The sequence below is a fragment of the Ursus arctos genome, unplaced genomic scaffold (assembly GCF_023065955.2).
Source record: "Ursus arctos isolate Adak ecotype North America unplaced genomic scaffold, UrsArc2.0 scaffold_2, whole genome shotgun sequence".
In the NCBI taxonomy this organism is placed as follows: domain Eukaryota; kingdom Metazoa; phylum Chordata; class Mammalia; order Carnivora; family Ursidae; genus Ursus; species Ursus arctos.
In genome coordinates, this window is record NW_026622874.1 from 52,897,144 (window position 1) to 52,958,091 (window position 60,948).

Below are 60,948 nucleotides of genomic sequence, written 5' to 3' on the forward strand. Positions count from 1 at the left end.
CAGATGAGATAATACACCGTACACCATTCTCCAAAGTATAAAAATGTCCCTATTGTTGTTGTCGCTGCCATTGTGGTTGTGCCCTGGTTTTGTGCGGGCTCTGGTCCCGATTAGGAGGCCACGCAGTCGGGAACATGAGACCTAGCATGGGCAGTTTGACATGCTACATCAAGGAATCAACCAAAGACTTGCCCAAATACCACTTCCCTTAGTAGCATATTCCTATTGTTTTGCAACTAGATGTAAAAATATTTATGATTTCCCTTTGAGACAGAGGAAGAGATTTGTTTGGAGAAATACTTGAATGATTCTTCGGAGTAGGAGCAAATCTGAGAGGGACCTTGGTGAGACAGGCAGAAACAGTCTGCTCTTTGAAGAAGAAAGTGAAGAGGAGGGAGGGAGTGATGAAGGCTGAGGCCAACGAAAGGTTGGGGGCTTGTCAATGTAAACTGTGGCGTGTCACTGAAACCACAGAATGACGAAGGCGAGGAGAGTTTGGGGGAAGCCAGTAAAAAGGCAACGTACAACATTCACAGGTTTTCTGGAGACAACAGAGACAGGGAGAATTAGAGAAAGATCCAGAGGGAGAAGCACAAGGAAGTAAAAACCCCAGACCTCTCATGGATTGAGATCCAGGACAGGTTCATCTTAGAAGACAAAGGGGCAGGGGCCCCAGCCGACTTCAGGGTGACATGCTGTTTCCCCAAATAGGTACTTGGCCAGGACAGTTCAATACGCCCTGGTGTTAGACTGAGTTTACAGAACGTAGCTCTGGGAGAGTCAGCCCAGAGGACTGATTACCCACCATCAGCAGCAGCCTTCCTAGGTGAAGTGCAAATTGCTTTCCCTGGTGCTTGACCCTTCCAAACCATAATGATAATTGCTGCTGTGTTGCATGCTGGGCTTATGAACCACTCAGGGGTTAGTGCCCTCCCCTCAGGAAGGCTACCACGTTGCAGGGACTGCACACATCTGATTGGGACAAATTGCTCGTTTACCTGCTAATCAGTGCACGGTAGTAGGTATTTTGTAATATCACCAAAGCAGGAAACACCACACCTCTCACCTCAATAAAATAAAAAATAAATAAATGAAATAAAATAAAATCGACTGCTTCTGTATATTTCTGGTAAGAAAGGAAATAGGCTCAATTTTAATCACATGAGCAGTAAATCAAATATCAAATTTAAAACAATGAACTCCAAAGAGCCTCCTGAAAGTCACTTAGCATTGATAAATTAGTAATGTATTATTAAATTATTCATATCTTTTTTTTCCTTTGGACTATAATGATATACTGTACACAGCACTGATAATTTACTTAGGCTGAGTCCATTCATTTAATTATGCTGCTAAACCTGGTTGGCCAATTGGTCATCATGAGAGTTTCCAGGCAAGCTAATCACAAATATATAGAACATGTCCCTTATTGTCCCCAGCGGCTAAGTGCTAAAATGCTATTTAGTGCTCAGAAGGTTAATGTCCTGCTTATGTAAATTGTCCAATTTAACATTCAGCAGCAGTATCATAAATTCTGGCTCCAGGATTTCATTAAACGTATGTTCAAACTAGTTGACCTTAAAGGTTAACAAGCACAAGTTAAACAGGACAATTATTTAACTCACTTCTTATCAAGAGACTGAAGCGTACTCGCCATTTAATAGCTCTGCATACTTCACAATTAGAATTCTTATAAGGTCTCTGATAAAACTGCAGGTCATGAATTTTCATAAGGATGTCAGATAATAACTATTTATCTGCACTTGTTTTTCTTTCTTATAAACTTAAACTTTGATCTTAACATTCAATTAGAAATGATTCCACAGAGAAGGACTAGGTGACTCGAGCAGCCAGTGTTCGCTTGCATTCCCGTCTGCTCAAGGATTTAAAACATTGTGGCGGCATTGTCTGTCATTCACGGAAATGAATGGAAAAGTCAGAGACTCACTGCAAAGTGTGCAGAGCTCAAATGAGGCATTTGGCCCAACACTGAGTTACAATATCGCCTACTGTTTGGGGACATTAGACCAAACATTATTCTTTTCTTAAAAGACTCGCAAATGCCTATTAATCTACTGGAGAAATTGCATTGTCCTTTGCATTTATAGTATGATGGGTTTTAATATGACAGAACAGAAAGTTAGATCATTTGAGGCATCCTTTTCCTTGAGTCTTGTTTTCTCTCCTTGCTTTCCTGGGGCATTCTGAAATACGAGCAAAGCTCTGGGACGCTGCTACCTCCAGCAATGGGCTGACATTTCGGTGCACGTCTCTCTGTGGTGGAATCAGGCAATGGCTTTGGGGACACATTACGTTGGTAACCACACACCAGTATTCTCAACAGCCAACAGCCACTGCACACCAGGAAAGGCACAGGAAACACGCTTTCCTTGTAGGTTCAACTGTTCCCACTATACACTATTTGGTAGATAAAGCAGCAGATAAGAGCAAACGGGATTTTTGTTAATAAATCATGTGCTGAATTTCTGTTAGGAGCTGAAATGGAGCAAAATATGTCAAAATTGCCTATGGGTACATTTACTGGGGGCATAATAAAGAATTTTTTAAAATTTGGTCATGTTCCTAAAATATAATTAAATGTAATGATAGGAAAGGGCCTGATTGGGGGGTGGGGGGTAGGTGGGTAGATCGATATTAAATAATACCTATGCTTGGCCCAGTTCTTCTCTTTGCATCTCTTATTCCCAAAGGTTACTTATTGTGAAGAGCTGTGTAAAGAAATAATATAAGGAAGAAATATTTTCCAGCATGAAAGAATGTGACAGTGTTTTATACCCCCCTGTGTTGCTCTTCATCCAAACTTCATCTTGTGAATATTGGCTTCAAATCCTGCCTGAAAGGAGACATAAATAAAGTGAAATGGCTAATGGACTAAAAACACTTATGATCAGGTTTTCATAACTAACATTATTGATAGCTTCTTTCGCACATGCACTCACACACAGCACAATACCCATTCCTAAAGCAAGATTTAGAGCCCTATTTGCAATAAAAAGGCTAGCACATGCAAATAAAGAATGCGGAAAAAGCGAAAGCGAGGCCAGCAGATGGCATTCCCCCAGAGAGGGAGAGAAAGCCTCCTCCCAAAGCAGAGCTGACCACAGGGGAGCAGAACACTTTCCCAGATTTCAGATGTGCCGGGCTCTTCTGAGTCCTGGAAATGGTCTTCGGGGGCAGAGAGAGGTTTAGTCCTTGATTTGGAAACGACCACTCCTTTCTCCTTAATGGCCTTAGTATTTGAATGTGGTCAGCTAAAGAGGTGTTTGTGTCTGTACGTTAAAACAATAACAAGATTGTCATGCAGGAAATGTAACACAGGACAAATAGGGAAGCTGGCAAGAAGGGAGTTATTTCCATAGAATCTGGTGCTTTCCATGTCAATATTAAGGTGGTCTTTCTGGGTTTTTTCCTCATGTAAGTTCTCCATTGTAGCAAAAAGAGTTGATGAACAACTTTTCCAATGCCTAGAAATTCATTTTGTGTTAAAAAATGTCTTACCGGGGCGCCTGGGTAGCGCAGTCGTTAAAGCGTCTGCCTTCGGCTCAGGGCGTGATCCTGGTGATCTGGGATCGAGTCCCACATCAGGCTCTTCCGCTATGAGCCTGCTTCTTCCTCTCCCACTCCCCCTGCTGTGTTCCCTCTCTCGCTGGCTGTCTCTCTGTCACATAAATAAATAAAATCTTTAAAAAAAAAAAAAAAAAAAAAAAAAATGTCTTACCGATAAGTTTATTTGAAAATATTTTAGCTGTGGTTACAATGAGAAGGTGCTGACAAAGCAGAAAGGATTTTGTCTCTTTCTTGCTATTTAATAAGATACAGTTTGGGGGCCACACTTTGTTTTGTTTTGTTTTGTTTTGTTTTAGTTCGTATTATTCCTTTGTCAGCAGAAAAAAACATTTTCCCCCAAAATCTGGACTTTATTATTTGATTAAAAATGAAGTCTAGATTACATGGTAGAATGTAAAGTATGGCTTTATTAAATTAAATCAATTAGAAAGAGCATTTGATTCAAGGGATTGGTATAGTTACTCATGCGTACAGCTTCCATTTGAGTCCAGTCCCCTCCTTCAATTATATTGAAAATATGAAAACATTGGAATCTTGGTGTACTGTCCCTCTTGGGGGGAACTGTGCATTACTAGTGGAGTTTGTCTAATATTAGCTACAGCATCAGGAATAGAGTCAGCGGTGTCGATATAGCATTGTATGGTGACAGACGGTGGCTACACTTGTGGGGAGAGCAGCATAATGTACAGAATTGTTGAATCACTGTGTTGCAAACCAGACCCTAATGTAACATTTTGCGTCAACTACACTTTCATAAGTATACACATATATATTTGAATTCCTCATCTCTGTACTCTAAAGAATAGTGATAGTTCGAAGTTACATAGCAATCATGAACAAAACCTTTCTCCCTTCTTTCAGAACCCCATGGTCCCCAAAAGTATTATTCCCGAGGAAAAAAAATGTTTTATATAGGGAATTGCAGGAGGGACTTCAAGCAGGATAGTGTCCATGTTTAGTTCCAAGTACTTAGTTTTGTCCTTTCTTTTGTCCGAATGTGAGTGTGATGGAGAACAAAGAAAGATGTGTAGAGAGGGGTGCAATGACTCCAGACTTTTCAGAAATGGCAGAGTCCTTGCTCAGAGCAGTGCTCAGGGCTCACTGCTGGTAGCAGACACAAGCACAGAGATCATCAATGATATCCGTGAGGAAGCTGGGAGCTGTTACCCTAGTGGAGCACCTTTTCCCACATCCTCCCATGCCATCCACTCTCATCTCCTACGCAAAGAAAGGACCGCAGTCCAAATCACAAATCCAACCTGCGGCAGGCTAACATCGATCCACGCGGTGGCCACTGCAAGAGAGACAGGTCAAATAACTGTATGCCAAGTCATGCAACACAGAGGCCTGTGAGCCCTGGTTGGCATCAGGAATGGCTGCAACTGGATAAAGAAAGAGGGAGGACACAGTGGCACAAGAGAGGGGAGGAGGTTGTTTTGAGTTGACTTGTCTCTCCCAGAACGTATGTTGAAATCTTAGTCTCTGGTACCCGTGAATGCGATCTTACTTGGAAATGGGGTCTTTGTAGAAGTAATCACGTTAAGATGAGGACACACTAGATTAGAGTGGGTCCTAACTCCAATAACCGGTGTCCTTATAAAGAAAGATAGATTCTGAGACAAAGAGAGACTGTCATGTATGCCGGAGACAGAGACTGGAGTGATGTATCTACAAGCCAAGGACTGCTGGCACCTGCCAGAAGCTAGCGGAGAGCCATGTCTCCCTCAGAACATCGGAGTGAACAAACTCTGCTGACACCTTGATTTTAGAAACTCGGAGTCTCCACTATGATGAAAGAATAAATTCCTTGATTGGAAGAATGAGTGTGAACTTTGAAGGCAGAGAGTCATAGCTCATCACTTTATAAGCTATGACTTTTGGGAAGGAAATGTGCTCATTCATTCCACAGGTATAGATTGGCCACCCAGTCCGTGCTGGATACTGCAGTTACAAGTCAGACATGGAGACTTCCCTCAAGAAGTTTTGTTGTTCTTCTCCAAAGCTCAGTTTCCTCCTCTGTTAATTTGGGGCTAATGATAACACCTAATTCATGGGGCAGAGTATAAGGAGTGGGTGAGATATAATACATGTGAAAGAACGGCAAAGCTCAGCAATATTAGCTGTTATTTCCGCTGGATTAGAAATTCCTTAAGAATAATAACAGTTTGCAATTTACCTTTGTGCATCTTGCACAGTGCTTGGCATTTAGCAGATTCTTAATAAATATTTATTGTATGATAATGAACAGCAATACAGATCAAATTCGTCACATCCTGGCCTGTTCTTCATTCGATTGGTATAGTGCTTTGAATATTAAACCGTACAATGCGAGATGGATCATAGGCATCTTTGTATTCCTCTGCCCCTTACCTGACACGATCCCTGGAACATAGAAGGTACTTGATATTTTTTTGAGTAAAAAGTCTGCCAGTTAATAATCATTCCAAATAGAAAACTTACGGTAGGAAGAACAGCATTTAGACATGTCTGCTTCAACCCTTCCAGAGCCACGTCCATCCCATTGGCCAGCTGCCAACACTGAAGATTTTAAATTTGTAGACTCTGCTTGGCCCAGGTTTTGAAATAATTCTAACCATGCTTGCTAGTCTATAAGAGGCTGGGTGAACATTACGCAAGATTTCCATGAAAAAGAGATTTTTCCAGGAACATTTGGATGATGAGTGGGAGTTTTAAGGTAAAGGAGAATATACAAAGGGCTAGAAATGATAAGATAGCATATTTGTAAAACTAATAGAAATCCAGCACGCCTGAAGCATAATAAGTGAGAGGAAGAGTAGTCCAAGGTGAGGATGAGAGCTATGCAAGGGCTAAGGCCAAGATTTTCAACCGTAGCACCATTGACATTTGGGGACAGACAATTCTTTGTTGCGGGGTTCTGTCCTATGTCTTGCAGGACGTTTAGCAGCATAATCACTACATGCCAATGGTGTACCCCGGGGTAACAACTGAAAATGTCTCCAGGTACTGCCAAAAGGCCCCCCGGGGAACATACTCCCTGGGGTTGAGAACCACTGGGAAACTAGGCCAGCGTAGGGCCTTATAGGCCACATAAGCAAGTATAGGAGATCGCTATGATTGACTTGCATTTTGAAAAAAAATGCTTAGTGTATGCAGGGAAATCACTGGGAGGTCATTACAAGAAGTCCACAGGAGTGATAGTGGAGGATTTGTCCAAGATAGCGGCAGTAGGATGGAAAGAAGCTGATAGGTTCAAGCGGAATTAGGAAGTAGAATGCAAGTAGTATTGATAATCTTGCTATGCATTTTTTAATGACCATCTCACTATTTTACATGACCCTGTTCAAGGCCTAGGGAAGACCTGGGAGAGCAGAGCTTCCTGTCGTCCATCTGATTCCAATTGGTTATATCCGCTTTCAGATTCAGGAGACGTCTTTGCTAATTACTTATTGCTTATCACTGTAATTTCTAACTCTACACTCTTTTTATCAAGGTTGACCTTGGACCTGGCTCAGATCTGAAGGACATTGTTTGATTTCCTCTTGAAGGGAAACTCGAGGAACACATGCCCTCTCTGATGATCTATCTGTTTGTCCTGGAAGCAGGATTATTAGAAACTCGTCAAAGTAGTCTCCATCCTTATAATCATCTCTATTTTATAAGGAGAACTCAGGAAGAATCTCAGGTTTAAAGGAAAAATATAATTGTTAAGTCTACCATGGTCTGAGCATCTGCTGAAGGCCACAGAATAATCTTCTAGCTATCTCACAGAAAAATCAACAGTCGTCAGAATGTATTTATTACCCCATCTAGTGGATTTCATTAACAATCTCATTATGCCCACCCTCACACAGTACAAGCCTTTTCCCATCAGTAAAAGAAGGAACAAAAGGTCATAGCTTTCCTGCAACTTCTATACACTAATTAGAGAGACCCTTTATGAGGTAGGGCTGAACATAATTGGGTTATTACTGAATCCCACTACAAAATAAAAAATATACAATTTTATTCTTGTTGGTTTTCCTGTGAGTGAGATGCAGATCATCAATGGATATTCAAAGGGTAATGAGAATATTACTGATGGGTTTTCCAAATGTGAGATTCCAGCTCCAGGGATTCCATTAATATTCCTCATATTAAAGAACCTATTGGACAGGTGGCCATTTGGGACCTGCTCCTGATTCAAAGCAATTCTAAATATCTACTTTAACAGTTGTGAACCTTATTCAATGGCAAGTTCAGGATATAATATTGATGCTCAGAGGAAAACTCTTTCCTTCAGAAAGTCATCAAAGTGTCGCTAAAGCCAGCAGTGTTCCATGAACAACTTAATAAGACCTCTTCAAAAAAGCCTGTGTGTAAATACACATAATAACAAAACCAGTGGTACCATTTCAACCTATATGTAAAGGTTTGGATTAAGACATCTGAATCTGGTCTCAAGTCACTGAGAGAACCACTTGCTTCATGGAGACACCTATTCTGGAGGTGAATCTAGCTACTAATTTCTATTGCAAATCTTAACACTCTTCATCCATTTATTTTTTCTCCTATGCAATGACAAGGCCCTAGTGCAATGAGTTTGGTGCAGTGAAAGCCCAATGTTGTCTAGTTTCCTTCTTAAGAAAATTAAATTTCATGTTTTCCACTTTGATACAAGTAAGTCCATTTGAAATGACAAAATGAAAAAAGCTTGAAAGAAAAATTAGGAAACAAGTAGGCAATGTGCTGTAGCTTACTTCAAAAGTATTTGTTATAATAATGGCCATTTTTTTCATTTCTTGTGGTAACGACTATAATGGGTTGATAAAACACATGACCATACCCATTTTTTTTTTAAAGAAAATTCTATCAATACCACAACAACTTCCCAAGGTAGTGGAGTACAAGGAACTAGAAAGTTAATGTTTAATTAGAGAGTGAAAAAGGCAACCTTGTTAGCCATGGAGAAGCAACAGGGCACAGAAGGAAGAACACAGAGCTAAAAGTCAGTCAAGCACATGGGTGCTGGACAGCTCCTCATCCTGCGTGGCCTTGAGAACATCTCAACCAACCCGAGTCTCTTTTATTGAAGGCCTTGTCAAGCATTAAAATTCTATGATTAAAAAGAAATGGAACCCACAGGATTGCCTATTTTTTTTTAACCCACTATGACTTCATATGGCCATGAGAGGCAACAGAAAATTTAACTCCTTGATCACGAATGAACCATTTGTCTTCTGGTTGATATGTTCCCTAATCTCTTTCTCAACTTGGGAGCTCCCTCTCCTGACTCACTACATATAGTGATCATTTTCTGTCCATATCCAGGATCATTCTGAAAACAGAAATGTTTTTCTCACACCACTAGGACCAAGTATTCAGACCAAGATTGGTAGGTTAGACAAATCTCTCCACTGTCTAAACATCAAGCTTCCTGTTATTACCCATCTGTGAAGCAGAGATTCGGGAAACAGAATCCATGTTTTCTTAGACAAAGAAGGCTGAGGGGGCAATGGTGTGCTGGGCTGCATGCTGAGCCCATGTTTTAATCCCAGCAAGCCTAACCAATACTCATAAATTCAATAAGAAATAAATCACTGAAAAATCTGTAGGGTAACAACATTGGTGCTCAGTGCTTAACATCCCCAGGTGCTGAAGGGAAAGAAGGTTTCAGTGCTAGCAGTAGTGCAGTGAAATGGCAGAAAATCTCATGACAAAAATCCTCATGTCATAACGTTTAGTAGAGAAGTAGTACATACAGCTGTGATCCAAATCATATTTAAATATAAATAAATGTGTTTTTTCTCTTTTTTTTAAGATGTTATTTATTTAAGAGAGAGAGAAAGAGCACGAGCATGAGCAGGGGTGCAGAGGGAGAGGGAGAAGCAGGCTCTCAGCTCAGCAGAGAGTCTGATGCAGGGCTCGATTCCAGGACCCAGAAATCATGACCTGAGCCGAAGACAGATGCTTAACTGACTGAGTCACCCAGGAGTCTCTGTATTTTTTTTTAATGTATCTTTTTCAAAATTCTTACAGTGAAAATTTATTAATTTACTGTAAAGAATACAAAAAATTCAAAAAAAATGAAAATTAAAAGAAAATATAACAAATTCGATTTTGAAAAACGGAAATATTTAGCAAATCTAGGTAACTTGAGAAATTACTTAAGTTTTAATTTTAATTTTTATTTTATTTACTCATTATTTTAAAATTATTTATTTATTTATTTATTTATTTATTTATTTAAAAATTATATCCATATATTGATGACTTTATCTTGATGTGCCAAAAATTTACATGCTTTGGCTAAGCACAGAAAAGATGGGTATTATTGCATTCCAATGCTCTCTCTTCTTTTCGGTAGGGGGAGGAGGATTTTGTGACTTAATAGGTCTAATTAGAAGCAAGAACCTCAGTATCCCTACCGTCAGTCTCACAGTACTTAGCATTATTTGAACAATCATCTACACTGTTTTATTGTGCAATTAACAAAAATGAGGGGGATGGCTTTAAAATAATTAGTTTACAAACGTTATGTCTTTGCAGATAAAGCTGAACGTGGTTTTCTTTTCTGAAAGAAAAGTTGGTGTTGGCGTTGGTGAAATGACAAGTACAGAGTCAATAAAAACAGAGCAAATACAAAAGTCTATGTACAGTACAATTCTATTTATAAGAAATTCTAGAAAAGGGAACACCCTGTGTCAGAAAGCATATCAGTTGATGCCAGGAGCTGGTGGTGGGCTGAGGGAATCTAATACAAGGGGACACAAGGGAAATTTAGGGTGAGGAGATTATTCTATATCCTGATGATTATGGTGGTAACACAGGTTTATAAAATTACAAGCATTCAACAAACTAGAATGGGTGCATCTAGAATTGGTCATATTTTAGTGTATGTAAATAATACCTTAACAAACATAAAAGAGGGAGAGAATGGGCAAGCCTTGCCTAGACCTATTCATTTGAGGCAAGACCTTAGTAAGTTTCTAGAAAGAAGGCAAATGGCAGCATTTACCATACATGGTAAGAGTTCCATAAGAGGATCCCTAAGAGGATCGTTACCTAACATTTTTCTGGTTTATTTCTTGGTTAGTCAATAGGATTTTTTGCCTATCCACTCCCACAAAAATATTATCTCTATAAGAAGAATGCCTTCATTTGTCTTCTTCTTAGCTGTAGCTTAAATATCTTAAACATATAGAATACTGTCTGGCATTAAAAAAAGTAGCCCAAAGTATGTCCTGACTGATTAAAATAAATGAATACATAAGATAATTTCAGGTCCCAGTTGGGCTATGGAGATTCCTTATGATAACTATGGTTTTCAGTTAACATTTGCCTGAACTAAATATTTCCTGTAAGGTGAGTATGGAGAATAATTTTGAGACATTAATTTGTGTTTTGCTCTCTACTCTCTCCTTCTTTTCCAGTTGTGCGCAGACAACTAGGCTTTTGTCTTTATATTGACCCTGGGACTCTTGCAGGATGGTAAACAAGGTATTTGAAATCTGTTGCTCCTCACGTCTTTGTCAGATCACGCATTTATTCTAAGAGATTGTGTGTCCCAGGGGTGTTGGGGAAAGTAGGGAATACTTTTAAGAATAACAATGGAAGGGGGCGCTTGGGTGGCGCAGGCCTTAAGCGTCTGCCTTTGGCTCAGGGTGTGATCCTGGTGTTCTGGGATCAAGCCCCACATCAGGCTCCCTGCTCTGCTGGGAGCCTGCTTCTTCCTTTCCCATTGCCCCTGCTTGTGTTCCCTCTCTCGCTGGCTGTCTCTCTCTCTCTGTCAAACAAACAAACAAATAAATAAATAAATAAATAAATAAATAAATAAATAAATAAAATCTTTAAAAAAAAGAATAACAATGGAGGGAAGAGGAATTTCCTGGGAACTGGCAGCCAGGAGAGGTGGGTTACTCCAAGCCCGCAGCAGGGAGGCCACACCGTGTGAAAAGCAGCCCCTGTCAGACCATCAGACCAACTTCCCCAGTTGGGATCGTCCTCCCTAGACTGCCATGGGATTTCATGCTCGTACAGTGAGGTCAGATCTACCAAGGACTGGACTTTGGGTTGTATCTGACTTTTGCTCACCTTCCATAACTGATAATCAGATGAACTCCATCATTATTCGTATCCTTGTTTTCCTCAGTTACCACCTCCAGAACATCCCTTTTCACCATCATCACCCATCTTTCACAAGATACTTGCCCCGTGCTTCTTGGAAGATCCCTCAGCTGATCCAGGCTCTCTACTCCCCGCCCTTTCAAACACTTTTACTCTGCTCTATTCCAGACAGAAGCTGTTATCAGCAAACTCTCTACATTTTTAACCTCTTCTCTCAGGATTCTTTCCACATCCTTGTTTAATTGGAACTTGGCTGACTTTAAAGTTTCTCAGGAATGCTGGTTTTTCTTTTTCCATCTATACCTAAAGTAACCCAAGAGTTCTTTACATTCCTCTTTGCCACCCTTGCTTCTCTTCTTGTAAAAACACATCGTCCTGAAATGTCTGCTCTCTACTCACCTTACTGTGTCACCCTCCCTTCCGAATCTCAACACCATATTCAGCAGAGATATTAGCACCTGCTATGACCATTGGTTCCTTCAACCTCCACATCAAACTGTGGCTCCCAGTCTCACTGTGCATCAGAATCAACCGGGGGTGGTGGAGGGTGGGGGGGTTCTTAAAAAATTCCAGTGCTGACACCCTATCTCCAGAGATTTAGATTTCGTGACTCTGGAATAGGAGTTGACTCTTAGCAGAAAGCAGATCTTCCACCTCAACCCACTCCTATCCACCCCACAAAAACAGGCAAAAGTGCTCCAACTCTCCTGCCAAAAAGATGGAAAGCAGATTTAACTCTAGACCTGAGCTTTTAATGAAATCATGAGGGTTGTGAAAAAGGAGCTGGGACATTAGATGGTGTGTTTATTTGGGGACATCTGGGAGAGCCTGGAGTCATTCATTTATTCACTTAATAAGTATTTATTAAGCGTCTAAAAAAACTAAACGAAACAAAAAAACCTATGCAATTATTTTTAGGTGCTCCATACCGGGAGGCATTTCTCTGCACATATGGTCTGCCATATTGCTGGAAACTGGAGTCTTTGCTTATTTGCTAGTCCCTTCTGCCAGGGCTTTTTTTCCAGTCATTCCACTGACCTCTTGACAAATTTCCTCGTAATGACCTCTTTGAAAATATCTAATAGACACATTCCTGACCTCACCTAGCTTGACCTCACAACAGTATCTAACAAAGATGATGCTTGCTTCCTTTTTGAAACACTTTCCTCTCTTGCTTTCCTAATTTCCTCATTGTTTCTACTTTCTGGCTGTACATTTTCATACATTCACTTCTTACCTCTAAATACCAGAGTTCCTGCCGACTGGATTATGGCCTCTTTTTTCTCTTCTTCCTGGAAAACCTCATTCATGCCTGAGCATTAAAAACCACCAAGATGATGCTGTCAAATTTTATACCCCGATCTCGAGCCTGGACTCTCTCTTGAGATCTGGCTATTTAGTCAACATTTTTACCTAGATATCAAGATCTTAAACCTAACAAGTTCAAATAGAAATGATCTTTCCCACAAAGCTGGTCTTCCCCAGCCTTCCCCATATGAGCAAATGGCATCATCATCTACCAAGCTGTTAAGTAAAAAAATCTAGGCACAATATTTTATTCCCTTACTTCCTGTGTTCATTCAATCCATCAACAACTGTTTGTTTCCACATCTAAAATATACTCTTAATACGTCCTTCTGAATTTATTTCCGCCCTATTCTAAGCCACCATGGTCTCTCACATAGAGTTTACAGTAACCTCCTAACTGGTCTGAGCATTTGTACTCTGATCCCGACAGTTTCCAACAGAACTAAAGGGGCCATTGAGATATGAGTTCTGATCCTGTTATTACAGTGTCAAAATAGTAGCATGACGGGGTGCCTGGGTGGTTCAGTTGGTTAAGTGTCTGCCTTTGGCTCAGTCTCAGGGTCCTGGGATTGAGCTCCACGTGGGGCTCCCCGCTCAGTGGGAAGTCTGCTTGTCCCTCTCCCTCTTCACCTCCCCCTCCTCATGCTCTCGCTCTCTCTCTCTCAAATAAATACATAAAATCTTTTTAAAAAATGGTACCATGACTCCTCATTTCTCTTGGGATAAAGCTGAATGTTTGCCATGACCTACATGGATATGCTTGATCTGACCCCTTCTTACCCCTGTTACCTCACCATGTGCTACACGTCTCCTGCTCACTGTGTTCTACTCCCGCTGGCTTTTGTTTCTCAAAGGAGCTTGTTTCCTTCTTCTGAAAATATTTCCCCAGTTTGCCACATGGCCATCTCAATCACACCATTCATTTCCCAGCTCAAATGTCATCTCCTTAGAGTTTCTCTGACCTCTCTCCAAAGTATCTCACTTTAGCCATCCCCTTATTCCAAACCATTCTTTATCACGTTACCTCGTTTTATTATCTTCCTGACACATCACTAGCTGCAGCTATTTATTTCATTTTTCATTTACGTATTACTTATGTTTCACTCACATAGAAGGTAAGCATCATAAGAACAAGGATCTTGTCCATCTCGTTAGGAATCCCTAGTGCCTAATGCAGAACATGGCACGTAGTAAGGGCTCATTAAATATTTGATGAATAAATGACATGTCTAAGAAGTCTTAACCCTAGGACTTTGCCATTTCACAAATAGTCACCAATCTTGGATGATGTGGCTGATCAACTCTGGAAGATGAAAGAAAAAGGCCCAGTTCTTAAGGCCCCTTACAGCTGTGTCACTGGTCTACTAGGGACACATAGGTCAAATTCAACTGTCACAATGGGAAAGAAGTTCCTTGTATACAATTAGGATGCATTTTCTTAGCAGAAATGTGAATCTAAAAGTCTGGAAGGATCAAAGTAGTCTGCTTTTCTCTTCTGTTTGCTTGATCATTCAGAAATGTTGGGCAACTCCTGTCACTGTTGATGAATACTGTCTAAAGGACTGTTAACTCCCATAGCGAGGTGAATTTTTAATGGAAAGGTTTTATGCAAGGTGGAATATGTCTCCTTGATGCATGATAGTACCTGTCTTACTAATGCAGGCTCTGAGACCAGGAGTCCAAGAGCAATTTGTTCAAATGAAATAAAGCCTATTACTCTTGCCAGTACCTCCCCTGTTCTGTTGTTTAACACCAACCAGATGATGTAATCTGTTCCTTTCTTGTTTACAGGGATGTTTCTAAAAATGCAATCAAACATTGCCTCAGTCTGGTTAGGAATAATGAGGCTACTGCCTGCGTCTTAATTGTATCATAAGCATAAGTTCAGCGCTAGAGGAAAGTAACGATAAAGAGGAGAGCTGTCCTCTTTTGAAGGATGTTCCAAAGGATTCAAAAACATGTATCCTTAAAAATATAGATTGTAAGATTCAGAAGCAGCCAATGAACAAAAGGAGTCTAGAAAACTTGAACTTTGGAGGTAGTTCTACTTTTCCTTAAGAGAGCAAAATTCCCTGGTCTGTGAGAAAAGGGAGGTCTAGTTATTTGCTCTCTAATGGATTTCAAAAGTCTTAAGACACACATGAAAGATTATTACTAGTAATTTCTTCTGTCCTAAAGGTCAATATCCAGAGGAGATGCAGAACGCCATACACTCAGAGGCATCTAAATCTGTGAGTCCTCATTGCCCACAAAGGAAGGCTATCCACTTTGCTGTGTTCATAACCTGTCGACACACAAAAATTTATGTTCATCTTTATATTCTCTCCACTCTGTTACTACTTAAAAAAATAGAGTTTGGAAAAAAATCACATTATTAGTATTAGTATTATTAATTTTAAATTATTAATGCTATTAAATATCTTTGCATTTTAATCTTGAATCATGGATTTCAAATCAATGGGAATGATTTGGAAAAACAAAGACTACTTGGAAATTTATTCCACAATAGCCTAGAAATGTAGGCTGAAAAGATTTCTAAGTTTATTTAGTTCAGGCCCTTCACCTTTAAGTCTGAGAAAACAGAAACACCTTTACCTTTTCAAAGGTAAAGCAAGTGGACAAAGGTCACACAGTGTATGGAGTGCAATGATTTTTGGATGCAAGGAGCAGAAAACTTGACTTATTACAAACCTACCGAGACAATGATCTACGTTACGTTACTACTGATAATAGGAAGGACAGATACAGGACGGGAGTACTAGTTTTCTAAGTCTGTCATGACAAAAATACCACAGATTGTGCGGCTTAAACAACATAAATTTATTTTCTCACCATGCTCGAGGCTGCAAGGTGCCAGCGGGCTTGGTTTCTCCCGAGGCTTCTCTCTTTGGCTTATAGATGGCTACCTTCTCATGTGTCCTCCTGGGGCAGTTTCTCCATGTACACACCTGCCTGGTGTCTCTTCCTTTTCTTTTAAAAACACCAGTCTTAACGCATTGAGACCCACCCATAGGATCTCATTGAACTTTAATTACCTCTTTTAAGGCCCTATGTCCAAATAGAGTCACATCGCTGTTGGGGTTTCAACATAAGAACTTAGGGGAGCACAGTTCAGTCCCTAACGTGGGTTTTAACCTCTGGTGATTTAGTAGCTCAATGATATTATTAAAGTTCAAGAAACTGCCAACTTGTTTTCCAAGTGGTTTTACATTTTGTTAAGCAGTGTATGAGAGTTCCAGTTGTTCCACATTTTCACCAATATTTGGTATGGTCAGTCTTCTTAATGTTAGTCACTCTGAAAGGTGTGTGCTCACTGGGGCTTTAATTTACATTTCTTTAGTGACTAATGATGCTGAACACTTCATGTGTTAATTTGTTATTGGTACATCTTCGATGAAGTGCCAGCTTAAATCTTTTCCCATTTTAAAAATTGGGTTTTGTTTTGTTTTTTAAAGATGGAGTTTTCAGAGTTATTTCTATATTCTGGGCATAATCCTTTATCAGACATATGCTTCTTAAATATTTTCTCCAAGTGTGTGGCTTGCCTCTTCCTTCCTTCCTTCCTTCCTTCCTTCCTTCCTTCCTTCCTTCCTTCCTTCTAATTAACTTTATTTTTAGAGCAGTTTTGGGTTCACAGCAAACCTGAGGGGAAGGTACACAGAGTTCCCATATACCCCCTTCCCCACACTGTAGAGGTTCCCCTATTATCAACTGGCTGGCAGAGGGGCTACATTTGTCACAGCTGATGAACTACATCGACACATCAAAATCACGCAAAGGCCATAGTTCACATTGTGTTCTTCATTTTTGATGTTATGCAATGTGTGGATTTGGATAAATGTAAAATAACATGTATCCATCATTATAGCATCAGACAGAGTATTCTCACTGCCCTAAAAATCTCCCCTGTGTTCTATTCATCTCCCTCCACCCTGCCTATCTCTCACCCCTGGGGACCACTGTCTTCATAGTTTTGCCTTTTCCAGAATATCATGAAGTTAGAATCATATAGTATGTAGCTTTTTCACAACAGTTTGCGCCTCTGCTTTCTGATAGAAACTTTATGGTTGCATGTTCTACATTTAGGTCTATTTCATTTTGAGTCCATTTTTATATATGGTGTGAGGTATGAAATGAAGAACAGGTTTTTTGCATACGGATATCCAATTGGTCCAAAAACAGTGGTTGGAAATACTATTCTTTCTCTGCTGAATTGACTTTGTCCCTTTGTTGAGAACCAGTTTTCCATATAAGTGTGTGTCTATTTCCTGACTTTCTGTTCTGTTCGTTTGATCGATTTGTCTACCTTGATGGCAATACTACACTGCTTTGATTATTATAGGCTTATGATAATAAGTTTTGAAATCAGATAGTGCTAGTCCTTCAACTTTGCTCTTCTTTTTCATAGTTTTTTATTTTCCTATTTTAGGTTCTTTCTTTTTTTTTTTTTTTAAAGATTTTATTTATTTATTCATTCGACAGAGATAGAGACAGCCAGCGAGAGAGGGAACACAAGCAGGGGGAGTGGGAGAGGAAGAAGCAGGCTCCCAGCGGGAGAGCCTGATGTGGGGCTCGATCCCATAACGCCAGGATCACTCCCTGAGCCGAAGGCAGACGCTTAACCACTGTGCCACCCAGGCGCCCCAAGGTTCTTTGAATTTTCATACGAATTTTAAGATCAACTTGTTGATTTCTACATAAGAGTCTGCTAGAATTTTGATTGGGATTGCACTGAATCTGTATACCAATTTGGGAAAAATTGCTAACATTATTGAGTCTTCTGACCCATGAATGTGGTATAGGTCTCCAATTTGGAAGGAAAGCACCCAACGAAGGAGACCCTCACCAATCTCACACGCATAACTGAGGTCCAGACCCTGATGGAAAGGGCATAGCACCGGCACACTGGTGCTGAGCCAGCAAAACTTGCGGGAAATCTACCCTCCAGAACTTCCTGGAAATTGATGGCCTTTAAGGTGCCAGAGAAAGTTGTTTGTGGGTAGGTACCCTGCTAGCAGTCCTCTGCTATGAGACTACATGAGGGGGTTGGCCAGGGAAAGGTGCTGGCCACGGGGTGCTACTGACCACTGTGCATTGCGGAAAGCAGAGGCTGGAGAGGCTACCTGTCCTAGAGGAGTTTGGGGCTGGAGAAGCTACAGCAGGAGTCTGCACGGAGACCACACTAGAACCAGGAAGATGGCTCCTCCTCTTACAATGTCATTCTAGTGCCCTCTACTGACAAGCTTAACAACCTGTTGGTAGCCAAAAAAAAAAAAAAAATAAAAAAATAAAAAATTCAAGGACCACCTGTATTTTCACAGAGCAGCCAAAAAGGGTGAATGTGGCAGAGAGGTAAAAAGCTGACAGCTATCATGGGTATGTTTATACAAGTGCTCATATATGGGTGCCTGGGTGGCTCAGTCAGTTAAGCACTGGACTCTTGATTTCAGCTCAGCTCATGATGTCAGGATCATGAGATTGAGCCTCATTGGGCTCCTTGCTGAGTGTGGAGCCTGCTTAAGATTCTCTCTTTCTCTATCTCCCTCTGCCCCTCCCCATCCCATTCTTAAAAAAATGCTCATATAAACATCTAGGTGACTTTGGTTATTTCCACAATACCTGGACATTCTATTTGCAAGCCTTTCAATTATCTTAGTTCATTGTAAGGGCAGAGATTTCTTTCTTTCTTTCTTTCTTTTTTTCTAATTTATGTATTCCAGTGCTTGCCAGAAATTTCCATTGTCTGTTCTTAGCACATACGTGTTAATGCTCAAGGGCAACAGTCTGAGTAGGCAACATAGCTCAGTGGTTGAACAGACCCTGGAGCAGACTACTTAGGTTTGAACATGATTCTGCCACTTACTGGCTGTGACCTTGAGCAAGTATTCCATCTCTTGTGTGCTTCAGCTTCCTCATCTTCATAATAGGAACAATAATAACTAACACACTTGCTAATTGTGAAGATTAAATACGTTAATACAGGAATCTCCCATTTAATAGTAGCAATCCCTTTCTGAAAATCAGATTTCTGCAGGAAAATCTGGAGCCTATTTTATGTTACTTTAAAAAAGAAAAATTTGAATGAATAATAATTAACCAATTCTGCCCCTCCAGCAACTTTTTAAATTGCAGCTAAACATAGTAAATCTCTACTTATAAATAAACCATCATATTTTTTTAAGAGGGAGGGGGTGAAGTGGGGGAAAGGCAGAGGGAGAGAGAGTATCCCAAGCCAGCCCACCCTCAGGGCAGAGCCTGAGGGTGGGCTGGATCTCACCACCCTGAGGTCATGATCTGAGCCCCTATCAAGAGTCCTATGCTTAACGGATTGAGCCACCCAGACTCTCCAAGATAAACCATCATATTAAGTTGTAACTTGCTCAGAACATCACTCCTGATCTTCAATAATATTAACAAATGGTACTTCCTATGCCAGACAGCCTCCTTTTCACTGTCATCATTTTTCTCTCTCACATTTTCTTCCTTCTCTACAATTTTCTTCAATGCTTTCCCAATTTTGTTTTGAACTCAGTGTATAACGCAGGCCAAAACGAGGGTTAAGTATGACAGTCAGCAGGGCACAGGTTCAACACTAAGAGGCAATGTTAGATGGACACTTAGCAGGATTGTGAGAACTTCTGCCCTCCCCCCACCCAATATCCTAAGGGGCATCTCCAGACACACTTCTCGTGTTGACAATACTTGTACTTTTCAAAAGATTTATGCTGGAATTTGATCCTTATCAATTGTATTTGGAATGTTAACATTTCCTGCACTGTTAAAAACAAAACAGTTGTTTTGTTTTAAAATGAATCGACTTTGGTTTCTGTCAATACAAATCCCCGCCCCGCCCCCCCTCCCCCCCCCCAGCAGCAGCTGGAATGTGTGGGATTGAGCAATTCGTACTCCTTTACAGATTTTAGGTACTAAAAACCAAGAAACATCTACCAGGAAAACACCAAGTTTAGGGAAGTCCTTTAGGATACGTCTGGCCAACAGAACATGATGTAAAGGTTTGCTGTATTATTAGCCTGACTTTGTCAATAGTTGTATTGTCATTCCTTAATTCACTCCTTCCCAAAATATTTTTTGATCTTCTCTGGACCAACTTTGACAGCCTTAGGGGTAGAATGGTGAATAAAATATGACCCCTCCTTTCAAGGAGTCAACAGATGGGGAAAATGGTAGGGGCAGATTAGGGTAACTGCCCGGAGGGGCTGCGGGTCAGAGGCCGGCCTCAGGGAGGAGCTGCCCTGGAGGGAGGCAGGAGCACCGCGTGGAAGCCAGAGATCCGCAAGCCAGGTCAGCCCTGCGCGGCCGGGGCCAGAGCTAGGTCCCAGGTAGAAGCAGCCGGGCTGGACCGGTTCCACCCAAACCCGGGGGAATAAAGCGACATTCTATTCGTTTTGCTATTGGAAGCCACGGAAAGGGTTAATCAGAGGGAGATTATGCGATAAAGTTTTTAGGAAAGATCTTGTGTGTTGCGTTGTGAATCTTGATACTTTGGTACTTGGGAAGAGGGGATGACATTCTCGTATTCTCATTATAGACGCCGCACGCGCTTTCCTGGCCTCCCGGGGGCAGGCGCGGCTAGGGGGCCGGTAAGGGACCTTGGAGGAACAGCCTAAACCAACATTCGTAAAGGCAGCACAGAAGGGAAGCGGGCGTAGGTCGGAAATCGAAGTGGACGGCTCCGGGTTGCGGCAGCGGTCCAGGGCCAGGGCGAGCTGGCCGAGGAGTCGGCTGAGAACCTCCATTCACTGGAGCGGACTTCTCGTAGAGACGCCCACTACTTCGACCTCCCTCCAATTCACATTCCTAGGCTCCAGCCCCTGAACTCCGGGCTAGATGCCCCGCCCCGGAACCTTGTGTTGCCGGAACTAAAAGCCGAAGTTCCTTTTGGTACCACCGGTCGCAACTCTTACGGGTTGCTTCCGGTAAGGAAACATGGCCGCGGCCGTTGGGGACTCACGTGCGGGTGCAGGGAAAAAGCTGAAAAATTCACTTAGGAAGAAAAAGAAGATGAAAATGGTAGCAAGGGCAGTAGCTTCGGAGTTGGAAGATGAGGGCAAAGACGCTGCCGACAGTGGAGGTAACGTACTAGGGTTGAGCTTTGACTGCTGAAAAGAAAGGCCGGGTTGAATTCGCGGGAAGCAGGGGATGCGATTGGCTTTGCTGCTAGTTTTATCTCGGGTGGCATCGAAGGGGCGACTTTGGCCCAGTGAGAAGGCTTGGAGGTGGTGTTTAGGGAAGGGACGCTTTGAACTTCCACATTCTTTTACTAGGCATTTTCACCGTCACTGTTACTGATTACAACGGATGAAACTGGCGCTGTTGACAGCAACAAAAAGGTTACAATGATAGAAGGCAAAAGGACGGGGGATATTTAAAATTACAAGGGTGGGAAAGGTTTCTTAGGGAACGAGGAGCAAAAGTCCAAAAAAGCTAAGAGGAAGATGGGTGGTATACTTGACTTCTCTTGTGTGGTAGGTGCGTGACTCTGGGAGTTAGAGACCTGATAGCAATGAGTGAAAGAAGAGGACGTGGTTAAAGTAGAATAAATAAAAGTATCAGTTATCTCTCGGAGAAGCTTGTTAAAAGAAGGAAAGATATTTTGAGGCCTTCAGCCACAATGTGACCATGCTGCTCCTCTTTACCAACATTATTGGCATTAGCTTCTTAGGTTACAAGGAATTGCAGACGACCCGTGACCTTCTACTGTCCAGTTATTGCTCCTTAGTACTAGCTAGAGCTTTGTAATAGCCAGAACTATTCTTTTATAATCTACCTCAGATCATGTGAGTTATCTGCTCAAGGTGGTCCGGTGGCTTCCCATCTCAGGTTAACATCCAGAGTCCTTAGACTGTATGATGTTGTTTTTTTTCTCTCACAGTTTTCTACTCTGTCCCCTATTAAATACTAACTGTAATCTAGCCACATTGATATCCTTGGGGTTTAACACATAAAACAGGCTCCCACACCAGGGTTTCATCGCTGGCTTCACTGCCTAAAGTATTTTTCAAATGCTTACATGGCTTTCTCCCCCTAACTTCCTTCAGTCTCGGATCCAGTGCTTTATCTGCAAGACTTGACCCTGATCACCCTATCTAATGTACCACCACTGCTCTTCTTCTTGCCTCCTTGCCTTCACTTTTTGACTTATCCTGTTTTATTTTTCTCAGTGTTTCCCGAATCATCTGGCATGTTATATAATTGCTGTGTGTTTCTCCCAGTTGTAATGTAAGTTTCCTAGGAGTAGAGATTGCTGTACCCAGTATCTAAAACAGTCCTTGCTGCATAATGGATTTTTCACAGAAATTTAAGTAAATGAATGGATAAACCTGGACTTCAGAACCAAGAAGAAACTGTCATGTGCTTCTGCAGTCCCTAGGTAATTACATTCCTCATCCCCTACCAGAGTAGTTAAGGAAATAGTCAGTTTGTTGAGCAGGAATTAGAACCTCTGATTCTGATATTTCTTGAACTCAATGAACTAGTTCATATGGGGTTGTCAGGGAAACAAACAGTACTACATCTGAAGCAAAATACCAGTGCTGCAGATTTAGATGGAAATTAGATTTCTCTAAGTACTGAATAATTCCAAGTTAGAGCTATTCTGACTTTTCAATGCAGTATTGTCAATCCTGACTAGGTTCCAAGGTTCTCTTGCTATTATAGATCAGTTACGTGTGGGTTAAAGGTTTGGGGTAATATGGAAACCTAATTATGCAGTTTAGTCGGATAACTTACCCCGTGTTGAGGAACAAAGGATGAATAAATTTCTGCCCTAGAATTATAGTCTTAGGAAAGATAGATAGTCAACACAGGACTGTAAAAGTAGTTATTAAAATCATGGTCCGATTAAAATGGTAAGAATGGAAACAGAGAAATCCATATGCTGTAGAACCCAGCTTTGGCATTGCTTTCTTCTGTCTCACACATATTACTCATAGTATGCTATGTTATTATTTTATTTTAACATGTCTTTCTCCTTATAGGTGTAGATTCCCCAAATGCTGGAACTATGTCTTAGTTAATTCCATATTCCTTGCACATTTTAGTATTAAATACTTTTTCTTGTTGAATACATGAAATGAGGTGGCATTTCCTCTAGGCCTTAGATGGCTGAATAATTTTCTAAGTCTGGGGGTGGAGAAGACAGTTTTCTCAGACATACAGGGAAAAGCACATACAGTAGCATGCAGTGTCTTAAAATGCATGGGCTATTTAGGACACAATGAATTGTCTGCTGTGGCTCTAGCTTCCAAAGAAGTTATAGAAGTGAAACCGGGAACAGAGGGTAAAGCCAGATTGTAAAGAGTTTTGTGTACCATATGAAGGAGATTGGCGTCTCCATTTGTAGGCAGTAGGGAACAGTTGAGAACTTTTAAGGAAGAGAGAGACACATGTTTATAAATAGCACTGCTGGCTGTATGACGACTGACAGAGTGCCAGACCGATTGGTGGGCAGTAGCAAAACTGTGTTAGAGCTGGCACTAGTATAGGACTGTGAAGAGACAGAAAGACCCCCCACCGAAATGTTTTGCAGAAGGAAAACATTCAGTTTTCCAGATAAACAACTTACAAAAAACCCTCATAGCACCATAAAATTTGGGTGTGCTCTACTGTTAGAGCAATTAGATAATAATAGCTCTATTTTTTGAGCTTTTGTATGTAGTGTGTACTGTTCTAAGCTCCTCATATGTGTGCCATTTCAATTAATTTCTGACAACAACCCTATGAGATATATGCTATTATTCTCATTTTACTTATGGGAAGCTGAGGTCCGAAAGGTTATAACTTGCTCACCCAGTACATAAGCTGATCAGCAAGTTGATAAATGACAGAGCCATTATTGAAATTCGGCTGTAGCGCCTATACTCTTGACCACTACCCTTTTTTTCACTTGTCTGTATCCGTTAGCTTTTGACTTAGTTGTCTCCATCCACTTTTTCCTTCAGGATTTAGACTGTAGCTGTGCAACAGATAAATTATAAAGGGCCTTTTATTTAACAAATTCAATTATGTAGGTCCGTTGGTTATACGATAGGACATCCTCCTTTTGTTTAATTCAGAATTTGTTATTTAATATAAGAATCTGCTGTTTTCCTCTTATGAAATCACTTATTTCTGGAAAGGTGACCACTGGAAGCAGCTTTTGTAGTTCAGAATTTGTGTACATGTGGCCTTGGCAGAACTAAGAAGTTTTCAGAAAATTTCAGAGAGTGGATGCTGAGAAACTATAAAGGCAGAAGATAAAATCTGGTTCAGACACATCAATGAATCAGTGTGCGAATTATAGGCTTATTATTAAAGTGAAGTGTACTGGCTCATTTTATCAGGAAATTGAATCAGAGACGTCTCTTTGAATTTTAATGGGATCCTAAAAATTGAGAGGGATGTGCCTTACCATATGAACATTTGAAAGCAAATTCTTTTAGCAAAATGCTACTTAAATTTCATAGAAAACATACAGGCTAACCCCATGCATTGTTTGAACTTTTCCTCCTGGCTTTAATTTATTTTGACACATTATATAAGAAAGGTAAAAAAATGGTGCTTTTACGAGTATAAAACTCTCAAGTACTGTTTGTCAGACTTTGCAGAAATTTCTTAGTTCTTAGGACGCTTGGGTGGCTCAGTCGGTTAAGTGTCTGCCTTTGGCTTGGGTCATGATCCCGGGGTCCGGTGATCAAGTCCCATCGGGCTCGTTGCTCAGCAGGGGGTCTGCTTCTCCCCCTGCCTTCCACTTCCCCTGCTTGTGTGCGCTCTCTCTGTCTTGCTGACAAATAAGTAAAATCTTAAAAAAAAAAAAAAGAAATTTCCTAGTTCTGTTAAGAAAGACTTTGTCAGCTTTGCTAACAGCTGTATCAGAATTTGGCATAGAACCTGATACATGGTATAGTACTTGACATCCATTTAGTCATTGAGTAAATTGAAAATTGCTCTTAATGTGATTTTTACATTTTTCTCATGTACTAGGTATTGTTGAGGATAAAATTAACAGAACTTGTATATAATGTAAACTTACATGATAGTGAAATGGTTCAGACTGAATTTTAGTAAATTGTGATACTCTTCAGTAGGGTTTGAAATTTGGTCATAGTTATATCACACAGGTGATCACAAATCAGAGATATGTGGAAGGTAAAATGCTACAGTCAGCATTTTAAGTAACAGATAAATATCAGGCATTATACAGGGGATGATGACACCCCTATCTGAGTTAACCTTGAACTGCTCAGATATATTGAATTGATACCTTGTTGCAGGTTTTGATACAATGTGTAGTTGGTTCTTAAGTTTGTATTTTTTTAAAAGATTTCATTCATTTATTTAACACAGAGAGAGACAGAGAGGAAGAGGGAGAGTGCACAAGCAGGGAGAGCAGCAGGCAGAGAGAGGGAGAAGCAGGCTCCCCAGTGAGCAGAGAGCCCGATGTGGGATGCGGGGCTTGACCAACTGAGCCACCCAAGTGCCCCTTAAGTTTGTATTCTTAAAACACACACAGGCACACATAGCCTCCCTAGTCAGTAAATAACTCAGGCAAGGAAGTAAAAACGGTGGTTGATGGTATCAGGTATTATGAAGGAGAGGTTGATATAACCTCTTCCTCTGAGTTAATCTTGAACTACTCAGATTTATTGAATTGATGCAGTGTTGAAGGTTTAGACACAATGTTAACTTTATTCTTAAGCTTGTAGTCTTGAAAAGAAAAGAAAAAGCTTCTGTAGTCAGTAAATCAACACAGGTGGAAAAAGCCTTGGTCATTATCCAGTGCCATGATGTGATCAGCCCCTCCCTCATAGCACTGGCCCATATGACTGTAAACTGGTAGAGAAGAATGGTAATTTCATGTTTTCTGAATCGTTCTGTTCACAAACATGAAAAATGGCCATATGCTTCTAACATAAGACTTGATAACAATCCAGTTTAGAAGGTCCTAGGAGCTATCACTTAGTTTTTGATAAACTACAAAGCTGTATTTTAGATATAATAACCTAGCAGATAAATGTGCTTTTCATCAAACTGTAGCTTATAACCTCTTTCATCATTTAAGTTACTTAAAATAGCAAAGGAACATGTCTAAGAAATGAAATGTATCATAGTCCTACTTGAGTGGTTTAGCAATTTATAGGACAGACTCAGGAAACAGACTACTTCCGGGCTCAGTGCTTTGGTTTGCCTAAATGGCACATGTAATCACATCTTTTGATTTGTTTCATAGCTGCACTTTAATTTTCATTTTGATTATTTTTATGGAAAGCTGGGATGACTTCATTTTTTTGAAAGGTAAGTGCTTTTTTAAAAAAACATCAATTTTGAATGTTCTAAATTTATTTTATTTTTATTTATTTTTTTAAAGGTGTATTTATTTAGGGTTCCTGGGTGGCTCAGTTGGTTAAGCATCTGCCTTCTATTAGGCTGTGTTCTGGGATCGATCCTCACATTGGGCTCTCTGCTCGGCGGGGATCTTGCTTCTCCCTCTTCCTCTGCCTGCCGCTCCGCCTGCTTGTGTGCACGCATGCTCTCTTTCTCTCTCTCTGTCAAATAAAATGTTTAAAAAAAAAGGTACATTTATTTAAGAGAGAGAGAGAGCACGAGCTGGAGAGGCAGAGGGAAAGGGAGAGAGAATCTCAAGCACACTCTGCAGTGAGTGTGGAGCCTGACATGGGTCTCGATCTTACGACCCTGAAATCACAACCTCAGCTGAAACCAACCTACTGTGCCACCCAGACACCCCAGAATATTCTAAGTTTAGTAGTAATGGGCAGAAAAGATCATGTGGTTTGAGCAGAACAAATGATTTATAACTGGAGTGGAAACAGTAGTTTCAGAGCTCTTGATAACTAGGGCAATGTGCATTCTTAGGCAAAATCAGAATGGGGATGAGGAGTGGGCTCTTCGGGTTAACTGAGGCTTACATAGAAATTTCTTTTTTTATTTTTTTAAAATTTTTTTAAATTTTTATTTATTCGACAGAGGTAGAGACAGCCAGCAAGAGAAGGAACACAAGCAGGGGGAGTGGGAGAGGAAGAAGCAGGCTCACAGTGGAGGAGCCTGATGTGGGGCTCGATCCCATAACGCCGGGATCACGCCCTGAGCTGAAGGCAGACGCTTAACCGCTGTGTCACCTAGGCGCCCCAGAAATTTCTTTTTAATTCAAGCTTTCTCAAACTATTTAATGAATATTTTCTGCATTCATTCAATACGTGTTAGTCTGAGTTGAATCTTTGATTCAAAGCTTTCTAGTGCCTCAGAGGTCAAACAGTCCTGTTGCTCTGCTCTGTTAACTTTGTGACTTTGGACATATTTTTTAACCTTTTTAAGCTTCAGAATTGTCATCTGTGTAAATAGAATAAGAGCAACTCATAGAGTGTTGTGAGGATTAAATGATAATGCATAAAAAGTGTTTTAAATAGTAGCTTGCTCTAAATACATGTTAGCTAGTTAGTATTGTCAATATTTTAGAGTACTTTGAGAAGTTGTGGGACGTGGGGCACATCGCTGGCTCAGTCAGTAGAGCATGTGACTCTTGGTCTTGGGGTCATGAGTTCAAGCCCCACGTTGGGTGTAGAGCTTACTTTAAAAAAAAAGAAGTTTTGGTACAGTAACGTTGATCACTTCTAAAATAAAGTCAAATGTAGCCTACCTGCACTTGATGATTCCCTGGCACATGTGGTATAGGCTATAACCAAGACTGTAGATAGCATTACGATGGAAGTGAAATTCCTTTTACCCCCTCTTTTTTTTTGCATCCTTTTTTAAGTCTTGTCATCTCCCATCCCTGGTCTGTCTTCCAGGTTCTCAGCATCCTTGTCTGTCCATTGGTTACTCTCCATCATTTATTTCATGTCTACTATGTACCAGCTCTGTGTTAAGTGCTTTTCATGCGTTATCTGATTTAATCATCATAACAACCCAGTGAGGTAGATAACTATTTTCATGCCTGTTTTGCTACAAAGAAAACTGAGACAAAGCAGAGTTGGGTAATTCACGCAAGCTAATACTGTTGGAAAGTAATGGAATCAGGATGTAATGCCAAGCCTGTCTGATTTTATAATCTGAGCTCTTCACCCTTGTGCTGTAACTAGCTGGTCATCTAAAGCTTCCCATTCAGCACCTCACACATCTTGCAGATTCCAACCACCAACTACCAAGGAACTTTCTTCCTTGTTCATTTCTCCTCCACAACCACATTAAAATTCTTAGTGTGTGTGTCACTGTGTGTGGTATGTAATCAGCACTTAAATGTTTACTATGGGCTAGGCACTCTTTTAAGAACTTTAATATATATTAACTGATTTAATTATTACAAAACCACAATGAAGTCAATACTATTTTATTGCCATTTTTACAGATGGAGATTTTGTATCTGGCGGTGAGATTGAATTAGGCAGCCTGACTTCTGTGTTCATACTCTTAACTACAACTAGCTGATCTCTACCAGTTTTTATGAGAAATTCTGTTTGATTTAGAGTAATTCTAAAGGTGTGAAGTAAGTTAAATGTTAACCAATAACCTTAATGCTCCCAGATGGCATTTGTATTTTAAAAGAACAACCTTCTTAATCCAATAGAGAAACTTTTTAAGAGTAAGGGCCTAAGGTAAGTACCAAGAGAGAAAAGCATTAGCAGTTTGGCCTCTTACTGGAAACACACACCTATAGTGCTGTAATTTTAAACCGCTTGGTTTTAATTTGGGGGTTAATGTGCATATTTTATTTCTTGGATCGTAAATCAGACCAGCTTTTTATAAACCAGCCAGCTTTTTAAACTCAGTTCTTGTTACCCAGTTTCCAGATCTGGTTTCAGCCAGTCTGAACTTCTTGTCATTTCATAAACATCTCACCTTCGTTCACATTCCTGTGCCTTTGGGCATACGGGTTTATTCCGCCTGGAATGCCCATCATAATGATGGTTATCATAATTTTAATTTTTATACAGGGCGTTGACTCAGATCTAGAGAATTTTTGGTTCTAGATTTAGTGATCATCCCCCCTGCCTCTTTCAGTTCACCTGGGTGTGGAATCTTACTTCTTTGGCCTCCTCCCTTCTTCTCTTGTCATTCAAACCCTTGCTTTACCTAAGAAACAACTTTAATATCATCTTTGTAAAAAGTAACCCCAAACCCCTTTCTTCGTTGCCTTTTTTTTTTTTTTTAAAGAAGAGCACTTATGAATTTTGCATATTGTAAAACCAAATTTTGTGGTTGGTTAACTCATTTATCTACCCTGCTAAACATATGATCTCTTCAAGGAGAGAAACCTAGACTTAGATTTTTTGTTTTCCCCTTCCCCATCATTCATGAGTGCTCAGTAAATATTGAAGGACTGTGAGTCTTTTTGTTTTTGTTTTTTTTAAGATTTTATTTATTTATTTGACAAAGAGAGAGACAGCCAGAGAGAGAGGGAACACAAGCAGGGGGAGTGGGAGAGGAAGAAGCAGGCTCCCAGTGGAGGAGACTGATATGGGGCTCGATCCCAGGACTTTGGGATCACGCCCTGAGCCGAAGGCAGACGCTTAACGACTGAGCCACTCAGGCACCCCTGAAGGACTGTGAGTCTTAAAACTTTATCCCACTTTCTTTTTTTTTTTTTTTTTTTTAAGATTTTATTTATTTATTTGACAGAGATAGAGACAGCCAGCGAGAGAGGGAACACAAGCAGGGGGAGTGGGAGAGGAAGAAGCAGGCTCATAGCGGAGGAGCCTGATGTGGGGCTCGATCCCAGAACGCCGGGATCACGCCCTGAGCCGAAGGCAGACGCTTAACCGCTGTGCCACCCAGGCGCCCCATATCCCACTTTCCAGCCAACAGCTAACCATATCTACGATCAGGGACAGATGGTAAATTTGAAAAGGAGCTGGAAGTTTGGGGAAAAGGCAGCAGGAGATCGGAAGTGCCTGTGTCTATCTTAGAACCTTGGAAGTCTAACCCTGCATTGCCAGTATAGTAGCTGGTAGCCTGTAGCCAGCCACATGTGGCTTTTTTTTTTTTTTAAAGTAGGCTCCACAGCCAGCATTGAGCCCAATGTGGGACTTGAACTCAAGACCCTGAGATCAAGAGTCAGACACTTAACTGACAGCCATCCATGTCCCCCCACATGGAGCTTTTTAAACTTAAAGTAATTAAAATGAAAAATTCAGTTCCTTAGTTGTACTAGCTGCATCAGTGGGCTCTGATACCCAGTGGCTAGTGGGCAGCTTTGATAATAGAACATTTTCATGAATGCGGAAAATTATATTGGAACCTTTAGTTATTGCTTCCAGTAAGTAGCCCTTCCTTAATTTCCAGATTCCAAAAAAAATAGAATGCAAACTTTCAGTTAATGTTTAAGACTGAAGAATCTTTAAGAATGTTTAAGATTTGAAGAAGGCTTCAAAGGAATTTTTTACTTATCTGGTTCCCTGGATATATGCACTTCTGTTGTTAAAGATCAGTTAGTAGAAAATTCAAAAAATATCTCAGCTTCATAGGGTACAGTAAAATTTTAAGAACCAGTTCTGCTTTCTGATTTGTTTTATCTTTGGTATCCTAGAAGTAAATCCTGGTTTTTAGCATGCTGGAGGACCTCATTACATTGGCATTTTTTATTTATGTAAAACGTGATCATTTCCATTTGCAGTGAATGCCAGACACCTCTGAGCTAGAATTTCTTTAAAAAGATCAAGTAAAAATTATGAATTTAGTGGATTCTTTTCGAATTTGTTAAATTGGTGTATGCAGGTTTTATAAAATGGTGTTACAAGACTTTTCATGGATTTATTGCATGCCTATAATATGCATATTGTGGTAGTCTATCTGGGCAAGAAACATACCAAGAAAAAGAGCCGAAATTTGGAAGTGGAGAATTGGGATAGCTCATGCAGTCGCAAAGTCTCGTGGATGCCTCTGTAGCGCAACTGAGAAGGTGAAGTTGTTGCCATGTGTGTGTGAATGCATCAGGACAAAACACTAGATGTCAGTATTGTAGTTTTGACATTTTACCGGGGACTGGTAAAACCTTCTGTTTTTAATCACCCAGGTATTCTTCAGTCACACAAACATTTAAGCCTTTATGCCTCTTCACATTTAGATAAATTCTTACTAGAAGAAGCACTTGTCAAAGAATTGTTTATTTTGTTACTAATACCTGTGCAGTGCTACTGACTCCGAGGAATACAACATGTATAATATTAACATCTTTATTTTTTAGGTAATTACATTCTCCAAACTTTGTTTCTCAGGATACTTTCCAGGAACACTGGTCCGAGGAGATACTTCTGAGGGAAAAATTGTGTGACTCTGAAATCTGGTATATAGTAGACACTCAGATTCATTGAATTGAATGATAGTGCTAACAGCTTTTGTTTGGCAAAGTCTGTATACTTTTAAAAATACTTTATAAATAATAAAGTTCTTAAATCACCTGTATTTTCTTGTCAAAGCCTAGCATCACATGTCCTCAGATTTCTTAAATTTATCCAGCATGCTGGTTATAGAGAAGGCTTCAAATTAAATACGTGGCAAATGAGTTTCTATTTAAAACTTTTTTTCTCTTTATTAAGAAATGTACAACACATTAGGGCAGTGAGATTATTAGCAATTTCCTTTATTATTTCCTTTACTTTTTGATAACACTGACATACTTTTACTACACTTTGAAGATCCTTTATTTTTACTTATTTGCTTGAGGTTCATTTTTTCTATATCTATAAAATGTTTTGTTTTATGTGTTTTTATTTGCTGTTTTCTAATGTTACAAATTTTTATCTTAAATGTATTAAATATTTAGTTTTACATCTTTTGCATTTCATGAATTCCCAACATTTAAATAATTGTGCGAAAGTAATAGCAACATTGCAGGTATTATAATGACTAGCTAAGACGGATCTTTCTGGCAATTCTCTCTTACTTCATGGCTTACAGCCGAGAGGCTAGAGAGGATCACTCAGAGGTTAACAGCTGACTATACAGTCAACTCTTTCATTTTGGTCATGACAGTAAGCTGAATTAAGGGGCAAAAAGGCCGAAATGTTATTTGAAAGCTGAATATGCACATTTCGTTGAAATTATTTAAAAGAAAGGGGGCCTTAGAGCTGGGGAGCAGGTAGATTATTTTGAAGTGACAACAAAAACCAATCAGACTTCTTAGAGGTAGAAGCAGAGGTTCTGGTAATAATGCTTAGCTTTGTTATGAGCGGATGGACCCAGTGCAGACTCCCTGAAATGCGATGCTTTTAACTCCTCTTCTGCTTATTAAGAAACATACCAAGTTACTAAGCTATTAGATGATGTTCTGCTTTGAGGTATTTCCTAGTGAGTTCCATAGGCTTCTGAAGAACAAAACAGAAGCTGTCCAGAAGGCTCTAAATCATACAGATGTATGCAGATGGTGCTGGCTGCTTGTCCCCTTGTTGATAATATTAAGTACAGTGAACTTCAGAAGCTGAGAAAGGCCACAAAACTTAAACTACAAAAGCTTGTCAACGAGTTGACTTTCAAGCAAGGCCACCGACTAGACTCTTATTTTTGCCAAGCCACTGACCCCAGCTATTTGAACCTTATAAGATGAACTATCTGGCAAATAACCTGTATATGCTTTTTTCAGAGGTTGTGCAGGATACAGTTCCAACAGTACACTTTTGTATCTGCAGCTCAGAACTTGATATTGTCATTCAGTCACACAGCAGGGCAATTGAATCTTCAGTATCTTAGGCAGATATTACTTTACTAGACTATTTTTCAGAAATGTTAGACACCTAATTTTATAATGTTATATGCAAATTCTATGAAAGGAGGCTGTTATTTTTGTTTTGTTTTTTTAGACTCTCTACACACACATTAACAGTTTTAAATATCTGGATCAAATCCCCAGAGAGGTTATTCTGGCTTCTCTGTACCATGGAAACGTACCATTTTCTTGATGGATTAAAGTTTTTTGTTAGTTGTTTTAAAAATAATTTTCACTGGTCTCTTTAAGTAGTTAAATGACACAAGTAAGGCCCATGGACTTGAACGCGCACCCTACACTGTTCCCATGTCGGCATCTACCGCCCCTTTGACAATAGGAGGTGGTGTGGGCTGTCGGATTTGTTTCTGCTGCCTTGGTCCTGGGTGCTGAAGCCCAGCGTGGCTGGGCTGGGTCTTTGGGGGCTGATGGCAGTAGGTTGGAGGACCCTTTTGCTTTCTGCTACAGTAAAGCAGCTATGGGATTCACAAAGTCCCCTCTTGTGAAAATGGAGACAGATGGAGAACTGTTAGCTTTATGAAGGGTCCTGGGGGTCTGGCAGGGCCTTGACAACCTCTTCCTCCAGTATTAAAGTTTAATCTGTTTCTACTCTTAGGTTCTGTAAGAAGCTGTGGATCAGAAAAGGATCACTTTTCTTCAGATGATGAAGCAGTGGAAGCTGACAATGAAGATGAAGCTGAACCCGATGGCAGTGGAAGTGAAAATGCAGCCGAAGCTAGTGTTGGAACTAACGTGGGCTGGGCAGATGCCATGGCTAAAATTCTTAACAAAAAAACTCCTAGAAGTAAGCCCACTATTCTGGTCAAAAACAAAGAGCTGGAAAAGGAAAAAGAAAAGTTAAAGCAAGAGAGACTAGAGAAGAGAAAACAGGTGTGTCTTACCAGTTGTTTTGTAGATTAGATTGTTTGCCTAGTCTAGTCTAGTTCCCGTCTGTACCAAATTGTTCCTGGCAGTGTTTGTCCAATTAACATTTCAGTTTTTAACTTGCTTTTTATGTAGGGGTGAATAACCAAGCTTTTGTACAGAAATCTAGTCTAAATTACTCCATTGAGCATGTTCACTTTTTAAACATCTAAGCAAAGAAATAGAAATTAAACTCCTGAGAAATTGAATCTTTAAAATTCAAATAAATTATACATGTGGCAGTGACTCCTGGGTCCAAATATTTCATTCAGTTTAGCTGTCCATATGCTACCATTATTAGATTCTGAACCAATAGAATCATGGTAGATACTTTTTGCTAAAAACCTATTTTGTAATATAAATCTGTGAAGATGTCCTCATCAGGGATTGGTTGCAGTTCTGAAAATGGACTGTTTCACTGATAAATAAACTCAAATTCATTATACCTCTTGTTAAATCACAGATAGAAGTTAGATTAGGACAGTCTGCTGATTCAAGGCCAAAAGTTGAACTTCAGTTTGCTGTTGCATATTAAAAGAATAAAGAAACAATAGTAAAGTTTTTAAATCCCTTATGCTTGATGAAATATTTCAATGTCTAAAGTACTTGGTTAATGAAATAAATGCTATTTTTTAATGAAAGAAAAATAACTTTCTGTGATCATACTGACAATATAAAAGTACTGATTTCCAAGAGGTACTTTATAGGTAAAATGAAAGAAAAATAGATTTATATTTCCTTTTAAGGAATGCATTTCCTTTTTATATATAAGGCATATATTTCCTTTTAAGTTCATTATCCCCTTATCTTGTTTCAAGGTGAATTATTTTCTTTGTTCCGAGTACTAGTACTCTATGAAGATGGAACTTAAGTGTTGCTTTTAGAAACAGAACATACTGTGCTATTCAATGTTCTCATTTTACTGTAAGATAAATTTTGTCTCTAAATCTTACTGATAACTTTTCAACTGAAAATCTGAATCTTTATTATCTGGCAAAAGCTGAAGGAAGCTTTAAAAATATCAGAATCCTTAATTACCTCTAGTCCCAATGTTCTAGTGAAAGTAAGAACATTTTGAAGCCAAGAAAAATGAGTCTCTAACTCTATGCTAGGTCAGTGCTTTGAGTGCTGGAGATGATACTGTTCACATGATGCATGAAAACACACGTTGATACCAGAAGCAGGACACAGTCGCTACAAATGCTCTTATTACATGTTTCTGAGTAGAGTCTGTGCAAATTATCATTGTTTTTTACTGTTAAATATTATCAGTTTCCAGAATATCAAGTACTTATTTTTAATCATAAGTATAAAAATATACTTCAAAGTTAAAAAATATTTTGGGATTGTGCATGCCTTGGGTACTACAGATAATTAAGAATCAACTATTTTGAACTTAAAAGTAAGATTTCTAAATTTCTGGCATAATCTGATAGTGAATTTCATGACAGTTAAAGTAAATTCTCTGATTTGGGGAGAAATCTATTCTTTTTGGAAAAGAATCAGGCTGATCTTTATAGGGAGCAGGAATTTGATTTTACTGTGATTAGACACTTTCATTAATATAAAAATAAGAGATTAAATGAATGCAGAAAAGGAATAGATAAAAGATTTTTCTTCCCACTGATTCTTATTACAGCCTTTGATGCTCACTAGCTTCCTGGTGGTCAGTTCATTATATTCAGTGTATTTGATCTTAGGTGATGTGTTGGCCTGAGGCAGCAGTATATACTGATGCAGTGTATTGGTGTGTCAAGTCAGGCCCCGGGACCAGAGTACTACTGGATACGATGCTATTATTTTAAAAGCTGATACAAATTTATAATTATTCTGACTGTTGAGAAAGACAGTTTCTAAAAAATAAACAGTGTTTAAACTTGTGGTTATCAAAGACAGTAGTTTGGGGCTCTTCCTGATGCTTACCGCTGATCATCGGGTGGTGGCAGGTCAAGCATGTGGCTCTCTCACACTCTACCTTGTCCTGCCTGCCTCAGTATCCTGGCAGCTCTCCAGGCGCCTGCTGTCAGAGAGCCTGACGGAAACTCACTTTGTGCTTCTCGCATGACATGCTGAGTGCTAACCACAGGCCCCCTGAACTGAACCCCTAAAAGTGTGGGGTTTTTTCAGTCCCTATGACAAACTAAGCCAGAATGATTTATTACCTTTGTCCTTTCACAGAGTATCATATCAAAGTATGCTGCACTTTCAAACATGCCTAATATTCTTTCATATAACAATATTTATAACACAGCTTGATAAGAAGCGGGAATGGGAAATGATGTGCAGAGTAAAGCCAGATGTTGTCAAAGACAAAGAAACAGAGAGAAATCTTCAGAGAATCGCAACAAGGTGAGACTGTTTTTGCCCTTTAAAAAATAGGTATACTAAAGCTTTGATAGTGATCCATTTCTGACTCGACTTGATTCTTAAGCTCTGCCTTCTCAGAGCCAAGTGATTTATATCAAAACCTGCCTATTTAATACTGAACTCAACCAGAGATTTTACAGGTCTCATGAGGCAAGAATTTAACATCATCAGTGTATATTTGGTTTGAACCTGTTGCAGATCGTATTGTTTTTGTAGTCACGAGAACAGTGTAATTAGACGTGCATTTTTCTTACAATGGTTGTCTGAGTTTATAGCAATCAGTGATTATTTTTGTTATCTGACATTGTACTTAGGGCATAACCAATTATGCATTACAGTAGCTTTATGCTGTCCTTTCACTCTGCATTTTTTTTTTTTTATCATTGGCACCAAGCATTTATTTGACGCCCTCTGGAGAGAACATTTGAGCTGCTACTTCAAGAATCTAGCAGTTCTGCTTAGTGGAATTATCTGTGATTTTCTAGTCACCTACATTATTTGGGTCATTTTTAATCCATATGGGTGTTCTGTAGTGAGAGAGAGGTAGAGCCAGACCGCTAGGTTCAAATTCCAGCACTGACTTATTACCTGTGCATCGTTGGGCATGCTACCTAATTTTCCCCTCTCAGTTTATTTACCTATAAAAAGAGTAGAATATTTTATCTACCCTGCAGGATTTCTCTGAGAATTAAATAAATTAGTAACATATGAAGAATTTAGGAAAGTGCATGGTTGGTGCAAGAGAGTAAGTGCCTCCTTTAAATTTTATACCTGAGGTACCTCCCTTTCCTCACTTTGGTCCCAGCCACGCTCTGAAGGGTATGGAATTTTACCCTCCTTAGAGCTAGTAAGCTAGCCTGTTAGTTTCCTGGATACTGCCAGAAGACGAGAGACTTTTGGGTCAGAGACATTATTACTCTTGGACATTATTACTCTTGGCAAAGCAGTAGCCAGAGTGTCACATTTCCACTGGTTCCCTTTGTCCTTCAGTGGTAACACAGGTGCCCTGTATGGGTGCTTGAGCGTGCAGTGGGTTGTGTTACAGAAGAACATTCTACTTGGGAATCTGTTGGTGAATGGTAACAAGTCTGCTCTTCGTCTGGGGGGAGACGTTACTCCATCTCTCAAGATTGTGTCCTACAAACTCAACTCTCAGAAATGACCTATGTAAAGAATAGTCAGGGCCTTGCATCCTTGAAAAACCTAGCAAGAATGTGCAGGGATACTCAGGGTCCATGGCAGAGTGCCTCTCCCAGTGATAGAATTTTAGAACTCAAAAGGATGGTTTAAATCAGTATTGTCCAGTAGAAATATAATGGGAGCCACACATATAATGTAAAACTTTTTTGTAGCGACATTGAATGGAGTAAAAAAAGAGAGATGAAATTAATTGTACTATAATACTTACATATTTCATTGAACCCAAAATATTCAAATTATTTCTTATTTTATCAGATAATCAGTATAAAACAGTTACCAATGAGATTTTAAAATTCTGTTTTTTCATATTAAGTCTTCAAAATTCAGCCTGTATTTTAAAGCTAGAGCATATTGCAGTTTGGACTAGCCAACTGCATTTCATGGCTCACTAGCTATATGTGGCTCATGGCTACTATAATGAACACTGCAGGTCTTTTCACACTTCTTCTTGGAATGAACTTAACTATAGAACAAAGTATTTAAATAAGTATTTCATTTTAAAATAGGATTTTAAAATTAGTTTTATATCGGGGCGCCTACGTGGCTCAGTCGGTTAAAGCGTCTGCCTTTGGCTTGACTCAGGACCCCCAGGGTCCTGGGATTGAGCCCCCCCATAGGGCTCCCTGCTTGGTGGGGTGCCTGCTTCTCCCTCTGTCTGCTGCTCCCCTTGCCTGTGTGTGTACTCTCTCTCTCTCCCTCTGTCAAATAAATAACAATTTTAAAAAAATATTTGTTTTATATCATAAGAGTTGCAGATAACATAACTGAATACTTTTTAAGCTACTTGAGTATTATTTTTCCATTTGTAGATGAAATTGATATCTAGAAAACCTTTCCTAGCGTCAGATGTTTAGACTGCTAACTATAGAGGCTGTTCTCTTTCTATTACATTGTGATGTCTTCAATTATTATATAATTATATTTTGAAAATAGGTGTTTGTATTAAAAGTAATTTTTAATTCTAATTGCACAAAAGTTGATTTAGAAAGATGAAAGCTGAAAAGAAAAATCACATATCAGTCCACATATATTTATTCTCTATTGAGAAATTTGTATTCATTTATTGAAATATATGTTCATTTTTTATTTTATTTTATTTTATTTTTAAAGATTTTATTTATTTATTTGACGGAGATAGAGACAGCCAGCGAGAGAGGGAACACAAGCAGGGGGAGTGGGAGAGGAAGAAGCAGACTCATAGCGGAAGAGCCTGATGTGGGGCTCGATCCCAGAACGCCGGGATCACGCCCTGAGCGGAAGGCAGACGCTTAACCGCTGTGCCACCCAGGCGCCCCATGTTCATTTTTTAGATTCAACTCTTTTCATATGAGTGCCTGTTAAATGCTTGCCTCTTTCCTAAGCAGTAAAAACACATTGTTCTTATCCTCACAGTTTGTATTCTAGGGTAGCTGTTATTAACTATGTTATTCTGGTCATTTTATATTCTATAGGGGTGTGGTACAGTTATTTAATGCTGTTCAGAAGCACCAAAAGAATGTTGATGAAAAGGTTAAAGAAGCTGGAAGCTCTATTAGAAAACGTGCTAAGTTGATATCGACTGTTTCCAAGAAAGATTTCATCAGTGTTCTGAGAGGGATGGATGCAAGTACAAGTGAGAAAAGTTCGACTGGAAAGAACTTGAAAGCCAAACAGGTAAGACTTTTATATAGGATTCAGTGCATTAGACTTGTATTCTTAAAGCTTTGGGGTGAAAAAGCACACTATAAATTTAAAAAGTTTGGATTCTTAAGTTTCATGATGATTTATTCAGTATAGAAGTTGCCAGTTATAGGTGACATACATACCCCTGCTGTTAGAACTCAGGAACCAGTGGATTCAGGTAAATCTTTGAGAGATCCCAGGTCTCTCCCATCTGAAATCCTACCTTTTGTGCATTTTGGAGAATAGAAACCTTGAGGAATACAGCTTCAGTTTGTGGCTTTCGCACACGGAGGTAATTGTGATGGCATTTAACTTCTAAAATATGAAAAATCAGAGCTTTGGGGAACATATTGGAAGGTCATCCTTGCACTGAGGCTGCTTGGTGATGTTTGACTAGTGGGCAGATGAGGAGTGTCAGTATTGTTCATGATCTTTGGCATGATAACTTTCCATCTCCAAGTCCTTTTGACCTGTGGACTCCAATTGTTGCCTTTCTGAAGGTACCAGGTGAAAGGTTCTGAAATGTGCTTTACTCTCAAAAGAGCTGTTTTGTTTTGTTTTTTAATTAAAGTACTGCTGTGTTTGATGGCTTATTTTCTATTGCCAACAAAAAGTACTTCAATCAGGAGTCTCCGTTGTAAGTTTGTTTGTCTTTTGGTTTGCCGATTGAAACTCTGGCAAGAAGAGCATTTCGGAATTTCATGCTAACCTAGAGCTGAAGTATTTTTCAAGTCCTTTGATTAAGTTTCCATTTTACCTAAATTTGACAAAAGTTTTCTAAGCTATTTAACTTGTCTGTCTCTTGCATATTAAAGGACCCAAATTGTATGTATGTATGTGTGTATGTATTTTTTCAAAGATTTTGTTTGAGAGAGAGAGACAGACAGAGATGGTGACAGAGATAGCGAGAGAGAGGGAGGTGACAGAGATAGCAAGAGAGGGAGCACGAGTGGGGAGGAGAAGGAGAAGCGGGCTCCCCACCCGAGCAGGGAGCCCGATGCGGGGCTCAATCCCAGGACCCTGGGATTATGACCAGAGCCAAAGGCCGACACTTAAACGACTGAGCCACCCAGGTGCCCCTCCAGATTGTTTAATTATCTGTATAAACTGATGCTCGCTGGTGCTGCTGTTTGAAAGTGTCAGAATTAATTATAAACACATGAATACTGTGTTTGGGGATGATTACTTTTTAGTTAAAAAATCTAACCTGCTGTGTTCTCCACGAGGGACATTTTACTCTAAAAATTGGAGAACGATCCAGCAGCATTAAATGAGAGAGCTAGTAGGAAGATGGAAAAAGACAGACTTACTATTTTTTTTCTTTTTTCTGTTCATTTCCGAACGACTTTTAATAGAAGCATTTGTTTTTGCTTTGGTATTATTTTTTCATGAGTTATGAAAATACATGAAGGGTTCTTTCCAATACCATTGTTGCCTTTTTCTCTTACCATTTGCACTTTGCCCTTGACTTTCTTTTTTTCTACTTCACTGTCAAACTGAAGTGGCTTTGCTCTAAAAGTAATTTGTTTCTAGAACTTCTTACCCTATACTAACAACATCTTGGCACATTTCTTTTAAAAATGTTGCTTTCACTTTGATTTCATATTTATGGAAAAACCACCAGACCCATTTTTTTATTGGACTTGGTTTTGCATCTGAATAATATAAAAGTACTATAATATTTGTAATTGGGTCAGTTATTAATATCAAAATTATTTGCCTAGCTGTACCTGGTGCTATCCTTGTATCTTTTAAAGTCTTAGAATTCAGATAGATGACTTCAAGTAAATAACATTAAAAAATTCTAAATTAAAAAATTCTAAATAAAGTTAAAAAATTCTAGGCTGCATGTTATCATCAGTTATCATCAGTTACATTAGGTACAGTAAGAGGTAAATTAAGTGGCTGCCCTGTTTGTAAGGGGGATTTTGATGTAACTGTCATATTCATTTAGGACATAGCTCAGTAGACCTGTGTAAGTTACTTGGAATAGGTGGACTTTTAAAGCAGTTGAAGAGAAGGAAGGAAGGGAAAGGTGGGAGTAGTGTGCCAAAACATCATTCAGAAATGAGACATAGATTAATGAAATGGATGAAGCAGGATATTAATTAAGTAGAAAATAAAACTTTCTTTTTTTCTCATATTTTACTTTTTCCTAGCACCATTGCTATTGCACCTTTTCCATGCTCCTTCCCTTCTCAGACAATCAGAAGAGCTTTAGGGAAATTCTTATTGTCCCTTTCCTGGGCTTAAAGGGTCAGAACACAGCCTTTTTATCCTGTATTCCTAATATTATGAAATCTTCACAATTAGAGTCCATCCACATATAAACTGGATTCACTGGCAGCTATCTATCAGAATACCAGTCTGGAAATACCTTCATTATGTCTTCAAGTCCTTTACCCTGTCACACCTGTTATTTGTAGCTGTGCCATTAATGTCTTATGTTCAAAAACAAAAAAGAGCCAGTAGTTTTATATTAAGAAAGCTGGATAGAATTGCAATAATATAAACTAGAGGTTGGATCCATTATATGAGCATACATTAAGGGTGCTTTTGGTTGTGTTTGGTTTTTGTTTTGTTTTGTTTTATTTCTTAGGAACACTCAGAACTTGGGAATTTATTTTTAAGAACCCCTTTTCAAAGAATTTCCATATTCCTGCAAGATATAAGAAATTTTAAGGCATTGTGACAGATGTTTCTTAACTATGTTATGATCCTGAACAAGACAGTTTTCTGAGAACCCTTTGCTTTTTGGGCATTAAATGAATTTATTTTCAAAGCAATAGGAGCACGGTTTCAGAAGGGAACCTGGGACTAAAAAAAATTGCCAGTGCTCTTCCCCATCCCTCTCTGCCCCTTGCTTTGCCTCCTTCCAAGGTAACCATTTTCAATTCTTAGATCTTTGTTGCGGTATTTACCTCCGTATCTTAAGTAATATTTAGACTATTTTTAAAATCAATATTAGATACCTTTTATGGAAGACAACGAATTGTCATTCTTTTCTTCGCTGCCATACCTCCCATACTGTGTCCTTCCAGTGTAGCATATTAGTGCTTTTAGCTAAATCGGTATTCCGTGTAGACATCATTTACTCCCGAACAGAGTAATGTACGATAATACTTCTTTATTCTTCAACTTAGCTTCCTTACAGTTTTTGTTCCCTAGCGGTAACAGTTGCCTCTTTTTTTTTTTTTTTTAAAACCCTTCTCAGTACTATTTTCTCCGTGGTCATCTTGCTGCAGTCTACACTGGTTGTTCTTTACCCTGGTGTTCACTTGGAGTTTGCTTTGTCACTGCCCCGGGAATTCCCTTTGCTTCCTCCCTTGGCAGTAGCCTCTGTTTCTTGGACTGTCTTATTTTCTCTTGGCTCTCACTCTCATTTTGATAAGGTCACATTTACCTGTAGCTTTCTGGAAAAGGGTAGAGGACATCTTCATTTTTAATTGATGTGTTGGCTGAATTATATGTTGCAGATGGAACAGTGGCCCCTAAAATGATAAGTCCGTGTTCTCATTCCTAGAACCTATAAAATGTACCTTATTTAGAGAAGGGGTCTTTGCAGATATAATTAACTGAAGGATCTTGAGGTGAAGAGATTATCCCGGATTATCTGGGTGGGTTCTAAATCCGGTGTTAAGTATTCTTACAAGAGATGCACGGGGGAGATTTGACGGGCAGAAGCGGAAGAGGCAAAGGAACCCCAAAGCCAGAGGTTGGGGTGATGTGGCCACAAGTCAAACAGCGTTCAGTATGTATACATGTCTCTTTGTATTAATCAGTGTTCCTGAGTTCAAGCCTTTTCTGGTTTAATATCTTCAGAGACTAAACTACGTGTCCATGGTAGGGTCTGTCATCTGCCTCCATAAACTAGGAAGGGAACTTAAAAAAGTCTAACTGCTTCTGTCACTGTCAGCCAATCTTGTATTTTTATCATACCCCTCACCTCCACCTCTCCCCTTGCCTCCAGTTCCAGAGCATGGCTCCGGTTTCTCACTTAAACATTAGCTTTCCTTCTCTCTAATTGGTTATCACTGCTTTATGCAGTTTTCATTTATGTCCCCAAACTTGTTTGCATATTGTCTATAGTTATTTTCCCATCTGATTGTTTCCTTGTTTGTTTATAACTTTTTATACTTTTAATTTTAGTGGGCTTTCCATAAGAATTAGGGATAAATGCATGTCTGCTGTTTAATTGGAAGACTTCCTTTTTATTAAAAGCAAAAAGGTTAGTCTTATTGTAACTTTCTATTGTTTTAATGGAATTATTGGGTGCCTTAAATTATACAGTATTTCACAAACAATAAATCTTTAAATATTTGAAAATGGACATTTTAATGTTTGGAAACTTTTATAAACATTTTTCTAAAATTTTAGCCTTATAAAGAGGAAAATGTCCACTGAAAGCAGGTGTATGCCCCTCCTGTATTTATTTGGGTTTGTGTCTTCTTGGAAACCAGCTTTGTGATCATCTCTACCCTTTAAGGATCTTTAGATATTCGATCATGTTCTGGCATATCTGTGGTTAACATTGTTTCTTAGAAAATAAGAAGAGAGAGTGTGCATGATCTTTTAAAAATCTGTCTAATGTATTGATTTATTTTTAATCTGATAGGTAAGCTGAATTACTAAATCATTTCTTTACACAATACGTAGCTATGATTTCTAAGTCTGTTTTAAGGGTCATATATATTGTGCCCTATACATCTATATTTGATTGATTTCATTTTATATTTCTATACTTACTATTTTTGTGAGCTACAACTTCAACTGTTAAAAGTCTCCTTGTTCCATTTAAAAACCATAATGTTCTTCAACGGGCTTTTGGTGCCTGGATTGGAGCAAAGTTTTTGTATGTTCCAAAAACTGCCTTTCACATCATTAGCTGTTAATCAAAGTATTTTTAATCTTCTGATTCTGCTGACTTGGATAATACTGTTGCCCTTTGAATTTTTGTATCTGTTTTGTCTTAATTTTATTATATGCAGTCATTCTTTTCAGAGTAAAGTAGTGGGAAAGCCTTCCTTAGAGGCAAAAAAAGTGTAATTGCTTTTTAAAGATCATTTTAGGGCAAGAGATTTTGAAAAGACCTAAGTATTTCAAAAAATGTCAGACTGACATATTAAATTACATTTGAATCATTACTTAACTTTATTTCTTGGAGCTGAACTCAAATACTGCAAAGTAAAACAAAAACAAAAAAGTAGTCGATGGGCTCATTTCAGAAGACATAACAGCTAATATCTGTAAATCAAAAAGCTTTCACTGGAACTTAGGGGAAGTAGTATTCTCTAAGTATTTTTGTCTATTGAAAAATGAGCTGTTTCTTCTGTTACATAGGTAAGGGTTAACTTTGTTTTCTCTTAATACCAGTTGCACATCTCTTTCTTCGTGGGAAGTCAGGTCATTTGTACAGTGGGTGTACATCACTATAATAAATGTAAACACATTACACCTCTGTCATTCACAAACTTAACAGTCTATTTTTTTCTTTTAAATTCCTTATATTGCAAAGCTTATATGCAGAAGTAAGTCACTTATTTGTGACTTCACTGCCCAATATCTACTTCTCAATAATGCCCATTATTTTTTCGATTCACTAACATGTCACGTCACAATAAATCTTGTTAAGTCACTATTAGATACTTAGTCAATTTTTGTTTTTTTATTTTATGTATATTTTTGTGAAATAGGGCCATGACAAAGAACACTGTTAGTGGAAGTGAGAAAGCGTAAGAAAAGAGTGATTCTTATCCAAAAAACAGAAATTTGGGGTAAAGTACTAAATGTTAAGCTCAGTAGAGGTTTGGTTCTTGGGAATGAATCAGTCCACTAGACCTTTCATATGGAAACTAGAAGAGAAACCACTTGAAAATTGTTTGAGCAAGTGTTTAGTACAGATGGTATGTTGCTTATGAAATTAGAAGGTAGTGAAGTTAGAAGAATATGATGGGAGGATGTTCATAGAAAACATGACTCTCAAGAGGGATATGCTGCAGGAGAATCCAAGACACTTAGCTTTAGTTAAAAAGACATGAAGCAAACGTAGCGAAGGCACTGGTTCATTCACTGGACTAACCCAGTCTCTGAATAAAGGTGCTTTGAGTATCTATCTAAAGAAGCATTTTCATTTTGTAATGTGAATTCTGATGATAATAGGAAAGGAAGCACCAGTGAATGGCATTTCTGTTGAAATGTTTACCATCAAGCTAAAGAATTTCATGAAGAAAGTCATAAATTAGAACAAGTGTTCAGTGCTGTTGAAACTAGCCTGTTTCGAAACAGAATCTTTGAAAACATTTAAAAGAAATGAAGTAAGTGTCAGAGAATGAAGTCATAATGAGTAGACATTTTCACTAGTAGTAATCGAGGGAAAAGCAACGGGCAGTCATTGTGCTACTATGGGGAAGAAAGCCTACCAGTTCCCAATTTTTCACATCCTTTATAATTCCCTTTCCTTTTTCTTCTTTCACAGAGGTTGGGATATCGGTGGGTGGGAGGCTGGAAAAAGGGATCCTGGGGAAGTAGGTTGGGATGACATTTGCAAGTCTTCAGTCTCCTCTTAAGGTGTTTGGACTTTATTCCTTAGGCATTTGGGAGCCAGTTATAATTTTTCATCAGGTAAGTGACCTGATCAGATTTGATTATTTTTAAGGAAAAGAAGGCTGAAGGATGGAAAGACTATCAGAAGACGAACCGGTGTCAGGCTGTTGCCATAAAGCAAGAGGGGAAAACCTGAACTAAGGTGTGGTGGGGTGGGGATTGATGGAAAAGAAGAACCAGGTTGGAGGGGTAGTTTTAAGGTATAGATTGATTTGATTTGGAACTAACATGGTTCAGAGAGGTCGGGGGAGGGGGGACTTGTGATGACTGCAAGGTTTTTACAGCTTGGGAGATTGAGAAATGGTGACAGCTTTGACAAAATTGAAACTATAAAAGGTGGAACATGTTTGGGAGATGAAGGCTTATTTTATTTTATTTTATCTTGTTTTATATATCAGTATAGTTAACATACAGTATCATATTTGCTTCAGATGTACAATATAGTGATTCAGCACGTCTGTACGTCACCCAGTGCTCATCACAAGTGCATTCTTTAATCTCCATCTCTTATTTCACCTTCCTTCCCTTGAGAGATGAAGACTTTTATAAGATGAAGTTGTAATCAGAAATGAGAATGACTGTAAAGAGCAGGTTAAAAACGGCAAGTGTGGGGTGCCTGGGTGGCTCAGTCGTTAAGCGTCTGCCTTCGGCTCAGGTCATGATCCCAGTGTTCTGGGATCGAGCTCCGCATCGGGCTTCCCGCATCGGGCTCCCTGCTCAGCGGGAAGTCTGCTTCTCCCTCTCCCACTCCCCCTGCTTGTGTTCCCTCTCTCACTGTGTCTCTCTCTGTCAAATAAATAAAATGTTAACACCCCCCCCCCCCCCCCCCCCCCCCCCGGCGGCAAGTGTAGGGTGAGGCATTCGGTTAGTGTCGGAGACCTGACCACAGAGGAGCAGGCTGCCGGAATTGTAGCAGTGAGTATGGAGGCCCCTTGTCGCAGACGCTCATTAGTCCTGTATGTCTCTGTAGGGCCCTAAAACAATTTACCTAGCTGTTTACCTGGTCAGGGAAGGTGCATAATGTATTTTAGAGTTTTTCACGTAATTAAATTTAAGTGTTTCTAGGTTTAAAGAATTAATTATCAGTTATTTGGAGACAATTCTAAAATCCAGAACCTGTAAATCCCACTCCTGGACCAAATAAATGGAAGGCCCATACCAGCTACACACCAGCATGTGAGAAGGGGCACACTGATGGATTCCGTGATGTTGACCCTGAGCTGTTTTTAAGAAGATTAAATTGTATTTAGGACACCCTGTTTAAGAAAGCCGCAATAATTTATATTTTGTATAAGAAATTTATATTGTAAATTGTAATTTATATTTTGTATATTTTCTTATACAAAAACTGAAATTTAAGCCCTCAGGAACAGTTCTTTCTTACCCCATTCAGAACACATACCGATCTAGAGTGGTGTATTTTCCCGATATGTTGAATAATCAAGATTTTAGTAATGCAGAGCCGTTATTTTTTCCCCTTACTTTTCCTAAGTTGTGGTTATTCCTTTTGCTCTTTTCTTGAAAAGTTGACTAAATCCAGTCAAACTTCTTGGAATTTAAGTATCTATTTCCTTAAAGGTGGGACTGAGGCAAATATTATGCCTTTTAAATCTGATGAAAGAGACTGTATTGGCTGCTGTTAGGAAAGCACTGACTGTATGTTACGCAGACTCTTGAATGACAGACTTGGCACGGTTTTCATTTATTTGAAATTGCCAATGTATCACATTCACCTTTGGTTATAATGAAGCCACAGTAATAATTTTGTAGTAAGGGAAAATGTTAGCTAGTTTCTGTTAGAAAGTAATTTTCTTAGTGATTGCTGGACAACACATTTCAGTGAAAAATCCCTAGGGGAAAAAAGTTACTGGGGGAGAAAGGTATATATATATATTTCCCCCCCCACACCTGATTTTTGTGATAATGAGCACTTGAAATATCAGACATAGAGGTAAGTTAGGGGGCTTTGTTTCTCATTCATTTCTCATTAATATCCATCACATAATTACTTCCTAGCTGGGTATTTAGTGGTAGGAATACTTTTGAAATACCTGGCTTCTTTGGTATGTTAGTAACTTAGACCTAGACTCCGCACTGCTGTGTTCTGTTAAAACCGTAGCTTCTGCAGGGTTCAGAGACCTACTGAATTCCTGCTCCCGAGGAAGGAAACCTAGGAATGGAGGAACTCTGCACACAGCTCCCTAGGTGGTCTCCCGGCAGTTTTCAGGATTTCGTTTTTAACTGGTGTTGGGGAAATGGAAGGCAGGCAAGGGGGGTGGAGAAAGATACTGTCCTTAAATTGCCCCTGCATTGCACGGCAGCAGTGTTTTACTCTCACATAAAAAGTAGCTCTGGCTGGAATGTGTGGAATTCTAACTTTGTAAATAATTCAGCTTAATGTTTGTTTACTGAAAATGCCTAAATAGATTAGAGTTTAGACAAAAGAGAGACTCTAAAGTTTGAAATGAGAATGAGCATGATTGTACACATTGCTGTTGATGGGAACAGCTTAAAGCCCGTTTCTCAACTCCTTTTAAAATAGGCTGTTTAGCTTTAATGTCGCATGGTTTCAGATTTGGACAGCGGTTGTAAATAAAGCGACCTTATGTTTGGCACTGTGGTACATGCATCATTTCGACGGGGGAAATATGGGTATGAGGGAAGCGTAAGAACTAATTACGGAGCTTCTATAGATATCTTCAGTTACTGTTAAAAGAAAAGTTACTAATGGTGCCATGTATCTCTGGCCCTATTTAAAGAAATGTTCTATTTGAAGTTGCTGAAGTGGATGTGTGTATAGGATTTTCATCGGTGAGGTTGAGCCTTTTTTTTTTTTTAATTGTCCTGCGCAAAGTGAGTCATGCTACATGCTTACATTTAGGTGGTACATTTTTAAAAATCGAAGGAATATTTTATTGTTTCTTGCTGAAAATCATAAATATGAGTTGGTTGGTGTTTTTTGTTTGAGTTGTTTCTTGCTGAAAATCATAAATATGAGTTGGTTGGTGTTTTTTGTTTGAGTTGTAGGCAGATGAGAATGTTGATGGAGGGTGTATGAAATACTACACAATAGCAGAGGCCACAGACTCCGGAACCAGACTGCCTGGGTTGAAAACGCTTGGTCTGCCATTTACTGCATGGGGGTTACTTACCCACCCCATGCCTCAGGTTTCTTTTGTGTTTAGGCTCATCATTGTAGTAGCAATAACCCACCTCATAGAGGTAACTGTAAGAGTCAAGGGAGTTAGTATAAGTAAAGTACTTAGAACAGTGCTTGGCACAGTGCTATATAAATGTTTGCAGTTATTGTTATTTTGTGTTCCTTATATTTAGTTCTTATTTTTCCTAACAGATAGTAGTCAAAGGTGAATCTAAAGTTGGAAACCAATTGGAAAAGAACTTCTTAGTATTTATGAATTATTGGATAATCCAAAAATATCCAATAATTTAATAAAAATTACCTTTAGATTTGGAAAATTCTCATTTTAGGTGCATCTAGTCTAGTGATGCAGATTGTTGCACAATAAACCTAGATTTTGAGGGCCTAGAAGTTTGTCCACCTTCTGTTCCCCATTTTTAAGCTATGCTTAAGCTAATTCTGTTACTTACAAGATTTTACTTACCAAGGAAAGTTTGGTTTCTGAATGGTTGCTTTCATACTACAATATTTGAATGTTCTTATCTTTGTGACTAGTGTGCAGAAACATCATTAGACGATTACAGACGATTACTAGTTGGGAATTCTGTGGATATATGTGATGACTCGGGGCATTAGTAAGTAGGAATGGTGGTAGAGGGACTGGGAGGGAGCTTGCTAGTGTTTGCTTTGTGCCAGGTACTTTGAGAGGTGTTTTTATTTAGTTGCCATTTTAAGAAGTACTAGAATTCTCATTTTACAGGTGAGAAACCCCAAATCAGAAATATTAGGTGACTTGCCCCAAGTTACATTGATAGTAATGGTTGGAATCTGGATTAAAACCCAGTCCACATTGCTCCAAAATCATTATCAGCCATTTGTGCCTGCTACTTAAAAAGATCTGAGGTCCTTCATTAGAAGCAGAACTGAAAACTGGGTTTCCATTCCCTCAGCCAGATGAGCTAGAAGAGGTGGATCTGGCTTAATGAGCCACAGTGTCCCCCTCTGAGGCTCGAAGTAGAATGATACGAGAGACGGCTTTCAGGGAGTTTTCCCGGGTCTCACAGCCCCTTCATTGGAGGTGTAGCAGCCCATGGAGACCGATAGATTTTAAAATCTCATTTCTCAAAACTGTTAAGGAAGGTAAAATATTACCATAGTAAAACATTTCAGAATCATGAAACAAACTCATTAAACTCATTTAAGGAATTCTTTGTAAGTTCACTGTTAGAATTGACTTTCTATTCTTTTATCAAGGGCTTAGTTAAAATTTATTGGCTATCAGATGCATCCTGTATTTAATCATTGCTTGCCTAATAGAAATTTTAGAATCCTTGTTTTTTTCCCCACTTACTTGATGGAAATCTTCAAACAGGAAGAAAGTATGAAAGACCAGTGTGTCTATCACCTAGATTCTAAAATGTTGACACTTACCCGTGTGTTTTATAGAGCTGTCTGCCTATCTTCATCTCCATCTAGTTCTTGTTCATTTGGGGGGTGGTTATTTGAAGGTGCTAATACCCATACCGTCCCGGAAATTCTTTTTTTAAAACAGCTTTATTGAGATAAAATTCACATACCATACCATTCAGAAGGTTCATTTATAACTAAACCAGTTGTCTTGAAGAATGAGTCCAGTTCTGAATCTAATTGTTTCATCATGTCTTTCAACTTCCTCCTCTGTGCCCTTTTACCGTAAGCGGAAAGTTAGGAGTAAAGGTTAGGATTTAGGTTAAACTGTTTTTGGCATAAACTGTTTCATAGGTGTGATACTTAGATGCTGTATACTTCATGTGCTGTCACATCAGGAGACACATTGTCAGAATGTCCCATATTAGTGATGGGGGTTTTTCATTTGGATAAAGTGGTAATAAATGTTTCCTTATTAAAGGTGCATTTTCCCCTCTACAGTTAGAAAGTAATTTCTGGGGTGAATGCTTTGAAAGGAGCAAATATACTTTTCCCCATCTATCTTTTGACTTTTGGCATCAATTGATGATTCTTGCCTAAAACAGTTAAATGTTATGGGAATTTACAGAATGGTGATTTTCTCATGTTTTGTATTTATTTTTCTAGGGTTAAATTTAAGTTCCTAAAGTTTGGGGTTAATGTACCTTTCCTTTTAATAACCACTTTCCAGAGTAAGGAGTTGGCTTAGCAGTCATCGCCAGTGCTGGCAAGTGAACCTTTCCCCCTCACCGCCACCTTTTTGTCTTTGTCTTTGTTTAATATTGTGGACGTAGGAATGTCTGGTTGTTCAATATTTTAGAATCATTATCGGGTTTTTTTTTTTTTTTTTGATGCTTAAATTCACAAAAGTGACAGCAGGAACCAAAGCAGACTAGCTTCTTGTGCCCTTTTGACATGACCTCATTTTTCTTGGAGTACTTGCTTCCTGAGACACAAGCTCTCAGACTGAACCTTGTACTTTCTGTGGCCTAGACCTGGATTTACCCATTTTTCCAGGGAGCTCTAGTGAGGACAATCCATTTATTTTTAAATCTTTTGTTGATTTTTGTGGGTAGATTGATAATATGCATATTTTTACTAGATACAACAGTTTTGTTTATGTAACATTTCATAGTTTTACAGAGAACTTTTACATATATTTTCTCACGTAAGCTTTTTAACAAATTTATGATATTAAAACGTGTCTATTTTCTAGACGAATTCACAGCTCTACTAGTTTGTTTATAAGTCTGAATTCTCATCTGTGTACTATATAGTGAGGTTGATAAAAGAACAACGATATGCTTTAGGAGTGTTAACTGGCAGAGTGTATTCTCAATGTTTCAAGCTCTCAACCGTGTCTAAAAATATATAGAGCACTTGTATCAAAAGGCTCCTTGAGGTGTTATATTTGTCTTTTAGGCAGTTTAGTCAACTTTAAGTTATTAACAATTCTTAAGAGATTATAAACAATGAGGAACATCTGGGTTGCTTGAATGTTTCCTCAAACTTAACTCTGTGAATTTAGGTGTATGGATAGCAAGTTAGAATGGAAGCTGCCAGATAGAACCACGTTGAGCAAAGGCATAAAGAAGTATGGAGTACATGGTAAAATCCAGGGCAGCATTGAAATTAAAAAATAGTGCAGCAGATGGAAAAAAAAAACCATCAAAGAAGCATATTTTTTAGGAGTATTAGGCCCGAATTCTTGGAAAGCTACACAGAATTAGCTTTTCTTAGCGAACTCTCTACATTTAACATGTGCTTGGACTATAACTAAAGGTGACATAATTTCAGCATCTTGATCTTTTTTCCTTGGAAAGCCTACTAAATGCTTTTCTAGCTTGTTTGGATCTTATAAGTTACCCATTGAAGTTTGTAAACTGTACAAGAGTCTGGAAACTATACAATAGTTAAACAAAAGCAAAGCCCAAATGGCCTTGTTTCCTGGAATACTGTCCTAGTAAAACGGTTACAACGAACTAAGACAAGTGTGTGGAGAAATGAAGAAGGCACAAATTGATCAAGACAATTAGAAATTGCTTATTAAGAATTCTTTGAAAATCAGAGAAAAGTTGAATTTGTACTGCTATGGGATCTTCCATATAACCTTGAATATGTATGTTCTTTATTAGAACTCTTGTACATTCCAGATTGAAAATTTCAGTGCTTCCTGATTAAATTTTCAATCCTTGGGATGCCTGGGTGGCTCAGTCATGAAGCATCTGCCTTTGACTCAGGTCATGATCCCAGGGTCCTGGAATCAAAGCCGCATCAGGCTCCCAGCTCAGCGGGGAGTCTGCTTCTCCCTCTCCCTCTGCCCTTCCACCCTCTGCTCCTGCTCTCTCTCTCTCTTCCTGTCTCTCAAATGAATAAATAAAATCTTTTAAAAACCCAAACTTACAGAGTTAGAGAGAGGTGATAATAAGCATCTACTCCCTCCACCCCCCATGTGTTCCCTCTCTCTGCTTTGTCTTTCAAACAAACGAACAAATAAATAAATAAATAAATAAATTTCAATACTTTATGGTTAGTGGGATGCTTTAATGTCTGGCATGATGAGAAAATCATAGATGTTCTTACTCAAATTCTAAAAATACGGGGCTGTATTTCATTTCTCTTGATTTCTACCAGAATAAATCTTTTTATAAAGGGATTTCCCATATATCCTTCTTTTCTCCAGTAGAACTTTAAGATAGGCTTTAATCAGTTGGAGGGGAGATTACTAACTACAACTATAAATAGCTTTATAAAAAATTTGCAACAATAAAGGTATTAAGATGAATTTAGCCAGTGTTAAGAATCTTTTTTAATTGAGGTGAAACTAAATTAAAATGAAAACTGAATGTTCGTTCTTAGGGAAAGCAATGAAATCACGACTATTGCTGATTGCTAAATATAGATGTGATTATACTGTTTATTGTTTTAGGATTTGACTTTAATTTTCCCCTTCAGAACTGAAATGAGGTTAAGCTCTTAATTATTTGGTATTAGACTAATGAATAATTCCAAACCTCTGTTTTCAGTTTTCTTTTCAATAGCTGCCAATATATGTTTGAACCTTGAAATGGAAGCTGATTAACATTTTTAAGGGTTGTCTTCATTTTCAAAATTGACACAGACTGCTTCTGTATGATCTTGATTAAATATTTGTATAAAACCAGGCCAATGAGGGTAGGGACTATTTTGTTTCCTTGCCTCATGTGGTTTTCATTAAGTGTGTGCATTTAATCAGTTTTACTTTTCAGTTGATGTAGGCCCAGAGAGTTATCTTGTAGGTCATTGAATTAGTACAACTTTGCAGCAACACTGACAGGCTTCACAAGCTGCTCAGTTTTGATCATTCCAGTCTATACTTGATGTTAATACAACTTCTATCCGATGATAGTAAATATCTGTGCCTAACGTGTATTATATGGTTACCTGTATCTTGAAATAGATTTATACCAAGGTTAAGGGAAGTATCTTTAAATTCTTTCAAGTCTGGGACCTCTAAATTTTCTGATTTTCAGTGTTGTAATCAATAGTTAACTGTGATTCAAATCCAGAACTCTATTGATTTTCATTCCTAGTGTAAAAGTAATGTATCAGATTACCACTACCTCCGTTTTACAAGCAAAACAAAAAACCCTGATTCTCTTGATGTCTTAACATGTAATGAAATCTATTTAGGAATCGCCCAAGGCAAGTGTTTCTAATGAATGACACATTTGGAATTTCCCTGGGCCTCCTTCTTTTCTTGTATTAATCTCTGATCCACCTTTTCTTTGTGGTTGGTCCAAGTATTCAGAAAATTTGTATACTTAATGATAAATCATCTTTATGGAAAAGATACAGTAAATTGATATTATGTAAATGTGTGGTATAATATAATTTTTCCAAGTTCTGACTTTTGTTTGTTTATTTTTAAAGGTTTTATTTATTTATTAGAGAGAGAGAACGCACGAGCAGAGGGAGAGGGTGAAGCAGACTCCCTGCTGGAGCAGGGAGCCCGATAAGGGGTTCCATCCCGGGACCCTAGAATCATGACCTGAGCCAAAGGCGAATGCTTAACCGACTGAGGCACCCAGGCGCCCCCCCCCCCAACCAAGTTCTGACTTTAATAGAAATTATCTTAAACACATTCAGTCATTTTCAGTGTATTTTAGTACTCATTCTACTGTGTAATTCATAGGTTATAACAAGTGACATAGTAACATAGAGTGTTCTTATTAAGTTTTAGAGCAGTATAGTATTACGGAAAGAACTTAGACTTTGGAATCATGGATTTGGGTTTGAGTATTGACTTAGCCATTTATTAATTGAACTTGAATAAGTTGTTTCACTTCTCTGAGCCTTAGTTTCCTTATATAACATGAGAAAGACAATTGTTTTCTGGCTAGGAATCTTAAGAGAATTAGAAATAAGGCAGTATTATGTAAACTCTGGCACATAATAGCTTCATAGTATAATTCATGTATTTAACATTTTTTCATTTGAATAAGTTGGAAAGGGAAACAGAATAATGGTCAATAAAATGGGAAGGGTATCTTGGGGGAGACGTTTTGGGAAGATCTTAGAGGAGGCTTGCAAAACTTAGAATTTGTGGAAATGATCGAGGAATAGTTTGTTTTCTCCTTACTTGCTGTCCTGTTTTCTCCTGTTTAAATTAATATTTACTTATCCATGTGGTTTAAAAGGCCACAATTTGCCCAGAGGATTACTGTAAATAGTTTTCTGCCCTATTCTGCCTTGTCCCCATGGCTCCTACCCCAGGATAACCACTTTTTACTCCTTTAGCTAGTTATATTGGCATTTATGCATCTCTTTTGTTTCCTTTGTTTTTCCTTAAGTTAATTGCCTTGATTTTCATATGTAGCTTCCTTAGTTTATTTAGTTTTTCAAAATCAAATTACCTCAGGTAATATCTTTTCTTTGAGATACTCTCTCCTAGAGTCCCCCATTCTCCTTTTTCTAGGGCTGATTGCTCTCTTGGGCTGCTTCACAGTTGTCATCCTGGGACTTAACATTTTTTGTCTTCCTTGGAATTTCTCCTGGATTGGATTTCATATTTACTGGATCTCATTTCTTCTTTCTTGGTTTACTCCCACTGAGTTGGTAAAGCATATCTTCTAATGTTTCTATCAGGTTAAAATGATGGTGCCATGTTCCAGATGGTCTCAATGCCTGCTGCTCAGTTAACCATTCTGGAGTCTCCATTTACTCCATCCTGGAAATTCCCTTCTCTTTCCTCTGTTGGATCGCCTACTTTTTCTATCCTTTTCTTGCCCTTCTTGGTTTACTCTCCGTTTTTGTGGAAGACATTCTCAGTAGTTTTCTGATACAGGCTTAATAAGAAGTAAACTTTTGGGTACCTCCTATGTCTGAAAGTACCTCTGTGCTGTCTTCAGACTTGAATAACGGTGTATCTGAGTATTGAATTTTAAATTGGAAATTAGTTTTCTTCAGCATTTTGAAAGAATGTGTCTCCTGCTTTCTTGCTTCTAGGGTTGCTGATAGGAAAGTCTGTATCTGTTTTGATTGATGATCATCTCTAAGTATGGGACTTGTTTGTTCTCTTTCTGAAAGCTTATAGGATATTCTTTTAGTACCTATTATTCTGAAATTTGACACGATGTCCTTGATGTAGGTTGGTTTTTCTTTTGTGTTTTGTACATTCAGGAGGGTTCTTTTCATTCTGGAAGTGTGTGTCCTTTACTTTTGGGAAATTTTCTTGAAGTATTTCACTGATTTTCCTCCCCTTCAATTTGCATTCTTTCTGTATAATTGTTATTTGTATGTTGAACCTCCTGGACTGGTCCTCCAGTTATCTTCTGTTTTCCATCACTTTTTAATTTTTACTCTATTTTCTGGGTGATTTCCTCAGCTTTATCATCTCACCCTTGTATTGATATTTTATTTCTGCCATCATGTTTTTAATTTCAAGCTCCTTGTTATTCTCTTAATGTTTCTTTTTAAATAGCAACTGCTTTCGTTCTGTGGATGCACTATAATTTCCTAACTCTTTGAGGGTATTAATGGTATTTTCCCCTAAATTTTCTTCTCTTTGAACAATTTTGTTTTCCTACAAGGTGCTTTCTAAATGTTTGTGTTTGTTATTCTCTGTTTTCCTTCTGATAGTCCTTAGTTGTCTGTTCATGATTTAGAACAAATAATCCCAGAGAGGCAATGAAGTTGTGAGCCATGTGGATGTTGTCAAGCTTTAGTATAGCATTCTCGTCATGCGTTATTTATTAGTGATGGGCCAGATTTTCTCTAGAGTATGCCTGATCTCCCGACTGAAGGAAAAGGTCTGCCTCCCAGCATTTTTGGGAGCCCAAAGTGAGAAGGGGGTTGGGACTTATTATCAGGGGGTAGGGGAGTCATAACTTAATCCTCTGTTTCTGGTACTATACCTGTGTCTTCATTGGTGCTTAGCCCTTTACCTCTCTAGAGGTTAAACCTTCAGTCTTCCACCCAGCTAGTGTGCAGTGGGGAAGGGGATCCCGAGATCTGATTGTTTCTCAATATAAGGTTCACCCAATTCTCTTTATTTTGATCCTTCCATTCCTACCCTCACTTCCGACAGTACCCAGTAAATGGTAGCTCCTGGGGGTTTGGTTGGTTGGTTGGTTGGTTGGTTGGTTTTTTGAAGATTCTGCCGTGTGAACTGGATTGGTCACAGCTTGACAGTTGCAGTCTTAGCAGTCAGCTTTCTTGGGTTTGCCAAGACAGTTTCTTCTAGTCCATCTTGCTTCCACACTGTTGCTGTTGTCTCTTTGGATCTTTTCCTTGTGGATTATATCTTTAAAATAAAAAGTTGCTTTTCTGTTGTTTTACAGTTGAGCAACACTAGTAGTTTATGTTCATACTGCCACCTTACGTGGACACCCCCCCCCCGCCTTTTTTCTTGTCTGTGTATTTCTTTAGCAAGTGTAGGCAGAGAAAGTAAAGGGTCATCTTGTTGCCTTTAAAACAGAGTTTTTCTTGAGCTGCCATCAGGACAACTATTATTAAAAAATACCTGTTTTTAAAATATATTAACCCATACTTGTTTGTACTAAGTTTTCTATTGTTTTTTTTAATCTCCATATTGTTGCTTCACAGTGTAAAAATACCGTAATGTGAGAGCTTTGATGATGGCAATTTATAAAACATCCAGTGAGCTGTCTTAACATTGGATTTCCAAAATCTAAAATCTTTTCTCTTCAGCCATAACGTGTACTTGGTCTTGTAGCAGTGAATCAAAGTCACTAAGAAATATTTGTTCTTTTGTAGACTGGTGGTTCTCAGACTGTGGCCAGTATCAGAAGCACTGGGTGGCTTATTAAACGAGATTGCCAGGCTCTTGCCCCCGGTGTTTCTGATTCCGGAGGTCTGGAATGGGGCCTGAGATTGTCACTCTCTAACAAGTAGTACTGCTGCGAACACTGCCGGCCTGGGGACCACGTTTGGAAAATTACTGATAGAGACAATGAATTGCTGAAAAAACAAAAACAGTACCTCCAGAATCCCCCAACAAAGCCTTACTTCACTGTTAGTCTTCAAGTCAGACTGTTGAGAGATGCTTGAGTTTATTGTTATTGTTCTCTTTGCCTGAAATACCTGTTTACATAATGGTCTTTCAAGACAAGCATGCTGGACAGTTGGTTTCAACATTTTAATTAATGAGTCCTTTCCTTTGGTCCACTGTGATTCTTTTCTTTCTTTCTGAGCTACCTGTTTAAGGCTTTGTCCCTGTTCTGCCCTTCTTCCCTCCCTCCTTTCTTTGGGTGCCAACAGCTTTTATGTGGCTGCCGAGTAGATGGTAGCCCACAGTCCCGCAGAAGTGGGCTGTCAGGATGACCTCTCATGTAGAAACAGTCTGCATTGAGCTCAGTCCTGTGGGATCTGCCTTCTCATGGTTGGTGGCAGGTTGATAGTGTGTTGGGTGCAGCTGTCTGAACATGGAAGCTTACCCCTGAGATTGTGCCTATTCATATTAAACACAAACAGTAATGTCAGGGTTAAGTGTCTCCTAGTCCTTAACTTGCATATGGCTACACCAGAAAGCATACACTTTTTAGAATTTATTGAAAACTTTGAGTGATTAATTTGGCAGAGAGATGTTTTGACTGTTGCATCTAAGTGGATCTCTTTGAGGGAACAGCTCTTTCTCTTACTTAAGGTGAGGAGAATGGCAAAGAAAACTGGAGCTGAATCAAAGAAAATAGCCTATATCCCATTAGGTAGCTTAATCTAAAAGAAGCAAGAATAGTTTTAGGAAGGTGGGCTTGATAGCGTGGGGATGAGGGATGGGAAGGTAATGTACTCCGTGAGGAGAATTATAAATTCCCTTCTTACTTGCTCACTCCCCTATCAGTGTGGCATGGGAAGCTTTGCAATTGTTTTATTGTTGGTTTTTAACTAACACAGATATTTTTTTCTTTCTTCATGTTGGCTAAATTTATAGTACAAAGTGTGCCGTTTGACTTAAGTCAATTCTCAAATCTTTGCTCACATTTATATACTCACCAGTGTTTATATTTAGGTACAGGAAGCTCCAGGAAGACAGGGACTTTGTTTTGTTCATGAATGTATTTCCAACACTAAGAACAGTGCTAGATACACAGTTCTCATATTTGTGGAAGAAAGGGAAAAAGTCCCAGAGCTTCGAGTTCTGCATATATTGTATTACTTAATTAATACCACAAGGTGGTGCTGTTGCACCATGAAATGAAAAGCTGTCATTCTTAGGCTTGTCCTATAGTTTTATGTAAATCCTATAAATAAGCAAAATGAATTGACTACCTATTATGTTTATTGCCTGCTTCAGCTATTTATCATTTTAGTATGTGATTCGTCTTTTGATTACATGATCAGGTCAGGCAGTGAGATCATAAACTAAATAAAGAACATTTGGTTCACATTTTTATCAAATGTTAAGTGAGATAACATCTATTAAAACCTAGCACAGTACCAATTTAGTCTCCTTTTCTCTCTTTTATTTTGTGTTAAAAGCCTTGTTAAATTTCTATTTGTTTTAAAATAATTTGCCTGAATTTTTCTAATAAATCATCACTAAACATTAAATAATATATAAGTCTGTTTTGATTGCCAGATGTTAAAAATTGATAAAAACCTAGATTTTGCTATATTCCCTTCCCCTGCCAAAAAAAATTTTTTTTTTGCTTCCATGATTCTTTTATGGGGTTAAAGTAATTTAACATATAGCTCTATTACATATTTGTGCCTATATCATAGTGTATAAATTAAACTATAATTTGTCTTTTTCATTCCTGTTGTGAAACTAAGTGTCGATAAGTTCGTTTTGTAGCTTGGGCTTTTTTATTTTCTTACGATTAAATTGCCTTTTGATCTTTTGTTTCTGTAATTGTCCTCAGACTGAAGTGAAATCAGAAGAGGGCCCTGGGTGGACAATCTTACGTGATGATTTCATGATGGGAGCGTCCATGAAGGACTGGGACAAAGAAAGTGATGGCACGGATAACAGTGGGCCAGGGTCTGGGAGCGACTCGGGTGCGTAAGACTGTAGAGGAGACAGCGTACAGTCATTGTATTTGTCCTCGGAAAACACTCCGTGCTCTCTAAGTTCTGCGGTTATGAAGCTCTCATTTGTAAGAAAGCCGAAAGACTTACTATTGCCAACTTTGGTGTTTTCTCTTTTCATGAAAACTTTGTTAAATTAGGTTTTTCAAACCTTGTATAATTTTAAGCATTGCTTCTCAAACATTTGTAAAAAGAAGTATTTCTGTCTGCTTGACCAGCGAGATGCCCATTTTCCAGGATCATTATAAGTTTACGTATTGCTCGTGGATATTGGTGTTTTGTTTCAGTATCACCAGTCCCTCTAGACATGCAGTGCTTTTCATAATTAAAGTTAACTCCTTGATGTTAATATTTTTCAGCTTCCCAACGTACTGGTCCTGTGTGTTTGTGCTCTTATGAGGGGAATTTTTGGTATTTGTTTTGGTGAGCTATTGAGGAAACCTGTGTAGTGAAATTTAAAATGATAGTATTTCTGATTCAGGGTGATGATTTCAGTTTTAGAACTTTTGGTAAATAAGATTTAAGAAACGCACCAAATCTCCGCTTTTCTGTTGTGTCCCCTTTATACGCTAAAACATATATAATGATTTAGATTTATCTTACGTGTTAGATTATTTTTATATGAGAGATTTACTGAGGTGGAAATTCTCATGTTTAACTTATGCAGTGAGGCATAATTTCTTAGAAAGCATATTTGATATGTTTTCGGCTCCCCCCCCCAACTTTTCTGTAATATTTGAGTTAGCTTAAATTCTCTTTTATGGCTTGACTGACCAGTGAAATGGTAGAGTTAGGCTCCAGGTAGCCTGCATCAGAATACTCCATCTGTTTGGAGATCTGGTTCCTTATTGTTCCCTTAAAGATGATTAAATTGGGTGACTTAGTATCTAGATGTTAAACGAAAAGAAAGTAAGACTGTTGAATATAATTCCAAAATTTATTTGAGTTTAGGTCTAAGATCTAAAGTTTATAAAGGAATTGTTTAATAAATGTGATCTGTTCCTTTTAAAACAGGGATCCATTCCTTTTTCCATCATAAAAATAGTTCCTTTCTACTACTCATTTGCACATACTTGCATCCTCCCCTCAAACTTATGCTGGAGCAGAGATGTTTAAATTTTCAGAGCCATTTGAGTGTTACAGGTATTACATATCCAAGGTTAAATTAATCCATGGCGTGGTATTTGTTATCATAAAGGAAGGTGTACCCTTAAGATATCAAGTGGTTAAACCAGCAAAGCTCAAAATGCATTTTTGTATTTATCCCAACTTTTGAACTTCAGTGTTTTATTAAATTATAGAACTACCATTTTTCAGGGTAATATAAATGTGAACAAATACTCCTCCAAGTAATAAGAGTGCTAAATATAATGATATAACTTATCAC

The 60,948-nt window shown here is 38.7% G+C and overlaps 1 protein-coding gene across 1 annotated transcript; it reads left to right on the plus strand.

The window, feature by feature from the left end:
* The first annotated feature begins 20,870 nt into the window (after positions 1 to 20,870).
* Positions 20,871 to 60,572, plus strand: RRP15 (ribosomal RNA processing 15 homolog). The gene is made up of 5 exons (XM_026517320.4): positions 20,871 to 21,073; positions 33,309 to 33,583; positions 35,868 to 35,965; positions 38,635 to 38,836; positions 59,396 to 60,572. The coding sequence occupies exons 1-5, from the start codon at positions 20,929 to 20,931 to the stop codon at positions 59,537 to 59,539; spliced, it is 864 nt and encodes a 287-aa protein (XP_026373105.2). The 5' UTR covers positions 20,871 to 20,928; the 3' UTR covers positions 59,540 to 60,572.
* The last annotated feature ends 376 nt before the right edge of the window (positions 60,573 to 60,948 follow it).

Coding starts and splice junctions, on each gene's coding strand:
- RRP15 (XM_026517320.4), top strand. CDS start 20,929: ATGGCCGCGGCCGTTGGGGACTCACGTGCGGGTGCAGGGAAAAAGCTG. Junction 33,584..35,867: donor GACTAGAGAAGAGAAAACAG/GTGTGTCTTACC, acceptor TTTATAACACAG/CTTGATAAGAAGCGGGAATG. Junction 38,837..59,395: donor AGAACTTGAAAGCCAAACAG/GTAAGACTTTTA, acceptor AATTGTCCTCAG/ACTGAAGTGAAATCAGAAGA.